At 58.4% G+C, this 68691-nt stretch overlaps 2 protein-coding genes across 2 annotated transcripts; one reads left to right on the forward strand and one right to left on the reverse strand.

Moving 5' to 3' along the window:
• Window positions 1–204: 204 nt before the first annotated feature.
• Window positions 205–11457, reverse strand: MMAB (metabolism of cobalamin associated B). The gene is made up of 9 exons (XM_045846345.1): window positions 11302–11457; window positions 10101–10162; window positions 8242–8335; window positions 8023–8080; window positions 5798–5870; window positions 5454–5551; window positions 5054–5118; window positions 3240–3299; window positions 205–618 (listed from the first exon to the last, which is right to left on the reverse strand). Exons 1-9 carry the CDS (start codon window positions 11415–11417, stop codon window positions 525–527), a joined length of 720 nt encoding a protein of 239 aa, XP_045702301.1. The 5' UTR covers window positions 11418–11457; the 3' UTR covers window positions 205–524.
• A 147-nt stretch (window positions 11458–11604) lies between these two features.
• On the forward strand, window positions 11605–30768 carry MVK (mevalonate kinase). The gene is made up of 11 exons (XM_045845273.1): window positions 11605–11708; window positions 12841–12932; window positions 13789–13936; window positions 16671–16815; window positions 18860–19015; window positions 21012–21115; window positions 21736–21781; window positions 25792–25882; window positions 26285–26404; window positions 29261–29414; window positions 30477–30768. Exons 2-11 carry the CDS (start codon window positions 12855–12857, stop codon window positions 30626–30628), a joined length of 1194 nt encoding a protein of 397 aa, XP_045701229.1. The 5' UTR covers window positions 11605–11708; window positions 12841–12854; the 3' UTR covers window positions 30629–30768.
• The last annotated feature ends 37923 nt before the right edge of the window (window positions 30769–68691 follow it).

Consider the following 68691-nt stretch of genomic DNA (forward strand, 5'->3'; position numbering starts at 1 on the left):
CCCACACTTAGGTGGTGACGGGTGGCTCAGCTCCCAAATCCCGTCTGTCTTCCCCTTTATAAGTGTGACATCTGAAGACCCTTTGGCACAGGTGAGTCACAATTATATTTCCAAGGGCCTCGGGTCCCGCTCCAAATCCTGGGACAAGCCGAGCTGGCGGTGGAAGAGCCTCTCCCCCGCACACACACTGTCTCTCACACACACTCAGTACAAACCTTCCCCACTTTTATTCTTTGTCGGGGCAGCTGCTTCTCATTACAGCAATCACTTCACCTCTCTTTCCTGCAATACTGACGTCAATCCCACCGCCTCTAACACCAAGGAGAGCCTGGGGGTGGGGGTGCAGGTTCTCCAGCAGCCCCAGCTCCTGGAGGGAGGTGGCAGGGGTCTGAAAGGCGGCTGAGTTTGGACAAAAGACCAGCCTCCGGAGCCAGGACACAAAGGGCAAACCCCCCTTTTCCCGAGAGCCACCCCGGAAGGGTTTACAAGGCTCCCTCTTTCCATTATTTCCAAGTGCCTCAGATTCAGTCCGACGGGTCGTTTTTCTTGTATATTTTTTCTCGGTTCCCCTCCTTCATGGCTGCGTATCTGGCTAAGGTGAAGAGATAGTCGCTGAGCCTGCAGGGGCAGAGAGAAGCAGGTGGAATGATCCGAAAGCAGCAATCAATGCTAACTGGGTCCTCCCCCTATTAGCCTTCGAGGAGGAAATATAAATCACGGCCCCCGAGAGCATCGGGTGGGACATGAGTATCGGCCGACTTGGACTTGATGGATGGCACTCAGGGCCGGCTTCCGTGAGCACCGGGTGCCCGGCTCTGGCGCCAGGGCTGGGGGGCTCCTACAGGACAAGGCCACTGCCCCCGCCCAACCTCACGGGGCTGGTGACTTTGGACCACTTCCTGGGCTGCTTTCTGCACCTCCCAGTGACCAGGACCTGTGCCTCCCAAACTGGAGCGTGCGCACAGGTCCAGGGGATGCTGGCGACCTGCAGGCCCCGCCTCGGGGCAGCCAGGCCGGGCCTGGGACTCTGCCGGTCGAACCCGTGCCAGGGGATGCGGGCGCTGCTGGTCTGAGGGCCTGCTCCGAGTGGAGGTGTCTAGAGCAGGGTTCTCAGCCTCTGAGCGACTGACTTTCCAAATGACTCTGTGGTGGGGGGAGGGGGCTGTCCTGGGCGCTGTGGGACACTGGGCAGCATCCCCGGCCCCCACCCAGCTGTCTCGACCAAACGTGACCCCAGACACTGCCAGGTGCCCCGGCTGAGAAGCACTGGCCCGGAGTGCTCTAGTGGCCGGAGCCTCGTCCCTCTCCCTCTTCTTTCTTTGAACCCCCGGGGACGGGGCCTCAGCACAGGAGTCGGGGTGGAGAAAACTACAAGAGGAGACCCCTTGAGAGTGCTTTCAGTGAGTGCAGCAGCCCCCACCTCTGAGCCTCCTGCGCTTCTCCTTGTTTTCTTGCAGGGCACCGAGCACTGCCTCCTCTATCTCCCCCTGCCCCACTCCTACCCCCAGGCCAGCTCCAGCGGATCCTGCAGGAACCTTCCCCACCCTGGCCAGTCCTCCCCTCCCCACACCCGCCAGCCCCGAGGTGTCTGTTTCTTACACCCTCACCGACACCTTCTTTGCAGGGGGAATGGACTGACCCAGCCCTCAGAACACTACAGGGCTATTGGGGAGGCAGGAGAGGAAGAGGCTAGGAAAATTCCTTGGCCAGTGGAATGAGGAAAACTGAAACAAATACTTAAACCAGGCCAGGAAAAAAGTAAATGAACATACAAGACCGCACAATTGACCACCTGCTAATGAACGGCAGGACCTTATCTTCCCAAACCCAGGACACTGAGGAGCAGGTGGTTGACAGCTCCCCTCCTTCCCCAGCCGGAGCCAGCGGCCCAACCCACCCCGGTCACGGGGACAGATAATAGAGGGCTGGTGGGTGCCATGAGCGCTGGCCAAACCCCAGAGCGGACGGAGTCAGGGGAACGAGTCACTAAAAAGCCCAGTTAGAACCTGACAAATCCAAGACACGAGCAAAGCTGACCGGAGAAGGATGCAAAACTCCCCAGTACAATGCACCCGTGTGGGCACACCAGCATGTAGAAGGCCACACCTGGACAGCTGTTGAATACTCTGTCGAGACCCTCCCCTGGGACCTCCCCTAAAACACCTGCTTTTAGAAAACGGATAAAATCCCTTAAGACAAAGGCTGCCAGCCCCTTCCTCAGGCGTGTACTTTCGCTTTCCCTCTCCTACGCTGGAAGGGGCCCCCCAGCACTTGCAACCAGGGGAGCAGCAGGCGGCGGCAGCTCCTCCCGGGCTCACCCCCGGCACCTCTCTCCAGGGGCTCTCTTTGGCCTCTGCGACTCATTTCCTGCATCCACGCCGCCCAGCGAGGCTCCCCTGTCACCATGCCGCCCTTTCCCAAGTCCACGCGCCTCTGCCTAGCCTCGCTCCCTGCTGTGATCATGCCCCCTCTGTCTTAAGCCTTTCTTTGTTTCCCTGACCCCAGCTTTAATAAATGCACCCTCTAAATCACCTGGAAAACCTTTCCTGCATGAAGCCCAGAGCCCACACACTCCAGTCGGTGCTGGGGCAGACCTGCCTTGGTCCGGGGCCCTTTCCAGTGACGAGGGCTCCCCAACGGAGTCACTGCTGTGACCAGGAATGCCACGTGCCTCGCCCCGCTGAGGCCTACCCCCTCACAAGTGGAAAGGAGTGGGTCTGGACCCATCACAGTACAGCCCATGTCCCTGTGGGAGGAGTGGCCACAATAAGGGCCCAGATCCTAGCTGTGAGGCCACTTTCTGGACACCCAGGCCAGCTCCCAGGAGTCCCCAGCCCTTGGCCTGCCCTGGGTGCTGGCCCTGCCCGTGCTAACACTGCACGAACCCAGGCTGGAGCGGCACCCAGTGGGGCAGGCCTTGGGCCAGCTGCGGCCCCGGCTGTGCAGGCCAAGTGAGGGCCTGCAGGGCCCCCCCACTGGGGCTGGCCAGTGTACCGGGTCCTGTGCCGGGGCCCTGAGCCTGGGTGGTCCTGAACTCACTGTGCCTGGCTGTCCCCTCTCAGCTAGCACTGCCCGGGGGCCTTGTGAGGAGGGGACTGGCTGTGAGAGGGTCCTCAGGGAAATGAAATGAATGAAACGCAATGAAATGAAATAGAAGTAACACCATTCCATTGCTGTCACTCCCCATAGTGCGTCCTGTTTTTCGGGGAGAGAGTCATCTCCAAATTCCACCCAAGTACCTGTTTAAGAACTTGGCCACGTTTGCATCTGTCTCACCCATCTGGACCAGAGGCACCACCCTGGAAAGCGAGGACACACAGCATCACGCGGGGTCAGCGCACTGTAGGACCTGGGGCTGCGTCCCAAGCCAGCCCATTGCAGCCGCTGCAGCTGGACCTGCTGTCCTTGCCCGTCTACGTGGACGTTCTGGATGGCGCACCGCTGCCTGCCGGGCGCCTACGATGGGGCAGGCCCTTCGTGCACATCACGTCCACTGCGTAACCCTTGCTGGGAGACGCTGTCCCCAAACTGAGGTTTGTGTCCCCTGCCCAGGGGGCTTTTCGCCTGGTGGTGTTCCACGTGCACGTCTCCTGCTTGGTGGACTGGGGACCCCTCCTCCGCTCAGCCATTCCCCACATTGGGGCTTTGGGTCGTCTCCAGTTGTTTGCTACTGTAAGTATGGCTGAGGTGGGGCTTTGTACAAATGACCGCTTTCTCCTTTGGAAGCCAAAGCTCTTTCTGTTCCCCAGGATCCCTTTCGGAGCAGTGTGGGCCCAAGAGCCTTCCGTGGGGATGGAAGCTTCGTGGTGGAGGGCCGTGCACAGAGCTTGGGTTTGGCCCAGACACACCTGGGCCCCACTCCACACTCCTGCCACGAACCACTCAGGGGACACGAGCCCTAATGTCACCTCTCTGAGCCCCAGTTTCCTGGCCCCTGTAAAGTGGGGGCTGCCACCACCCCTCTCCCAGGATCATCATGGGGAACTAGTGAAAGAATGACTATTGGTGTCTGGCACGGCCCTGACTGTGGTCTCACAGTAAGGTTTTACTTCCATTTCTCTGGGAGGCTGAGTGGCGGCTGGTCTAGGGGTGGGGTCAGTGAGGTTTTGTAATAACCTTTGGTTTCACTGAAAAGGCTGCCAGTAGCTCTGGGGGTCCCTCCTCTCCCGGGCTCTGAGTTGAGGGGTTGGGGTGGCAGGTGGCTCGCCTGTTCAGAGCTTCCACTGGCACCCCCCACAGCCACGTGGGTCCCCCGGGCCCTTCTTTACCCAGCAAGGTCCCTTCATGTCACCGCATGGCCTAAATAAGACCCACCAGTGGCCTCCTGCTGCCCCCAGGGTACGGATGGGCCCCTGTGGGCCTCTGAGGCCCTGCCTGGCCCAGCCTCAGCTCAGCCGCTGGTCCCCTGAACCCCGTGCCCTCACTCTGGTTCAGACACCTGGCCGCCTCCCCATGCTTTCAGTGCAGACTACTGCCTCTGGCCTCCCTGTCCTCTTGCCCTGAACTCTCTGGCTCCCCCACTGGCCCTTCCCCTCTTGGCTCCCACAGCACGACTGAGAGAGACCCTCCCTGTGCCCGGGCTGGGTCACCCTGCACCCTGCGGCCTCCTGCACAGCCCCTACCGCAGCGTGGGCCCGGCAGTCATTTCTGTTCAGCTCAGACTGCCCCCCTAAGGTCACCCCCCCAGGAATGGGGCAGCTGGGGCGCAGGAGGGAATGTTCCCTGAGTGCCCTTCGGAATGTCATTCCACGTGAGTGCTACAATGACCAACTAAACCCACGAGGACCGCTGTCCCCTATAACTGCTTGTTTCTCTGCAAGCTCTGGTCTGGGCGTGCAGTTACCTCGAGTGTCATTTGTCTGGTCACAGATCCTCGCCTGCTCTCCACAGGGCAGGGCTCTCAGGGCAGGGACGTGGTCTGGCCTGGCGTCCACCCGGCACCGTGAAGGAGCCAGGAGGTCTGCTGATGGGTGTCTGGGTGGCACGGAGGTCACCCCACCGGCCCTCCTCCCACTCTGACCAGGCTCCTGCTCCCTCTCCCCGGGCCCCTTACCGTCTCTCAGCTCGGCGGCACACGGCCCGGCACAAATGCAGCGCGGAGCTGCTCTTGCCTCCTGACTGAAAGGAGAAGGGAGCGTTGGCTGGGGCAGAGGGCCGGGCGGGTGTGCCCGCTGCCGGCAGGGAGCTCCTCGGGCGGGGAGCTGGCCCTGCGCCCCAGCAGGCAGTGATCTGCATGCAGGATGCCCTGCCAGGGCCAGCCACTGGCCACCTCCCCCGAAGAGTGGACAGAGCTGGGAGGGGCCAGAGAGGGTCTGCGGGGGGCCTGGGGGAGAGCTGTCACTGCAGAACATTAAAGAGGGGGACTTATTCAATGCCCACGTGTTTCTGTCAGGACACTGGCCTGCAGCCCACACCGCCCCCTCGCCCCCCGGCTGAGGCTGCCCCATACCTACAGGCAGAATGAAAGCCGTGAGCGGGGGCAGCTGGCTGGAGTATCTGTCGATCCACTGCTCCAGCTCCAGGATGCGGCCCATCCCAAACGCGGTGTGCTCTGGGGAGTCAAGGAGTAGGACATGGCCATGAGGCCCACAGCCCGAGGATCGTTGAAGAGCCCACCCCCTGGGTCCATCTGCCCGGTGCCCTCCAAGCCACTCCCACTATTTCGAAAGGTTCCTTCCCACTCGGGCTGCGGGACAAGCCGACCAGGGTCCCAGGTGATACCCGGGAGAGCCCTCGCCCTCCGCCCCAGCCCCCACGGGGCCCTCTGAGCGCACACAAGGGGCCCAGACAGAATTACTCAAGTGGGCCTCCCTGGCCGAGGAGCGCGGGGTCGCCAGGGCGGAGCCGACGTCCTGCAGGGAGCACTGGATCTGCGGGGGGCAACAGAGGGCGTGAATGAGGTTTGGTGTTGGGGGCCAAGTAGAGGCCAGGCGGTTCCCTGGGCAAAGGCACCACCTGACTGAGCAAGGCCTGCGGGGGCTGGTCTGCTGGGGGCTGTCGGAACCTTTGATTAGCTGGCATCTAAAGGCTAGTTAGCGAACTCTGTCTGGACACCAGCCCTGCTGAGAGGGGGCTCCCTTGGGGACAGCTGGGTAATGCTGGGTTCCAGAGACAGTGAGCGCCAAGGGCCCAGTGATGGGCAGCTGGGAGCTTCTCACCCTGACCCTCGTGTCTCCCAGGAGCCTGGGCCCTGGGACGTTTGTTTTTCTTTTCTCTAAAGTGACAGCTTTTTCTGACCTGTAACAGCCGAGTCAAGGGACTGTGCCTGACAGTGCCTTCTCAATTACAAAGGACAGGGCCACAGAGAACACGGTCCATGGAAGCGTGTGGGGTGTTTCAGGGGCGGGGAGTGTGGCTGGGCGAGGCCGGTGCTCCGAGGGGTGATGGGGGCTGCGTACAATGGAGGTGGCCCGTTGGGCTCTGCTTAAAGGGCTCCAGGCCCCTGTGTGGCAGACGGCGCACGGGCTCCTGTGCCGACGAGACCCACACACGCCCATCTGACTGTGCCTGGCCAGGGTCCACTTGAGCTGGGTGGTGGGCTGTGGGCTGTGGGGAGCGGAGCTCTGGGACCTCTGGTAAGATGGCCACTGTGACAGTGTGCCAGGAGCAGGATGCAGCCGATTAGCATGCCCCCCCCCCCCCGCAGCAGCAGACTGGACACTCCCTGGGCTGCCGATCAGCAGACCCCGCGTGAGTCACGGGCTGCCTGCCGCCTGTGGCTTCGGTGGGCGGGGAGCAACAGCATTGGCCACGGGCTGGCGACTTCGGTGATCACCCCAGGGGACACTGGTGAGAGCCGGCCCTGGTGTGGGGGTCGGATCCCCGCTTCGCCGATCTGCGGCTGTGGGGTCTTGGGCAAGTCGCCCTTTCTGGGCTCCTGCGAGGATCAGGTGGGATCCCGTCTGCCTGGCCATCTCCCGCAGGCCCGGCTAGCCGGCAGCCCGTGGGGGACAGACTGGGCCCGCAGGGGAACAAGGCGCAGGTGCCCTGGCTGGGAGCAGGCGGTTTGACACTCCTGGTGATGTCTGCCGTCGGAGGGGAGGCATGGGGGCTGTGGAAACCCGGGAGAGGCGCCCAGCCCAGCTGGAGGCAGAGGGGATGGGGCGGCACTGGGTGCGGTGATGTTGGAGCTGTGACTCAAAGGACAGAAGCCGAAAGCCTGGCGGCGCTCATCACGTCAGAGCCCAGCTCTCCCTCGGCCAGCCCAGCTCAGAGATGCTCGCAGCGGGCAGAGATGACCACTGGGGGCGTGGACAGTTCCCCATCACGACGCTGAAAATGCTCCTCCATCACACAGGAGGTGCCTCATTCACAGAAGGTCCCAGCCGTCGAGGCCTCCCATCCTTCCGCAGTCCCCTCCCTACCCCCCCCACCCCCTGTCTGCTCAGCCTGGCCCAGAGGGGCAGAGGGCTGAGGACTGACGCGGGCTGAGGGCTGACCATCCGTCCAGGAGCCGTTTCTCAAGGTGCAGGTCAGCATGTGGCCGAAACCTGGGACATATCCTGGGTGTTCCAGGGAGACCATCCCCGTCTCCAATTCTGAATTCCTCTCTGTGGATCAGAGCCTCCGGTGCCGGGGAGCAGAACGGTTATGCTCATGACCATAAGGCCCCCTGGCAGAGGGCTCGCCTTTCTCAACCTCCTTGCTACCGACATTTGGGCCATGTCATTCTGTGGTGGGGACTGTCCTGTGCACCGTAGGATGTCTAGCGGTGTCCCTGGCCTCTACCCACCAGAACGTCCGCCTCCACTTGTGACAACCAAATGTGTCTCCAGACATGCCCAGGTGTCCCCAGGGGCGCAGAGAGCACTAGCCTTTTTCCATTGCCCTCTCTTGTCCGGGAGGGAGGAGGATCTCCGTGTCCCCATTTTACAGACGGAGAAACTGAGGCTCGGAGGAAGAGTGACTAGTCCCAGTGACACAGAGAGGAGGTGACAATTGAATGGCAAATCTGGTTACAGTCACCAGGCCTCAGGGATAAAAAAAAAAAATCCCACCTTGGGGCGAGACAATGTTACTCACTTTCTCAAGCTCTTCAGCAAATGGGTGGCCCTTTTCTGCAATTAATTCCATGGCAAACCTATGAGGCAAAAGGAAAAAGAATTTGCCTCCCCAGGCTCTGTCTTGCTTGGCAAGGGTCGGCAGCCTCGGGGACCAGATGCAATCTCAAGGCTACATGATCATTACATCCACGGCTGCCCAGTTCAATCTCGGCCTCGAGACCAATCCCATCCGCCTTACCCAATAGCTGAGCTTAATTCATCTGTAGTTCCCAAAGCTTCAAACACCTGGTCATCTTTGGACCGCCGTTCTCCAGTGAAGGTGCTGGAAAACCCTGTGAAAAACAAGGTTAGCCACCTTAAAATAGGACATTTTTTTCCTGCTATGCATTGTTTGGAAAACTTCCTATTTCCAGAATAACACACACACAGAAAAGTGCTCAGATCACAAGCGCACAAGTGGATGGACTGCTGCTAACTGACTATACCTCTGTGACAGGCACTCGTGTCAGGGAAGAGAACTCGACCAGCACCCTAGAAGCCCACGTGCACCCCCTTTCAGGGGTGGTGACCACTCAAGGGTAACCACCATGTGCACTTCTTTCTTGATGTGTTTTATACTTAACAGTCATGTATCAAACATCCTGCTAAAGAAATAAGGCATATAAATGCATGTTACATATACGTTGCAATTATATTTCACATGAAACCAAAGGGCTCTGTATTTCTACCCATGTCACATTTCCTACATTTCTCCCCCAAAACCCGCTCCCGACAGCCAGGAGCTGGACCGGCAACATCTAGATAGGCTCCGGCACTGCCAGGGGCCGGCCTGGCACTCAGGGGTAGGTTGCCGTGTTCTCTGGTTGAACAGAACACCGTCAGATGAGCCACCCTGTGATTACGACAGATCGAGACCAAAACTGGACGCCGGCTATCACGAGTGAGCAGGGAACACTGTCTGAACTGCCAAGACGACCAAACATCGCCCCCTCCTGGCTAATGTGACGGCCGCTTCTTTATCAGTTACCGCTTGGCCCCTCTTGGCTCCTCTCCCCTTCTAGACTGAAAGGATTGAGATACCTAGTCACAGAATTATCCTTGCTTCTGACATCACCCAATCCAGAGCAGAGCCCTACTTGCTCCAGCACTTTCCCCAAGTCACCGAACACAAGCCCAGTCCTAAAGCCCTTTCCAGGTCCTCTTACCTAGCTGCCCGCGGTTCCCATGGTGTGGAGCTGCCCCATCTCCGGTTGCAATGAGCCAACTGACCGACCTTTTCTGACCAGATTGTCCCTGGAGGTCTTTGCCTGGAGGGCATCAACACTAACCACCTTCTTTGTCATTCCTATACATATTTTCTTGGTTTTAACTGTGGTAACATATATATATATATATTATATATATAATATAAAACTTGCCATTTTAACCATTTTGAAGGGTACAGTTCATTGGCATTAAGTACATCCTGTGCTTTGTTTTATACCTTTACTATGTAAGTACACAGGAAGGTCTCACTTAACATAGTGGATAGGTTCTTGACACCACAGAAATGATGTATAACAAAACCAATTTCACCATAGGCTAATTAATCCATACAAGAGTTAAGGTCCACTGCATCTCATCAACCTAATCGATGACACTGAATGACACAACGATATTGGAGGACCTGCTGTGTCTACACGAAACAATGTACACTAGTGATCTGCGTGGTTTTAACTTTAGAAAATGGTATTATACTGATATATCCTTTTTTCCTATAGGACAATATGTCCTGCTACTTATATCACCAAAGCGATCCATGCTGGTTAGAAAAAATAATGGCCTAAAAGTAGGTACAGTGAACAATGAAAGCCCTTCTGCCCATCCCCCTCTCCCACAACTCAATCTCCCTCCCAGGGGTTCTGAGTGTTTGGATTGTTCTGCAACTCGCTTTTATCACTGGGTGGATTTTTGGGCCTCTTTCATATCACCTTACGTCTTGGTGTCGTATTCTGAGATCCGTCACACACTTTTTAATGGTTGCAAAGGATTTGGAAGAACTTTAAAATGGAGTCTTCCACATCTCTGTTTGCATTTTCCACCTGTTCCCCACCCTACCTTTATCTCCTGTTTTGGTGTAAATCTTGGGGATCTTGGGTGACTTCGAGGAAGGCTGTGGCCTAATGAGAAAACAGGCACCAAGAGGCGGTGAGTGGGGATGGGTTACACAGTGGGGCACCTCCCTCTGTGGGTCCCAGCTCGCTGCTCGTGGGCTCAGGGGCAACCCTTGCTGCCCCCTCACCCCCAGGCTCAATTCCCCTGTTGACATCCCTCCCCTCCAATCCCTTTGTTGTAAGCCCTTTGTGGGTGAGACACATCCACGTCTGCAGAGTAGCTGATGTGGTGCATTGTTCAAAGTGGAAGCTCAATAAATATTCACTGAAAGAATTTATCAATCAGTTCTCCACAATCCCTGCACAGTGCTAAGCAGATTACCGGCATTACCTCCTGAAATTAGCCCTTTCCACAACCCAAAGGTAGGCACTGCCTATGACCTTCATTTTACCGTTAAGAAAACTGTAGCTCACAAGCCGACACCCACCTTCCTAGGTCTCCCAGGGAGAAGGAGGGAGGGCTGGGACTCATGTCCAAGACCATCTTCCTCTGGACCCCAAACTGTTGCTTCTACTCTGCCCAAACTCTTACCATCTACTCCACTAAGCCAGGGCCTCTTGGAGGGAAAGAAACATAGGCCGCTTCCATTCTATGAAACTTCAAGATACTCAGAAATAAAGAATTGCCAAAACAAGGTTCAAAAACTGTCATTTTCAAGTAGGAGAAATTCAGAGTTCCACATTATAACATGACATTACAAGATTACTCATAGGGTAAATGAGTGGATCTATGAATAATATATGACTCCATTATTAATTCACGGTACTCTGCAGGTTCTGAATGGGGTGCAAGTTTCAAGGTGTATGATGACAGTCTTGTTTAGATCACGTGGTGTATGTCTGTGTCTGAAAGTATAAACTGCTTTGGGGAAAGATGAAAATCGGAATTGAGGCCCCTTCCGACTGTGAAGCCAGGCAAGGCGGCCCTCCTGGCCCACATGGGATATGCTCTGCCCTGAGCTTCGATCAGACTTTTCTTGTGCAATGAAATCTTGTTCTCTGGCTTCTAGGTGCCTACACTTCCACGGTGACGTCAGGACGGAGGCCGTCACCTGGTAGGTGCACGGTGACCTCACATTAGTGTAATGTAATTATGGTGAACACAATTCCAGGTGTTCAAGTTACCCTCCCAGGCAGGCACTTACCCGTCCCCGTCTTCCGCGCCCGGGAAACCGCGGCTCTGGAAACGGGGACAAAGTAGCCTGCCGGCCCCGAGGCACCCGCGAAGGCCAAGGCGGCCTCCCAGGGCCCACATAGCCATGTGTCAAGCCACTTTGTCGGGGTTGACCCCGCCAGGCCCCCGTCCAGGTCCCAGGGTGACTCCACCTACCGCCAGCCACGCCACCTCAACCATCATTTTCCATTGGTCAGTGGCTCTCAGCCCAGGGAGGAACTCTCCCAGGGTCTCGTTTCCCATTGGTTCATGGGGGGAGCTGGGCGGGGAAACTCATGACGCTCTGATTGGCTGGGCGGAAGGAAGAGGCTTGTACGCTCGGGGATGGAGTCCCGGAGTGACTTGGACTTGGGAGCTGAGTGCCTGCGGCAGCGGCAGGTGAGAGGCCGGGGTTGCGGGGCCAGGAAGTGCGAGCCCGTAGCTGACATTTAGGACGACCCTAGGCCAGGCTCCCGGCGTCTCTGGCTGTCCCCCCAACTCTGAGAATCCATCCTGAGGGGTCGGGACCTCGAATCTGAGAGACGTGATTTTGAGCTTCGGAAAAAGCAGTTGGTTTCCCCGCTCAGCCTCAGTTTCCCCTGCGAAGGAACGGAAATTACGGTAGTACTTAGCCCATAGTGAGGTTCAGGTCTTATTATATCGAGGTAACTAATGCACGTAAAGCCTTGAATAGAGAGTAATTTTGCATTGTTTATAAAACTCTAAAAATGCGCACACCTGTAGACCCAGCCAGTCACTTTATAGGACTGTTGGTAGAGATCCTTGCTTCCGAGTGCAGAAAGGGGCATGATAGCTGTTTTCTGCAGCCTGTTTATGGCTGTGATACATTGGAAACGGCTGAATGTCCAGGAAAGAGTTCTTTCTGGTCCATGACTTCACTTAAATCTCGCCTTTAGCCCTGGCTGGTGTGGCTCAGTGGATTGAGCACTGGCCTGTGAACCAAAGGGTCACTGGTTCGATTCCCAGTCAGGGCACATGCCTGGGTTGCAGGCCAGGTCCTCAATGGGGAGCGTGCGAGAGGCAACCACTCGGTGATGTTTCTCTCCCTCTCTTTCTCCCACCCCTCCCCTCTCTAGAAATAAATAAATAAAATATTTAAAAAAAACCAACCTCTGCCTTTAATAGCAGTAGTAATAAAACCTGGGACCAAAGACAGAGCCAGTAATAAGCAGCTGTCAGTAATCAAGTGATTATGAATTGTCAGACACTGCTAAGTGTTTCCCTGGCATTATTTACTTTAACCTCCCCCAAACTTACTGGGATAAGTACATTTCTTGTCCCCATGTAGCATGTGAGGAAGCTGAGGTTCAAAGTCATTTCAGTGAGTTAGCTGTGATGACATCCCTGGGGAGTAGAAGAGCTGGGGTTTGAACCCAGATCTTTCTGATGTGTCCAGCTAATAGCTGCTGCACTGCAGCTGCCTTTATTATTGTTGTTGTTAGTATTATTATAACAATGAGATTGAACTAGGCATTTTATAAGATCTCTACAATCTGGGTTGCCCTTTCAGGATTCTCAGGAGCCATGTTGTCGCAAGTCCTGCTGGTGTCCGCTCCAGGGAAGGTCATCCTTCACGGAGAACATGCCGTGGTCCATGGAAAGGTAAAAGGCCCCCAAGCCTCCGAGGATTGGGCAGCATTTCTCCCTGATGCTAATCTTAAACGCTGAAAGGAAGCCTTCGGGCTCAGTCTGTTAGTAGATGAGAGAGGAGGTCAGTTTCTCCCCAGCCAGGCAAGGACAGGACGGGTCTCGTGTCCACCTAAGGCTTCTCTGGCTCACTCAGCGGGAGAGCAAAACGACGACATGCACAACCCTGCGCGTGGGGGAAGATCACTCAAGCAGCGAGCTTGGGTGGAGAGCAGAGGTTTGAGGGTTGAATTCTGGGGCCACTTCAACAGGCAGAGGTCGGGAAGATGAGCAGGGTCCAGCATAGGGGTCTGAGACAAGCGTGGTCTCCTGGAACTCTCACAGTTTCCTCCCGGGGTCAGATTTTCATTACCCTGTTTTACTGGTGTGGAAGCTGGGGCTCGGGAGAGGGCTGGCCACCGGACCAAGGTCCCATAAACCCTGGTAGAGCGGGGAGTGAACCTAAGTCCATCTGAACCCAAAGCTCATGCTTTCACCATCCCTCTTTGTCACTTTTTACGTTCTGTTCTTTGAAAGCATGGTACTTATGGGGAAGCCATTCCTTGGTGTTGCGAACCTCTGAAGGTTTGCACGGGGAAGGCAAATATGTAAGTAGATATTAACTCCTAGTTGATTGGTGGTGGTTGTGCCCAGGCTCAGCAGGAGGGCGTGTCAGGGTTGATTAGCAATGTCTGCCAGGGCCTGGGTGGGAGTGGCCTGTGTGGTGCTCTCTTTTCTCAGTGCAGTGACATCATCCCCTTTTCCCTAAGATGGGAGCCATGGTTGTTACCACCCACCCTCAGGCTCATGGCCTTTGCCCTTTGTTCTATAGGTAGCCCTGGCTGTGGCCTTGAACTTGAGAACATTTCTCCGCCTTCAGCCCCACAGCAATGGGAAAGTGGGCCTCAACTTACCAAACGTTGGTGTCAAGAGGGCGTGGGATGTGGCCAGACTTCAGCAGCTGGGCACGAGCTTTCTGGGTAAGTGCAGGCAGGAGGAACCAGAGGTGGACAGAGCCTGGGGCCTGAAGGGAGGAGGAAAGAAGAGGCTGGGCAGTTTCTCTAAGCCGTTCTGAGGGAACCAGAGGCCGGCCACTCTGGGGGTATTTTCTCTCTATACCCCATAACCTTAGCGTCACTTACTAATTTTTTAAAAATTCAAAGCGTGAAAGGATGCACTAGCTAGACCTCTGTGGGCTGTTGTGGACAGATCATCAGGACCTGCTGTTGAGGGAAAAAGCACAAGTGACACAGCAGCAGGTGCAGCGTGATGAGGACTGACACCGGTCAAGTGTTGGTGTGTACGGAAGTGCAGAGGCAGAGGCCGGGAGGATACCCTCCAGCTGACAGCAGCAATCGGTTACCTCCAGGGGAGTCCTAAGGTCCAAGAGCGGACCATGTTGTTTTACCAGGGAGAATGTATTGGCATTTTGTATAATTAAAAGTCACGTAAACAAACAAACAAAAACTAGTCACTTAAAAGTAGCTTAGGCTTATTATTGGAAAATATAGTCAATACTGGAACATTGCGAGTAAAAAAAAAAAAATCACCTATTATCACCACCCCCCTATGACAACGCTTAAGCATTTTGGTGTTAATCTCTCTGGATTATTTTCTGTTGATAGTTAAATTGATTGCGATAGGGAGATAGCTTGCTTTTTAGCTAAAACTGGATCGGGCCACATCGACCCCTCAGAAACTCGTAGGTCTTCTCCTCTTCAGTGCGTCGGGACTGTCTCCCGGGTCACACAGGCCTCGGTGCTGGTTCCTGCGAGCTGCGGGAACGTGGCGTCCGCTCATGGGCAGGCGGGGTTCTTTCATCTGCAGAGTCCCCGCGTGCATCAGCGCTGGGGCGCGTGTTGGGTCCTCAGTTCGCCGTCTCCCCTCTGGACTGAAGCCTTGTTGTTGGGGACAGTTTCTCAGCCAGAGCGGGGCAAACGAGGATCCTCCGGGAGTTCATCCCAAACGCCTTCTGTCCCCCATCAGAATCAGACCCCAGCAAGCCATGCGGCCGCTCTCAAATACCGGAGGGAGACGGAGTAAGAGATGAAAACCCCTGTTTCCGAGCAACTATTTTCGGTCTCAGTCCTGCCTTGAGAGGCGTGTGTATTTTTCAAGGGGCTCCCAGGAGGGTCTCAGGGACCCCTCGGTGAGGAGCCACTATTGGGAGCACGCCTCAGAAAGCAGCCCTCCAGAGCACCCGGAGCCTTCCTCTTCGCGGTGCACAGCGCCGCCCAGCCAGGCCGGAAATGTGCCCCTGGGAACTGGCTGCTCCTTCTCCGTGTCTGCAGCACGGACGGAAGCAGCCAGGTGTCGGGGGACACGTCTCAGACCGCTTCCGACTCCCTGGGCAGGCCACTGAACGCTGTGAGCGGAGCTCTGGTGCCGGGGAGGGCTGCGGAGAGGATGCAGCGGATCCAAGGTGGGCCTGGGGCCGTGATGCCGAGTGCGGTGCCGACAGGAGGGCTTGTTAGTTAAATCTCCAAGGAGACAAGGGAATCGGAGCCTTTCTGCTTGGCTGCAAGGATCTGCCACTGTGTTTCCTTCAGCGCTCTTCAGCTCCCTCCTAAAAGGAAGAAACACAGCGAGCGTGTATTGGGCCTGCACGTGCGCCAGGCACGGAGCGAGGTAGGCCAGCGCTCTTGGAATTCCAGCCCTCCCTGGGAGTGTGTGGGGCTATTCGCCCCCATTTTGTGGATGAGAACACTGAGGTTCAGGGGCCGAGTCGCTCAGGTCACGCAGCTTGTCGGTGATACGGAAAGGATTCAGACCCAGATCTTCCTACAGTCCAAAGCCCGGCTCTTAATGAGCGTTTCTTGTCCGTCCCGGAGCTCTGAAGTGCCTGGGGTCTCAGTGACACTGTCGTGGGCCTGGCTGCCTTTAACGTGCAATTAACTCAGTCACCGCGCAGCACTTAATACGCGCCCCACCCTGAGGGTCCCTGACACAGGCACACGCAGCTCGGTTTCTCGCCCGAGAGGCCGACTCCCACGCAGGGAGTGATTTGTCCAGGTGAGCCCGTGGGCCTCGCTCTGCGTGCCCAGCCTCTCCGTGCAGGTGCCCCCCGCCGCTCGAAGGCACGGGAGGAGCAGCTGCCACGTGGCCTTCCCCTCCTGCTCAAGCAGGCCTCCATATTGTGTGATCACTGGTTTTATCTGAGTGTCCTGTTCTCACTGATTATGTTTTGGGAGAGGGAAATATTTTGGGAATAACATAATGTTGCCTTTGGTACTGGTTTTGTGCAGTGGAGGTCAAACCCAGGCCTTCGAGTGAATGAGCTAGCTTTCAGTTTGTGTGTGTGTGTGTGTGTGTGTGTATGTGTGTAAGTTTTAAAGCTATAGTTAATGAAGCACTTACTATGTGCCAGGAAGCTGTGGACCTTACGGATTTTATGGGCCTTATTTTACTTTATTTCATGACAGTCTTGTGCGGAGGTTTCTGTTGTTTTCCCTGTGTACCAAGGAGGGAAACCGAGGTGCAGGGAGGTTCGGTCACAGAAAGCCAGGCGGGATCACAGGCACGACCCAGACCCCGTCTTCCTGCCTCCGAAGCCTGCAGTCCGCTGGCAGGCCCGCCAGGGTGCTCGGATCGAGAGTCTGTGTCTGCGCGGATTCCGGCCGCTGTGACCGCGTGGTTCTTTGCGCGTCCTGCGCTCTCTGAAAGCGCCTGCGGCTCTCTGACGTGTCTGTGTGTGCTGGTCTGCTCGTGCCACAGAGCAAGAGGACATCGCGGCGCCCACGCCAGAGACGCTGGAGAAGCTGAAGGAGGTGGCAGACTTCCCTGTGGACTGCACCAACCACGAGCGTCTGGCCGTGCTGGCCTTCCTTTTCCTGTACCTGTCCATCTGCCGGAAGCAGAGGTGTGTGCGTGGCCCAGGGAAGGAGTCCCGGTTCAGCGTCCCCCAGAACATGGGTGAGGGTTTCTCCAGTTTTGGCTGCTGGAGGATGCACGTGCCCCCTTCCAGGTTTCTAATCCCAGCAGCCACCAGCTGCCCCACCACGGGCCAGGCACCGTGCTAGACACTGTGTATGTGGGCTGCTTTTAATGCCCACAGCAACCCTGCGAGAGAGGCCCTGTCCTCATTTTGCACGGGAGAAACTGAGACTCAGAGATAAGTCACTTAAGGCCATGCAGCTAGTTAGTAAGTGGAAGAGCTGGGGTTCAACTCAGTTCACTTTAATCCTAATGCTAAATTAAAAAACAACAACAGCAAAAAAGAAGAACCCTGGCCAGTGTGGCTCAGTGGATTGAGAGCCAGTCTGGGTTCGATTCCCAGTCAGGGCACAGGCGTGGGTTGCAGGTCAGGTCCCCAGTTGGGGGTGTGCGAGAGGCAACCACACAGTGATGATTCTCTCCCTCTCTTCCTCCTTTCCCTTCTCTCTCTCTAAAAGTAAATACAATCTTTTTTTAAAGAAGATTTTTTAAAATTTATTTTTAGAGAGAGGGAAAAAGAGGGAGAAGGAGAGAAGCATAAATGTGATCTGTCAGTTGCCTGTCACACGCCCCCAACTGGGGGCCTGGCCCACAACCCAGGCATGTGTCCTGACTGGGAATCGAACCAGTGACTTTTCAGTTCACAGACCGGAGCTCAGCCCACTGAGCCACACCAGGCAGGCTGCTCAAGCTGACACTCTTAACCCCATACTGCCTTCTCTGCCCTCCTCAATTCAGTAGAACCCAGCCCGGATTCCATTCCCAGTCGACCGTGTGGCTCCTCCCATACCGTGTCTACAGGGGCACCCTGTTCCACAGCCCGCAGGCTCCAGGGGAACACTGCGATTAGCGGGGTGAAACCTGTATCCGCAGTGCACCTTATGATGAGATCTGGGTTACGTGCCCTTGGGGAAGCCAGCTCCTAGAGGGTGACAGTCCTGTTGAGGAGGTGTCACGTGGCGATGGGGAGCATGGACTGAGAGTCAGACCGCATGGGTTCAAATCCCAGCATGGCCACCTAGGGGCTTGCTTGAGGTTCTTACCCATCCCAAGTCTCGGTTTTTTCATCTGTAAAATGGGGTAGTAATAGTACCTACCTCGCAGGGTTCTTGGGAGGTTCAAGGAGTTGATGTATCTAAAGGGCTTGACATAGAGCCTGGCATGTTGCTAGGTAACTGTTGCCCATTATAATAATAATTACTGTTGTTATTTTCCTCAGAAAACTATTGGAGGATTAGAAATATTATGTAGTTGACCTTTGAACAACCTGGATTTGAACTACACAGGTCCACTTATACATGGATTTTTCTTTTCAATAAATACACAGTCAGCTCTCAGGTTTCACGTACACGGATGCGGAGGGCAAACCTAATTTATATGCAGATTTTCAAATTGTCAGAGCCCCGAACCCTCTCCTTGCGCAACGGTTGACTGCAGGTGAAGGGGGCTGGCCTGGGACCTGGCGCACAGCGAGTTGTCCCAGTGATTTTTTCGGTCCAGAACCCTCCTTCGCTCATGCAGCAGATTCAGCTTAAGTGGGCACTCGGTGGCCCTGGGTGCTAGACGTCGTGCTGAGGACACATTTATAAATGTCTCAGCATGTGCTGGCCATTGCCGGATTCTCAGCCTGAAGGGGGTGCGTCCCCTTCCACAGAGAGAGGGGGCGCCTTTCAGAGGCTCCTGGTGGGGTGGGGTGGCCCTGTGCAGTCTGAAAAGGCAGGGGGAGGCCGACCCCTGGGTGTCCTTCCGGGAGGGGCTCCCCAGTGGGAGTGTCATCTGAGAAGGGCCCTGCGGGGTGGGTGGGAGTCTCCGTGGGGAGAGGGGCAGAGCTGCCCCGGGCGGGGGGCGGTCTGTTCTGCGAGCCGGGCTGCGGAAGAGCCTCGCTCGCGTGGGGCGCGGGAAGGAGTTCAGAGGAATGGCTGGGGGTCCGTGAGGCACTTTCAGGGAGCGTCCTGCTGTGTGTGTTTCAGGGCCCTGCCCAGCCTGGACATCACGGTGTGGTCGGAGCTGCCCACCGGGGCCGGCTTGGGCTCCAGTGCCGCCTACTCCGTGTGCCTGGCAGCTGCCCTCCTGACCCTGTGCGAGGAGATTCCAAACCCGCTGAAGGACGGGGAGGCCACCAACAGGTATTCGTGACCCTCTCCCTGCTTGTGTCCTTCCCGTGGCCCCTGTCCTGAGCACGGGTTCTCCCACCAGGAACTCACTGCCACCCTGTGAGGCGAGAGGTGTCCCATGGCATTTTACAGAAGCTGAGGGACAGAGAAGCCAAACAGAGGGGCTGGCCCAGGCCACACAGCTGGTGGCAGCAGAGTGGGATTGGAACCCAGGCATCCTGCGTCCAGAGCCTGAGCTCTTCGCCCCAACCCCTGCCCCTCACCCAGCTGCCTCTCTTGGGTCCCAGGAAGAACCGGAGGCCAGACGTAGAGGGCCCTGGGGTCGACGTGGCGTTGGGCCGCCCCGCTGTGGGCTCACAGTGGGTGGGACCGTGGCCAGGCTGCAGCACCCCTCGCCACCTCGGTGTCCTCCTCTGTGGATGGTAATGCCGATGCCGAGGCAGGCAGCACCAGGCCACACCAGGTGGGCATGGGAAATGCAACCGTGCGTCAAGAAAGAAGCACAGGAGGCGTGTTTATCAGATGAGGGCATCTCTCCCCCTGCGGGGCCTTGACCTGTCGCCGCAGAGGGTGCGTCGTCTCGCTCACTGTGCGTCCGTGAGGCTTGTCAGGACAGGCCCGCCAGTAGACTCGTCTGTGCTTGGGAACTGCGCCCCAAGAAACTGCCTCCGCACGAGGGTGAGGCAGTTTGCCCTGGGCCTCGCCCCAGGATCTGGGGAAAAGATCGCAGAAGCCAGTTTGGCAGCTTCTTGTCGAGGCTTGTCCCTGGGCCAAGATAGAGTCCCTGTCCCTGGGGCTTGAGGGAGTCCTTCCACTGCGGGGGCCTCCAGTGCCAGCCCTGGGGACCCCGCTGTGCTGTGCCTGGCAGCCTGCTGGCCGCATTGGTCTCTGGGGCAGCCGGCAGAAGAGAAGGCCGCTCAGACAGGGCTGGCTGCCAGGGTGGACGCAGCTGGCTCTTCCCTCCCAGAGCCGTGCTCGCGTGCCCTCCGTGCCAGACACGGTGTGCTGGCCCGTGGCCTCAGAACTCCCCCCTCCCTGAGTCTGGCTTTGAATTGAGGTTTTCTTCCTCTGCCCTGAAAACGCTGTGCCTGTTTGAGTTTCATCACGGCCAGTAATTCCTCTTCTGAGACAGGGAGGTTAAAATGTAGGTGAATTCAGACTGAGCCAAGGTCGCTTTGGTCCTCGAGGCCACGGTGGAGCTGGGGGCTGCTGGTGTCTCACCTCTGCCAGCGCCTCCCGGAGTTGCATCAGATGGTTCCCGCGTGCGGGGAGAAGGGGGGCGGGGGCTGGGCAGCAGCGGCTGCCAGTCCCGGGCAAAATCCAGCAGGAAACGAGGCGTGGCACCTGTAGGTACCAGGAAGTGGTTTTTGGGAATGTCAGTGAGGTTTGCCTGCTACCTCCCCGTTGGCCACGGGCAACCCCTTTTTCTCTCTGGGGCTCTCTTCCCTTATCTGAAAGTCTGGGGCTGCACCGAATGATCCCCTGGGGGACCCTCCAGCCTTGACATTCGGTGGTCCTGTGTAAGACCGTGATTCGGGACAGAGGCTTCGAGAAAGCTGTCACGATGAGGTGCAAACTGCTGATTATAGCCCCAGTCAGCGGAGGCCTGGTCGCCCTGGGCCCCTGCGTGACACCTGCCCACAGGCCACAGACTGGGAGGTAGCCTGTGTGGGCCGTGCGTCTGTGTATGTGTTGGGGGCTGCGGATGAGGAGGGGGGGCCCAGAGTCTCTCGGCCGGTAGGGGGCAAAGTAAGACTGCGTGCACCCCACGCTGGGGCTCTCGCCGCCGCGCCAGGCAGCAGGGTTTCGGAGGGAAGGGCAGGCAGGGTGTGTGCTTTAGCTGGAGAGGTTCCGAGTGGTTTTTCTTCTTTCTGAGTTCGAGGGCCCAAGCCCCTTTGCCTTTCGGTCTCCACCAAGCCCAGCCTGGGGCCCCTGCCTCTGCTGCCCGCAGACACCCCTGGCCCCCACTCCTCGCCGTGCTAAAGATGAACCTCTGTGCCTTCTTCAGGTGGACAGCGGAGGATTTGGAATTAATTAACAAGTGGGCCTTCCAGGGCGAGAGGGTGATTCACGGGAACCCCTCCGGAGTGGACAACGCCGTCAGCACCTGGGGTAGGTGCTGCCCTGGGCTTGTTTGCTTTACTTTTGTCCTTTTGAACATTCCTGTGGCAACCGTAGATGCCCAGAGCCTGTCGGTTTGGAATGAATACAGTCAGTGGGCTGTGGGGGAAAACAGCATTTTCCTGTTTTGAAGGGAATGGATTTCAGCCTCGCGCCTCCTGGACGCAGATCTCGGGGGTGGGGCTGGGGGCCAGGAAGCTCCAGCTCCAGCGGAGTCCCCGGGGGCGTCCGAGGTTACAGCTGCAGAGCCACAGCAGTGGAGTCGGCAGACCACGCAAACTGAGCTCCCCTGTGGTGAGGGTGGTTGCTTATGGGACCTACACGCAGTCCTGGGCCCCACCTTCACCATGCCGCTTGCGGCTGTCAGAGCGGAGTTGGGCACCCTACGGGGGTGGGAGGGTGACCCCGCCGCCTGGGGCCTGGCACGAGCTGCCCAGCAGGGCCTGGGGCACCTTCGTGCCCTCCTGGGCTTCTGCAGCTGAGCTGAGCTGGTAGTGACGGTGTTCAGGCTGTTCCCCGGATGGGGCAAAACTGAAACCCACCCCCCAAACCTGACAGCTTCCCCACGAGGCAAAGATCTGCTTTTCTGACCTGTTGGTTTTTCTCTTTAGGAGGAGCGCTCCGATACCAACAGGGAAAGATTTCATCCTTGAAGAGGTAACTCCAGGGTGGAACGGCACCTTGGGCCCTGGCCGTGCAGTGGGGGAGCCCTGTTTCTTTGTTACGTGACACGTGTCGCCCAGGGGGTGGCCCTGGGCTCTCCCTTCCCCCAGCGGCCCCTGCAGGCCACCACCACGAGAAAGCCCTGCTCTTTCGAGTCGGCTGTTCCGTTGCCAAGAGATCAAAGGGGAAGTCGTGCGTGGCTGTGCCGTTCACCTTCCAGGGCGGGCAGCTCGTTTAGTTATTCATTCACTCAGCAAACAGAATTGATACCTTCTGTGACCCTGACGACATTATGCTGGGAACAAGGATAGAAAGATGAATCTGGGACACGGTTTTGGGCTGGCGGGGACAGACGCGCGCAAGAGCCGCTGCGTACAAGACGACGCGAGAGTTGCCACAATGCAGGGGCAGCCAGGGCGGGAGCGAGAGGGAAGCTCGTGAGGGGCTTAGCGCAGAGGTGACATTCGGCAGCCTAGGGCCTGTTTTGTGTGTCTCTTTCTACCCTTCTCCTGAAGTGGCCGAATTACAAACACGCACGTTAGATTTCCGCGTCCTCTGTTCTGCCTGCGCTCAGTGGCAACGTCCAGTGCCGGCAGTGCAGTCTGGGGCACGCCGGAGCCAGTGATGTGTGGCTGTTCCCTGAGCCCTGAAAGTCGCGTGGGGTGTTAGTTCCCAGGCACGTGGCTGCCCTGGTGGGCCTTTTCATGGCTGTGAGGGTCCCGGGGCTGTGCTCTTTGTAGACAGGCAGCAGGTCCTGGACCCCTGCCCTCGCCAGCTGGGCCACTCCGTTAGTGGCACAATGCCCTGGGGGTAACAAGGGGCAGCTCTCCTGCACCTCTGGGATCTTCCTGTTAAGCATGTTGGCCTCCAGGAGCCAAGGCTGCCTTCCTGAGACGCTGAACTGGGGTTTCTGCACCTCATACTGTTGGCATTGTGGCTGGATAGTTCTCTTTTCATCTTCCCCCGAGGGCATGCTCACTGACTTTAGCAAGAGAAGGGAGGGGGGCGGGGGGAGAGAGAAAGAGAAACTTCGATTGGTTGCATCTCACACTCGCCCTGACCAGGGACCCTACCTGCAACCTAGGCATGCGCCCTGGCCGGAAATCAAGCCTGCAACCCACACATGCCCCCTGACCGGCCGTCGAACCCATGACCTTTCAGTTTACGGGATGATGCTCCAACCCACTGAGCCGCACTGGCCGGGGCTGGATAATCCTTCACCCCGGAGCTGCCCTGTGCAGCGTAGGATGCTGAGCAGCAACCCCAGGCTCTACCCTCTCGATGCCAGTAGCCCCTCCCCCATCTCCCAGTGGTGACAGCCAAGAACATTTCCTGACATTGCCACACGTCCCCTGGAGGGGGACATCCCCCTGGTGACCGCCTCTGCTCTATCTGCACTGAGGAGGCAGCGCAGCCATTCAGGAGCAGGAACAGCGTGCACTGGCTGCCCTCGGGATCGGGATCGTGGCAGCGGGGCCTCCAGCCCGGCCGGTCGGCCATCTCTGCCCGGTCTGCTGAGCCCACGTGCAGTGAGAGCAGGGCGACTTGGGGATACGGAGGTGTCTGGGCCCCACTTCCCCCTCCGGGCTCGAAGTCCGTCGGAAGAGGCAGTCTCGCCCGTGATCTTTAGAACGAAGGCATCCAGAGGGCTCCCCGTCTGCTGTGGGTGACAGCGAGGGACGTGGCCAGTCAGGCCGCGGGCTTGGGGTCCTTCTCGGAGGCAGTGGCGTTGCGTTCCCCCAGCATTTCTGCCCCAGGGAGAGAAAACCAACCAAGAGTGAGTCTGTTCACATGCACAGCCTCCTGGGGGAAATAGGAGGTGAGGGGCGGAGTGTGTCCGAGGCAGGGGGAGAGGCCCCGGCGTGCTCGGGGCCAGCTGGCGGTGGTGAGGTGGATGAGGCTCTGGGGGGGTCCCCCTCTGCCCCTTGCTGCCAGGTGCCCTTGGCTGGGTCGTGTCTCCTGAGGCCTTCACCGCCTCATTCGTACGGTGGGTCCTGCACGTGACATCAGAAACAGTGTCTGTGAAGTCCTTAGCTCCTTCCTGACCAAAGGCATGCGTTTGCTCCACACAGTTCTATGGAGCCACTCCTGCGCCGGGTGCTGGGCCCTGGGCAGGAACGAAAGGTCCTGCCTTCAGGGAACGCACGTTTCGTGGGAGGACACAGCCTACAGAGAGATGGCTCTTTAAGAACACGTCAGGCAGTCCTACGAGCCTTCGGGAAATAGAGCGCAGGGCAAGGGGCTCGAGGTGAAGGGGGGAGCTAGTGGACGGGGTGCTAGGGAGGCGTCTGATGAGATGAGCTCTGAGCAGATACCCGGATGGAGTACATGCAAGTGTGGGTCGGGGGCTCTCAAGGACGGGGAGGGTCTCTGGTGGGGGAATCGCAAGTGCAGAGGCCCTGCAGCAGGACAGAGTGTGTCTGGGGCACTGAGGAGCACCCCGGGGACCAGCGTGGCTGCTCGGAGTGAGCGGCCAGGGAGGGCAGAGACCAGATGAGGCCGGGGAGGCAGCCAGGCCAGGGACGTGCATCACTGCAGCGTGTAGCCCTGGGTGTGGTCACAGATTCCATGGGAGCCCTGAGTTTTGGGGGGCTGGCAGGAGACCGTTTACAGAGAGAGGACTTACCTGAGAAAGATGATAAGGGCTGTCCACGAACTCCTCCCGCCCCGACGGGTGGGGCCTCAGCAAACCGACCTTCGCCACCGGCCGAGGAGCGCCAAGGCGAGCAGATGGCCGACTCTCCGGGCAGCAGAGGGGCCGGGCCACATCAGCCCCGCCGACGGCTGACAGAGAGCCCTTCACACCAAACCGCGCATGGCCCTTCTCCGTGAAAAAAAAAGAAAAAAGAAAAAAAGAAAAATGCATTGTTTGCAAAGTGGATCAAGATGCGGCTTCCCAGAATGCTGCCCCTGCGAGGAACGGCTTGTCTTTAAAGGGAAGAGAAAAGCCAAATAGAATGTTCATCTTTTGTAAAGTTAAAAAAAATAAATAGAAGAGCCAGCCTCCAAGGCTGAGAATCGATATCAATTTCATGGGCTTGTGGGCGGTGAGACCCAGCAGGTTTCTGGCAGCTTCCCCAGCCCTGTTGGATTTTTACGGCCTCCAGCTGTGGAAAGAACAGTGAATAAAGGTGTCAAGGGGTCTGCCCGTCTGCAGCTGCCTCGGCCGGAGCGCGTCCAGGTTCTCCGCCCACCGTCCCTGGGCAGCAGCGCTCGGAAAGGCAGGTTAGGGTGACAAGAACTGGGCACTCGGGTCCCCAGAGACAGCTCACCGCAGGGACAGTTGGGGCTGTGGCTTTAGGAGGCATTAGGAAGTTCAGAGGGCAGGCGGGGACAGCAGGGGGGACAGCAGCGTTGCACTGGAGAGCCAGCTCACTGGGGCCTCCCTTACGCGGGGCGGCCAGGTGGGGGTGGCTGACGCCCCACAGCACACCCGGTTTCGGAGCTGGGTGCGGGTGGGGTGGGCTCCGCGGGCCTGAACCACCGCCTCCTCCAGCCTGCGCGCTCTCGCACCCCCGTGTTGACTGGACCAGCTAACCGGGTGCCTTCCCTCCCTGCAGTCCGCCCAGGACCCGTCGCGTCGCTTTTTCTGTCTAAAGCCCCAGCACCCTCCGCCCCAGCCTCCTGGCGCGGCTCACGTGACAGAACTGCGGCCCCTTCTTACACTGTCCACTGTGGAGGCTTTGAACTTCCGGCTCTGTGACGGTGCCACGCTCTGCCACCTCCGGGCTGGGCTCGGCCCACATACGTGCCTGTATAGGTGCCCAGTCTAAAGTCGAACGGATGAATGAGTGATGAGCCAGGGGAGGTGTCCGTCTGTCCCTGGGCTGAAGCGGAGGCACGTTGGCCCGGGCGTCGGGAGCTTGTGCTCCCTGCTGTGGGTGTCACCTGCCCCGGCCTCTGCCTCCTCCTCTGTGAGGGGCGAGGGGGGAGCCCAGCAGTGCCCCCAGCCCCGACCCAGCCCCTCCATCCTGAGCTCACTGTGGACCCTCTTTACCCTGCAGGCCGCCGGCTCTGAAGATCCTGCTGACCAACACCAAAGTCCCTCGCAGCACCAAGGCGCTCGTGCTCAGTGTCAAGAACAGACTGCTGAAGGTGCATCTGGTCCCCCCCCCCCCACGGGCAGGGGTCCCGCAGGGCCGTGGCAACCCCGTTTATGTGTCGGGACTCTCCCTCTGCCTCGTGGGTTAATGGAGGGGTGGGGTGGGGCGATGGGGACCTGGGGTGGCAGTTGTGGCGGAACAGGAAGAGCTGGCGGTTCACACTCCAGCCTGGGGGTGGGCAGGGGTCGCCCATCCTGCTGGCTTTGCCGAGAGAATCCCCCGCGTACACAGGGCACCCGGGCAAGGCCGAGACCAGGCCGGCAGGGGAGGAGCAGTCCTCAGAGGGTGGGTGTGGGCAGTGGGGACGCCGCCTCCCTCCACCCCGTTGCCGGGGCAGCCATCCAGTGCCTGCCAGCCCCTGTGCCTCACAGGCGGTTGCTTCCTTTCTCTGCAGTTCCCGGAGATCGTGGGCCCCCTCCTGACCTCCATCGACGCCATTTCCCTGGAGTGCGAGCGGGTGCTGGGAGAGATGGCGGCGGCGGCCCCGGCCCCAGAGCACTACCTCGTGCTGGAAGTGAGTGCCTGGCTGCAGGATCCGGGGCCGCTTGCCCACACTGCTGTCTTGGGCAGGGGCTCCCCAGTCTGACCGCGCCCGGAACCCCCAGGGGCCAGGCCTGGGCCCGGGGTCCTGTGCGTGCACACGCCAATAAGCGTGCCTCATGTTCCGACCTCCTCCCCGGTGGCTGGAACAATGAGGCGAGGGGACTTGCAGAAAACGCTGAGGGCGGTGCCTGGTGCGGGCTGAACGCGATGGGCCAGGTTTATGTGAGGAGCACCGGGACTTTTCTGACCCGTCTGTGGGTCCAGGAGAGAGTTCTTCCCTGGCTGCCTCTTTCCTGCTGTTTCTGTAACTGCCTTGGTTCATTCAGTCACCCATTATCACCCGCGTGCTTTGGATCAGACGTAGTCTAACATTATTCTTTGGTCATTGTTACCCCATCCCCACGGCCTTTTGCATAATCCCAGTGTAGAGGTTAAGACCTCGTGCTTTGGATTTAATCAGGCTCGGGTCTGAAGCCCGGCCCCACCCCCTGGCGTGTCTGGAGAACGCAGTGAGTTTTCATGGGTGACGCACAAGGACAATGCCGGATGAGCCACCAGCTCAGTAAGCCGGGGGGCCAGGGCTCATCCTCAGACACGGTCCATCTGGCCTGGTGTATGCAGGCTGGCATTAAAAACCCATCTGGCTCCCCTTGAAGAATCACAGGATCAGACAGCCCCAGCTGATGTGGTTAGAGGCGCAGAAGGGGCCCCCTGTGGTGTCCATTTCTCCGCAGTCCCCACCACTCCCTAAGTTTGCCCGCAGCCACTATAGTCTTTGCCTGGTGCCTGCCTATCCTACTCTAAGCACTAGAGTCTACAGCCCCTGTCATGAATGGAAGCTGCTACTCCCTAAGTCTTTCCACAAATGATTTCTCATTTGATCCCTACGGCACCCTGGCTGTGAAGTGGGTACATTGCCCCATTTCACAGGTATAAAAACTGAGGCCTGAAAGGAGCAACTTCCTCCTCGGCTTTCCAGCTAGCGAGTGGCTGAGCCTGGGGTCACACTGACTTCTTTCTTTAGTCAACAGATCTTTAATGAGCACCTACTCTGTGCCAGGCACAAGGACCCCACCTGCCTCCTGTGCTCTTGCCCTCATTTCCCGAGCCTTTGCCCGGCTGGCTCTCAATTCCTTTCACGTAGAAAGGAGGGAACACGGTCCTCCGGAGTGGGAAATTAATAATGATAGAGTATTGCCTAAAATACACCCCGCCGAGCCCCTGGAGAATGCCCCAGAACAGCACGGCGCGTTGATTATACACTGTGTGTATTTTTGGCTGTGGCAGCCGCTGAAATGTGTAGCTCGGCTCCCGGACAGCTTTGCGTTCAAACCAGCGAGCTGTTCTCCTGTGTCACAACCTGTCATGCAGTCCTTGACAGATTTTGGATCAGAATGTGACAGGTGCCTGGAACCTGCCTCAGCAACATGACGCCTGGAGCCCAGGCGCAGAGAGGGGCCCCCGGAAGTTTTCCCTCTCTCTTCCAGCCCTCGGGCCCGGTGCAAGGCACCTGGGGCTGCCACCAGCCATCACGCCCGTCTGCTGCTCTGTCAGAAGTGCCGGGGCCTGGGAGGGGGCCTGGAGGCGGTGGGGCTGACCCCGCCCTGCCGGACAGCTCTGGGCAGGAGAGCCAGGTGGGCCTCCACAGCCAGCGCCCGGTACCCTGGAGCAGAGCTGTGTGCCCAGGCCACAAGCTGTGAGTGGGTGGCAGCAGGACCTCGAGGGCCCTCGCCCAGGCAGGGCAGGCCCCGGCTTCCAGGGTCAGCTCGGTGTCTTCCTAGCTCAGTGACCCCAGGCAAGTCACCTCCCTCTCTGGGCCTCAGTTTGCCCCTTCGGACAATGGGGGTGATGGTGCTATAACTGTAAAAGTACTAATGGCTGCTGGTGTTTGCTGAGCACTGACCTTGGGCCAGGTGTCACCTGAAAGTCTCACCTCCTTTCCTCCCCATGGCAACGAGGCAGCTCCAATTCCCACCCTGTTGCAGGAGGGAAACCGGGGCTCAGCGTGACAGGCCTCCCCCAAGCACACATGGCCACGAAGTGGCAGAGCGGACACTCGGACCCAAGCCCACCTGACCGCAGCTGCCACACTGTGACTCCCGACAGCAGGGAACCAGCCGGTGCTCATTCGGGGAGCCTAGCACCCGGCACGGAGCCCGAGCGCTGTGTTTGTCGAACACTTTGGAGTGAAGGGGGCATAATAGGGGCTCCCCGGGCAGTGGGGGCTGGGGGCTTTGTTATTTCCTCAGCCCGCACCTCCTTTGATCCTCACAGAGAAGGAGTTTTAGCGTGCATAATCCAAGAAGCAGAACTATTTCCCCCATTTGTGCGAGACCTGTTGGAAGTGCCAACCAGGTTTTGTTCTGAATATCGGTATCTGAGGCAGCTGCAGGGTGGCAAACTACTTGAGACTTTTGTAAATGACAGAAATCCATCTCAACCAGGCTTTAGCAGAAGAGTTTTTATTGGTTTATGACTGAGAGCACCAGCGTGAGCAGCTTCAGGCATAGCTGGATCCAGGGGCCAAACAACCTGGTTGGAAATCTCTCTTCCATGTAATCTCTGACCGTGTGCAGGGTGGGTAACTTTGGTGGCCTGCCTCTGAAATCAGCCAGTTTTAGCAGGTCTGATGGAAAGAGGCAGAGGAAACCTTGGGAAGACCGAAGTGTCTGTGGCCAGGCCTGGGACATGCTCCCTACCAGCTCCATCCCAGCCCCAGGGGGAGTCCTGCAGGAAGGAGAGGCTCCTCTACCAGCAGAGAGGGACTGTGTGCTGGGCAGGCAAAGCCACGTGGCCAAAAGGGAACAGATTGAATCTTCTCCTGCAGGAGCTCATCGATATGAACCAGCACCATCTGAATGCCCTCGGTGCGGGCCACAGCTCACTGGACCAGCTCTGCCAGGTGACCATGGCCCACGGACTGCACAGCAAACTCACTGGCGCCGGTGGCGGTGGCTGTGGCATCACACTCCTCAGGCCAGGTACTGGGGGCAGGCAGGGTTGCCAGCTGGGCTCACACAAAGGTTCTACCTGGGCATTTCCCTTGGGAGGAGGAAGAGGTCTATAAACAAATCTCACTTCTGCTGTGTGGCCTTTGGCGAGTTAATTAACCTCTCTGGGCCTTTGTTTTCATATTGGTCAACTAAGGATGCTAACATCTAGTTTGTAAGATTCCAGGAAAGAATGCACTTAGAGAGCCTGGCACAGGGCTGGGCTCACGTTGTGAGGGCTGTTTCTCCCACCTTCTGACCTGTCAAGCCTCCCACAACCTTGAGAAATAACCAGGACATGGTCACCACCCATGTCAGCCTTACACCCACATGCACCCCCCCCCCACCATCACCTCTGGACATGGCTGTTACAGCGATGACCTTGCTACAAACAAGGGGGTTTCCTTCCCCTTAGTCTTTGGGGAAAGAGCAAGGCAAGCACTGGGCTTACGGAAGCCCTCCCCGTGCTGCTGAGCAGGCTGGCCGGGGCTCCTGGTGCTGCTGCTCAGTCACCCGCACACCGCGCTGCCCTCAGGACCCGGAACCGAATGCTCCTGCCCGCCTCTGTGTCCGCCTGTGCCCTTCGCCAGCTCCCTTTGGCCTCCCCTACTGTGTCTCCTCCTTCCTTTCTTTTTCCTCATCTTGCCCGCTGTGCTTTGTAGGAAGCCCGCAGTCACCCTCAGTGGGACTCCCAGGCCTCAGCAGGCCACCACGTCCCAACCTGCAGACCTTGCCTGCTGGTCAGTTCCCTGTTCAGGGCCGGTGATGGTGGGAGGGAGTATTTCCTGAGCCTGGATGGTACCAGGTGCTGTGCCAGGCACTTTACCTGCATTATCCCATGGAAGCCTCACGGGGACCCCTTGAGGACCAGGTGTTATTAGCACCCTTAGCAGACGAGGAGACAGAGGCTTAGGGGGAGGTCACGTCCGACGCACGACCAGGCCAGGCCTGTGTGCTTTGGAAGCCCACCATTGTCTCGGACGGGGCAGACCTTTTCCCAGCAGGCAGACGGTCGTTTCAGAGGTGACCAGCTCAGATCTTCCCTCCCCTCAGATCTGGAGGAGCCGGAGGTAGAGGCCACGAAGCAGGCGCTGACCGGCTGTGGGTTCGACTGCTGGGAAACCAGCATCGGTGCACCTGGCATCTCCATCCACTCGGCCGCCTCCCTGGACACCGCCGTGCAGCGAGGCCTGGATGGCCTCTGAGAGGAGCCCGTGCTGCCGCAGCCCCACCAAGGAGCCCCTTCCTGGACTGTTCTGGGGGCTGGAGTTGGCCTCTGTGCCGGCCAGTGGGCACCCAGCTCCTGACACCGACAGAGAGGCCTCCAGCCCTCTATGATGTCTCTTCCTCTGGCTGTGCCTCTGCGGTCCTGCCAGTGGGACCTGGAACCAGCAGTGGACCAGGCTGCCCAGAAGATGTGGTCCGAGTTCTGCGTTCCCGAGAGCCGGCTGGTCGGCGGGGCTGTGCACGGCCCTCTGAGACCGCTGTCCTGTGACGTGAGGTGCTCTTTCTGGCTCTCCCGGAGGCTCCCCCAGACCCCTCTGCTTCGGGCCTCTGCCCGCCTCGAGCTCCCTGGCCGAGCTGGCAGAACGCTCAGATGCAGAGGTCTGGCTGCAGGAGCCGCGTGCCTTGCCCCTCTTCCACCTCTGCACGCCCACCTGAGCCCTGGCAGGGTGACCCTCGTCTCCTCTCTCCTTTCACACCTTCAGTCTTTTTAGACCTTCAGCGCTTGGTGGGGCCTGCTCCTCCCTCTGGCTGGACTGTGGGCTCCCCTAGGGAGCGTCCAGGCAGTGGTCCTTGCCTTCTGCCCTGCAGCCCGAGGGTTGACCGACGGCAGGGTCAGTGTGCAGTTTCTTCCCGTCTGCACCCGAGGGGTTTGCACAAAAGACGGCAAAGGTGGAATAAAAAGGTTTTGAGTAAACAGCACTTCACCGTGTGTCCGGAAGGAAGGATGAGGCTCCAGTAGCCTCCAGCCCACCCACAGCTGCCTCCCCTGTGCCCCTGCTCTCCAGGCACTTTCTCGGGGGGGCTCTCTGGGAGCTGAAGGAGGAAGGGCTCTGGGCCACCTGGTTGGGTGTCTGGGGTGGAGGGTGGTCGGACAGGGGGTGGACACCAGGACATAGGGCTCTGTCCACCGGCACAGCTCCTGCCTGCTTTTCCGAAACGGGGAAGATGAAGCTTCCTACCTCCCAGAATCACGAGCACCCACTGATTCACAGGCTTTTGTAAGTGTTGGGAACAGACCTGCTGTAGGTCCGGGAATATTCCCTCCTGTCTGAACTTAACTGGGTGGGGAAAACAGACTGAAGGGCCTACAGCCCAGTGCCCGGCACCTACCTGGTCGGATTTGAACTGTGTAATACCAGTCAAGGCTCTTTCTGGAATGGCAGAGTCCATCAAAACCCCATGTAGCTAGCACATTGCCACCAGAGAAGCTCCAGGAGTCCTAGATCTGAGAGAGGGACTCCGCAGGAAAGGGGGGCCTAGGGCAAGAAGTGGGGGTCTATCACAGGGGTTTCAGGGTTTGGTGAAAATGGCTCTGTGTGCTTCTGCCCTCAGCCACTAGGGGGCAGCTGGCACCTTTTCCCAGCGTTTGCACAGAGGGTGAGTGAGCTGGCCTGAAAGAGCAGAGTCTGAGCTTCCCTTCCCTACCCCCCATGCCAGGCTTCTGCGGGCTCTGCCAGGAATGTAAGGGTGATAGGAAGGATGCCTGCCCCAGCTTAACTTGCAGAAATGGCTCCAGGATCATTGATGGGGAGTTCCCTGCCCCCACCCTTTAAAACAATGCATAAAACGATAATATGAATACAGAGCACTTACCATGTGCTAGGCACTGTTATGAGCACAGTACACACATCATCTCTTTGGATCTACCCCAGCCTTGGATTGTAGTTGCTGGTCTCAGCCCCATTTTACAGATGAGGAGACTGAAGCTCAGAGAGGTTGAGTAGCTCATCCAAGGCCACACAGCGCTAATCAGCATCAGAGACAGGACTCATGTCTCAGAGCCCAACTCCAGCACTGGCCCTCAGCCCCTGCGTGCTTCCGCCTGCACGCAGGTTGGTTGCGACTCTTGCTGCTTTCCCCACTCGGGCTGGTCACTTCCTCTGGCTTCTGATATATTTGTTTGGAACGGGTTGTGGGCCTGCATGTTTTTTTTTTTTTTTAAAGTTCCCCACATGATTTGAATGAGCAGCCAGGCTGAAAGGTGCTTTCTTGGGGACGATGCTGGTTGGCAGTGTCTCCAGCCTGTTGGAGGTAGGCCTGGGAGCCTCCCTGGGGCTCCCAGAGGCGCCCATGGCAGCTGTAGAAGGGTGGGGGGCACCCAGAGGCTCAGGCCCCCAGAACCTATCTGCTCACCAAGATCCTCTTCTTGACTCCCCGGGCACTGGGTGTCACTCCTGGAGCAGAGGCCAACCCATTACCTTGTCCCATAAGGCAGCCGCCTGCACGCCTTGGCCAGCAGAGCCACTCAGGCTAGCCACTGCCACCGGCCGCCTGTCTGTGATAGGACATTTGCAGACAGTGTGCCTTTGCAGCACCACCCCTTCTCGTGGGCTGCCTCGGTGGTCCCTGCCCTCAGCGGCACGTCAGAACCACCCACAGAAGCCCGGCCCCACCCGAGACTGTCTGATTTACCTGATCTGAGCAGGACTCCTGGCTCGCAGGGGATTCTAGTGCGCAGCCAGGGCTGAGGGCACTGAGCTAGGGGAGCCCGACGGTCATTTCCGCATGTCGTTACGGCGCTTCAGTGCTCGCCTCTGCCTGGGCTCTCATGTGGCTCTGCCACCCACTGCCCATGTGATGACCTTGGGCAAGCCAGTCCACCCCCGGAGGCTGAAGTCTCTACATCTGAAGCTGGAAATAATGATACTACCCACCTTACAGAGGTTTCATGAAGATTGAGTAAGAAAATGCGCGTAGAGCCCTTGGCACAGCGCCTGGCATATAATAAGTACTCGATAGATGCTCCGTTTTATACCTGCGCTGTGCTGAAAAATTACACGTCTGAGAGCCCAGGAATTTCAGGATGGCGCACAAAGCCAGTTAGAAGCGCCCAGCCTAGTTTGTCTAACCCCCCTGGACTGGGATCCCTGGGGTCGGTCAATATTCGAGAAACACAGCTAACGCCGACTGGCTCTGCAGCCTCCAGCCTCCTCTCCGGAGAGGTGGCCACGTAGCTCCGGCGGCCTCTTTGCCAGCCGGAGGACAGCAGTTCCTCCAGTCGGCATTCGGAGCCGCCCCCGGCCTCTGCAGCCAGTGGTGAGTTGAACAGCCACGCTCACGGCCTGAAGTCCACAGTAAATGCCTGGCAGGGGTCTCAGGGTAGGAGGCAGGCGGCGAGAATTGTGACTCACACCAAACAGAGCGGCTGCCATGGTCACACCGCTGTTCTTCCTGTGGGTGAGGACTCTTTCTCTCCGAGAAGGTCCCCGTGGACCGCCGGCTGCAGGTCAGCACGCACGGCCAAGGCCCAGCCCTGCCAGGCTTCCAGCTGATTTGGGACCAGTTCCTTGGCTGTCTTAGCACCTACTGTACACCAGGCCCAGCCACCGTCCTAGATGAGGAGACCAAGGCCCAGAGAGGTCAAGCAACGTGCCTGGAATAGGTTGCACGTGTAGTGCCTGGGACGCCATCGGGTCCCACCTCACCTGTCCCCACAATGTCTAGAATCCCGATCAAGGCCTTAGGTATGGGTTTCATGGCCCTAATTCTCTTTTAACTGTACACAGCAGCCCTACACCTATACACACACACACACACCTTGTTTCTTCCATCATGTGGCTTACTCAAGGGACCTGGCCAGCCGCCCTGCAGAATGAGCTGTCTTCTGTGCTGGTGGTTCAGCCAGACCCTCCCTATGGCTTTGCCAGCCCTCAGGTTGCTAACCTGCCCAGCATGGCCCCGAGTGTCTTCTCCCTGTGAAGGTGCTCAGTTCAGTAAGATGAGTATCGTTCCGATGCCCATTCTGTTGATGTGTAAACTGAGGCCCAGGGAAGGGACTTGGTTAAGGTCACAAGGCAAGCAAGTGGCAGAGTGGGATTTGAACCCAGGCCTGTGTGACTGCAAGAGCCCTGCTCCCATCACTATTTTATACTGTTTGGGGGATGGCTGGTGACCCCCAGAGCCCCCTCTCCCATCCCTGCCTATTTGTCATAATTGAGTTGTCACATCCTCCCAGTGGCGCCTGCCCAGCCCACCCCACCAGCCCCCTCCAGCCTCACTGCTGCCCACACCGTGCACCCCCGAGGCCCCGCCGACACAACAGACGGGCGAGCCGATGGAACTGCCGAAGACCACAGACTGCCTGAGCCGTTGTCTCCCCGCTTCAGGGGAAAACCTCAGTGCCAGCGTGCACGAGCCCCACACCCCATGTCTCCTCAAAACTGAGACGGGCGAGGGCAGTTGTCTCCAGAGTCAACCAGACAGGTGTTTCAGTTGCTTGTAATTAGAATCCAACAGGGCCAGGGTCAGGGTCAGGGTCAGGGGGACCCTTGGAGGTCACACAGTCCAATGTCTCATTTGCCGCTAATGGGGAAACTGAGGCCCAGAGAGGTCACACAGCCTAAGGTCACACACAACAAGCTCCCTCTGGGTTTTCTCACAGCCACGGTGTCCCAGAGGGAGCATTGTACTCAGTCCACAGACCCATCTCAGAGCTCGGCCTCTGCACCTGCGGACCGCGTGGCCCGGAGCAGGGAGTCCCCTCTGGGCCTCAGTTTCCCCAAGTGAACACTGCCGGGCAGGGTGCTCAACAACCTCAGGTGTTGTCACATTGAGTCCCCATAGCAACTCTGGTGCAGGCAGGACAGAACCACAGTCCCTCATGACACCCTGGAGGCCAGCTGCGATGTGGAATTCAGAAGCTTGCAGTTTCAGGGATAGAGACCCTGTGTTCGGGGGCAGCACCGGCCCAGACTCTGCGGTGAAAGGTGCAAAGATGGTACGTAGTATGTCAGCCCATGTTGTGTCTGCTGCCGAGGGCATTCTGATGCCAAGCTGCTGGGTTCCGGAGTGTCATGGACCGTGGGCCCAAGCAGTTCTCCCGTTGTGCAGAGAAGCAGACCAATGCCGCTCAGGGAAGTTCAGGGCCTTGTCTCAGACCGCAGAGCTAAGAGGGGGTGAAGCCCAGGCTTGGCCCCCAGCCGTCAGGGTGGGCACGACCTCCCAGGCTGCCGGGGCCGCCCGAGGCCTGCCTTCGCCCAGTGGGGCGGGAAGGCTCTGCACCAGTGCATGGGCCTGAACACTGCCCTACATGGTGCAGGCCCGAGGTGCAAGAGGCGCAGGGCCCCGGGGGCACCGGCTCAGGCTGGGAAGTCAAACCAGGATCATCCGTCTTGTTTATTTTCCAACCATAAAACTTGTAATGTAGCAAGACTGTAGGAAAATGGCCCAGTGATTCCCCCACACCTCCAGCTACTGGACCCTCGTGGGGGTTTTCCGCTTCTCTCTGGAAACTGGGGCAGGCATGGGAAGCCTCGGCCCGAGGGAGAGAGCGGGGGGCCTCCCTCTTCTCCCGCCTGCCCCCACTCCCTCCAAGCAGCCAGAAGGGGTGGTGAGCCCTAATGCATCAGTTTCCACCGTCCTCGTGGGCTAACAGAAGGGGCAGTTGCCTAATTACACGCTCACACAGAAGAGACGGAATGGACCTCTTTCACAGTCTGCTCAACCAACACCCACCCTCCCTCCCCGGCTCAGGAGATTAGCTGGGTCTGTTCTCACACAATGTTTGAATCTGATAAGGAAAACATCCATTTCCAGGCATTTGCATAATGCACTGGCTGAGGCCAAGGTACCCCCTGAATGCTGACAGGCACAGCCGCTTTGCTGCGATGCACGAGGCCCCCTGGGGCCTCCTGGGTGTCCCGCCTGCCCAGGGAGAAAGGGGCTGCTGCCCTCCTCCCCGAGATCGCCAAGGGCTGCAGGCAGATCCCGGCCCCTCAGCTCACGGTCGCTGTTCGTTCAGCAAACATTAACTGTGCAACGACTACATACCAGGAACTGGGCTGGCCCCTGGGGAGGTGAGCCGAGTGGTGGGGCCACGTTTACCCTTGTGGGCTCACCGGCCTGTGCTCTGGATGCTCCCACACCCCTTCGCTCTCCCCACACCCACAGCAACCTGGGAGGAACGTGTGGTCAGCCCCATTCGACAGGCGAGGGAACCGAAGCCCAGAGGGAAGTCCCCGCCGCAGGCCACACAGCCAGCAGGGGCGGACGTCGGGCCCTGCGATGGGTCTCTGGACTCCAAGTGCAGTGCTGTCCACGCGGCACCCCGACTCTGAGGAGGAAACCAAAAGGCGGCTTCCTGTGTAACCTCAGGCAGGTCTCCTGTCCTCTCTGGGCCCTGGTTTCCCCATCCGTAGAAACGCTGGTGCCGTGCACTGTGCCGGGGGCTCAACCTGGGGCTCTCGTTTCATCTTCCCAGTGACCACTGTCCTGCATGTTTTGGGGTCTGAGCTGGGATGGGAAGCCGGTGGCGTCTGGCTCCAAAGCCTGGGCCCCCTCCCCTCTCAGCAGGCAGGGCTGGGTGCTGCAGACATGTCCATCCGGCCCAGGAGGGAGAAGACAGGGCAAGACCTGGGGTCACAAGGTGGGTTAAGCTGGCTGCCTCAGACACTGGTCCCCAAGTGCCAGCCCCAGATGGTCGTGGGTCTGGGGGTCGGGGGATGGGACCCCGGAAGAAGAAGCTCCCCTGGACCTGAGCACCGGCGCTCTGACACCAAGCTGGCCGCGTCTACCAGGGAGCTGTGCTGCAGCCGGCTGGGGGTGGTAAGGAGTGCATGTGATGGCCCCGTTGCAGCCCCCACTGGTACCCTTCAGGGCACACGCCAGCCCGGTCCATGCAGGCACGGGAGGGCTCTCACTCACCCCCAGGTCCCCGTGTCCTGCCACCTGCCTCAGAGAGGCTGGTCCTCCGTTTAAGAAGGGATGTCCTTCCATCAAGAGCATTCCCTGACAGTGCCGTAAAGACCTGTGTTCTGTGGATGGGGAAACCGAGGCACAGAGAAGGGAAGCGACCTGCTAGTGGTCACACAACCTGTTTGCCGCAGAGCTGGGGTTCAGGCTCAGTTCCCGAGAGCAGCTGGGGAGGCTGGGTGCAGTCGGGGCACTCCAAGGCCAGGGAGGGAGGCGGGGTGCCTCCAACCTGGAGATGCCAGTGTGTCTGCCGTGCCCTCAGGGGGCGCCGACTGGAGCCCACTCCCAGGAGGGTGATGGCGTGCGAATGCTCCGATGCAGAAGCTGAAGGGAGACCTGGCGGGTGCCTCTCTCAGGCTGGGGGCGGGAGGAGGCAGGCCACGCCTCCCTCCCAACTTCGGGCCAGTTGTTGCCCTCTGGGGTGATAGACCCCACAGCGCCCAACCTTTTTCTACCTAGTTTTAGAAGAGAATTCAGAAATCTGGGCATTTTGTTAAAATACCATGGTTTTTAAATACTGTCCACCAATTTTTAAAAACTCAGTGTTTAAAAAAAATGGCCAAATCAGGCTCTTCTGCAGGCAGAAAACCGCCCAGGGTTGAGACCTCTTTCAGAGCCTGTCTCCCCAGCTCTGCAGAGTGAGCTCGGGAGGGGGGGCGCCACCTGTGGGAGGGCGCCCCGCCCCGGGGAATCTGGTTACCCCTGGGCGCTCTGCCCTGTGCGGTGGCAGCGGGGGCTGGCGGGGGTGGCACCAGAGGCCGGGGTGAGAGCTCGTCTCTGGGAGGCACAGATGGTATTTTTTTTTATCAGTGTCAGCAGTGGCTTCTTTCTGCTCTGATGAATAGATTCTAAAGAGGCAGTGACATTATTCGAGATAACAGAACAGAGGAAGGGTCAGCGATGGAGAGAAAATGGCAGAGCCGGCCACGAAGGGCAGGCCAGAGCGGGCGAAGTGCCCGGGCTCAGGTGCGCCCCCAGCCCGGCTCCCTGGGGCGGGGGGCCGCGGTGCCCCGGGGGCTGGGGCCGGGGCCGGGGAGGCCCAGACAGCTGCCCGCAGCACCTGCTCGCTCCACATCCTGCCTCCTCGGCCGGGCTGCCCACTCCGCCTTTTCAATTCGATTCAATTAGGCCTCCCACTCTCGGAAGCTTGTCTCCTCTGATATCCAGTCTAACTGACAGGAGATTAGAGCTGTTTGTATTACACGCGCACTCGCAGGCTACTAACCCGCCAGCAGGGCCCAGGCGCCCACGTTATTTATGGAGCCCACAGCACCGTCCTGCTCGATCTGCTTCCTCTGGGCGGTGCCGGGCATGGGGGGGGGCGGGGGGGTGGTGCCTGCTGTCTGCTGCACCCCCACCCTCCTCCCGACCACACTGTGGCCCTGGGCAGTGGAGCAGCAGAGCCCAGAACGCCCTGAGTTTGAATCCCGACTGGGCCACTGGCTGGCTGTGTGGCCTTGGGCTGGTGACGTCACCCCTCTGAGCCTCAGTGTCTCTGTCTGGAAGGAGGAGACAGCTGACTTGTAAGGTGACTGCGGGGATGATGTGAAGAAACAAACACAGGGCAGTTCGCAAGGTGCCCAGGGGTTTATTTGGCCTGTTCACGCAACGAGTGGGACCGGGGGACCACCCCGCGCCAGGTGCCGGTCTGAGCCACTGAGGAAGTGACGGGGGGCGCGGGGCACCTAGCAGACGTGGGGGCTGCTGTCAGTCGGGAAGCTTATATTCCAGGGCGGGGGCAGAAGATGAGCATGGCCCCACTTGAGGTGCTGAGTGAGTGGGGGTGCAGGGCAGATGAGGGCAGAGATGATGATGATGATGATGATGATGATGATGGTGATGATGGCAATAACATCGGGCACCTTTAGGTACCGTCGAAGTCCCTTTGTCTCTGCTGTTCCCTCGGCCTGAAACAGCCTCCCACCCCTCTTTTCCTTTGTTTTATTCCCAACTGTGCAGCCATTTTTCGTTACCTCGCCCATCTCCCCCGGAAACGGCCAGCTCCCCAAGGGCAGGGGCCCCGGCTGTCTTCTTCGCTGCCGTCTCCCCGGGGCTAGCATGGTGCCTGGCACATAAGAGCCTGAGGTTTTCTGAATGAGCGCATGAAAAAATGAGTGAGAAAGAAAGGAGACAGAAAGTGGCCCCTCCTGCCTGCACTACGGCCACCCTGCTCAGCTCGGGAACCTTGGCTGCCCCAAGGCCGCCTTGCCGGGCTTAGGAATGGGTGGGGGTGGGAGTCTCAGTCCGAAGACCGACCAAGAAGGTGAGTCTTTCCCTCCTTCCCTTAGAGAAAGAAAGCCCCCCCGCCACGTCCCACCCCTACACACACCCTCCCTCTCCCAGCAACCAGCGGCCGGTGAGACAGACAGCGTGTCCAGCGTCCTCTGAAGTGACAGCTGGCAGGCCCCAGGCGGAGGAAATGTCCTGCTGTTGGCAGAGGGAGGGATGCCACCAACACCCCTCCGCACCCCCTCCTCCCTCCATCTACCAGCCCTTGGGGGCCCTAGGCCTGCGGGAGTGCAGGTCTGGACGTTCGTCAAACTCTGTGCAGTAACATTACAGCCCCCACTTCGTGCAGGGCGTGCCTGATGTCACCCAGCCCAGGGGGAGTGGAGCTGGGCCGGAGCCCAGGGCCCTGAGGTTAAAGCTGCTCGTGCAGCTCACCCCACTGCGTGCCAGGCACCTTCGTGTGTATCGCCGCCCACATCCTGAAAAGCAGATATTCTGTCCCCCATTTTGCAAAAGGGGAAACCGTGACTCGGAGGGGAAGTGGCCAGCCCTCAGCCTCAGCTGGTTAAGAGGCAGAGCCGCATGGGAACTCGGGTCTGCCTGGCCCCAGGTCCAGCTGGCACACTCCGCCCTGCGGCTTGCTCCTCGTCGCAGGGGCCCAGACTGTCGCTGATCTTTATTAGGCCCCAGGTGGGCAGTGAGGAGCCAGATCACTCAGCCAGCACTTGTGAGGTCCCTTGAGAGTCCCTGAAGTATGACACGGTCCCTGCTGGGAAGGGAGATGTCATCCAGGTAGGGGCTTGGTAGATTCATATGTAAAGAGTTACAAGAATTAAACAACAAACAGAAACTTGGAGCGCTCTCGCGAGGTACTTGTGTGATCCACGATTCTGAGGAGCCGGTCAGGGAGGCTGGCCTTGAAAGACACGTGGGTTTTGGAAACAGAAATCCACACGGTAATCATTACAATGAATCGATCATCATTATAATGACAAAAACCGTTAATAACGACTACAGTGAGACCCCGTGTTGTAGGGGCTGCTGTTCCCGTTTCACAAATGAGGACGCTGAGGCCCGGAGAGATGGAGTGGTGTCCTGAGACCAGGCAGCTGGAAAGCGGGGCTCCCGCCCAGATCCTCTGCCCACACCCAAACCAGCTGCTCTTCCCCGACCCTGGGCAACCTCTCAGAGGGTCGTGAGCAGGAGGCTGACTGGCCCAGGTCTAGGTGGCTCAGCCAGCATTTTTTCTCAGAGTCAGCTCCCTGGCCAAGGCCAGAGTTTGGCTGCGGCCGAGGTAGCAACTGAACATACTACCTGAGCTTGAACTCTGCACTGGGGTCACACATAAACAACAAAATCTGACTCTGTCCTTCCAGGGCTCACAGGGCAGAGCTGGCTAAGCAAACTGACAATGGCAGCATAGAACTGCGGGTTCAGAATTTCCATGGGAGCCCAGGGAGCGGGTGGTGCATATGCCAGCCTGGAGTGTAGGAAGGTAATCAGGAAGGCTTCCTGGAGGAGGAAGTGCCTGGGTGGAATTTTGACTGAGCCAGGAGGTAAACGAGGGCATTCTAGGCAGCAAAGTCACTGAGGTGAGCAGTGCTGCAGCAGGTGCAGGGAAGCCACAGATGGTGCCTATTGTTGGGGGCGGAGCCTGGGCCGACATGAAACAAGGTTTATCCAGAGGGCCCTGGGGAGCCAGAGAGGGTGTTAGGCACATAAGGGCAGGTCACCGTTGTGCTTGAGAAAGTCCTCAGGCTGGGGCATGGCTGATGGAGGGGGAGGTAAGAGGTGGCGAGGGCTGGAATGGGATGGCGGCATTAGGGACGGATGGAGAGAAGGCAACGGGGGAGGGTTTTGCAGGTGCCTGGAGGGGACTTCCGGTTTTGGAGTCCAGTCTGTCTGCCCTCCTCAGGGACCAGGTGTTCTCCTTTCTCAGTGGTCCCTGCTGGGGGGAGGGAGGAAGGCGGCTTCTCGGTTGACCCCCTGGTGGGTGCGAAAGCCCTTGTATTAGTTCCTCAGGCTGCTGTGGCATAGCACACAAGCCAGGAGACTCAAAACCACGTCCCCTCACAGTCCTGGGGGCTAGAGGTCTGCAGTAGAAACACCAGCAGTGCCATCCTGCGCCTAAGACTCTGGGTGGAACCCTTCCTTCCCCTCCCGGCCCCTGGTGGTGGCTGGCAGTCCTTGGTGTCCCTGGGTTCGCAGCTGCATCCCTCCTGTCCCTGCCTGTCACCGCATGGCCACCGTCTCCTCCCGTGTCTCTGTCTTCACATCTCCTGTTCGTGTAAGTCACATTCGACCAGGGCCCACCCTCACGACCCCGGCTTCACTTGCTGACGCCCACAAAGACCCTATTTCCAAACAAGGTCTCCCATTCCCAGGTGCCAGGGCTTAGAATGTCCACATCTCCTCTGCGGGGACACAATTGGAACTCAAAACGCTCTGAAGGGTTTTCCCGGCGTGTTTCTGCCTCTGCAGGCCCCGCCAGTGCTCGGAGGGGAGTCTCAGCACGAACAAGGGAGCGGACGAGTCCAGGCATCCCGCCTGTCCCCCCAGCTGACCCCGGCTGCCCCGACGGCCGACCGCGGCCACCCCAGGCCCGAGTGGCACCTGGGCGAGGCAGGTCTCCGGGGCCGCCTCCCCCGAGGGTTCTTCTCCGAAAGAAGAAGTGGTGTTGATGTCAGCAGATGCCTGTCACTTCCCTTCCCCGGCACAATCTCAACTGTCAGAGTAAGTGAAATAGTCACTGCCTATCCTTGCGTTTGAGATTTTATTGACAGTTTCATTGTCACCCAAAAAAACCTCCTTTTCTCCGTTGGCGTTTTCATCAGGAGAGTCTGGGGGCAGGAGGGGGATGCAGGGTGGGTCCCTAAAAACAGGTTTTGGCAGGCGGTGGGCGCTGGCTCCGCTGGCCTGGGGCCGGCAGTGGTGGAGACCCCGTGGAGAGCCGTCCCCCAGGCCGGGGCTCCCACCCTGCTCTGAGCTCCCTCCAGCGGGCAGGCGGGAAGTGGGAGACAGGTGAGGATGGTGGGATGGTGGCCACGTGGGATGGCCCAGGTCCCGCCCTGGATGCTCAGGCCCTTCTCCCACCCTCCCTGGGGTCCATTAGGGAGGCAGCGGGGTGCCGGGATGAGAGCACAAGCTGTGGAATCGGACCACCCGGGTGCAGTTCACAGCTCAGCAGTGTGTACCTTAGGGCAGGCGCTTCGCCTTGCAGAGCCTCAGTGATCCCGTCTGTCAAATGGGGTGGTAGCAGGTAGCTTCCACTGGTCGAGGCTGCATCTGGGCCGAGCACCCATTTTCCTGGTCAGTCCTCATCGGACCCCGGAGGCCTGGCTGAAAACCTCCCTCGTGAGGTCTGTGGGAGAGCACGGGACGAAGTGTCACACGGCCATGGCGCACAGGGAGAAGCTGTCTGCTGCTGTTGTCGTGTTGTTGTTGGGACAGAGCCCCTTGGCACTGCCCCCCACCATCCCACGCACTCTGCAGACATCACGGAGGCCCCCGAGGGCAGGGAGTGGGGCTAGGCCGCACAGGGGCCGAGGGCCTGCTCAGGGGGCCTGTCCTGCTCCACACCACAGCTTCCTCTGCTCACCCCTTCCCGGCTCCTGGTCGGGGCACCGCATTACCAACCGGGCAGGGGCAAGGCCCTACGGTCACAACGTCAGCCTGAGGCCTCGCCAGGCTGCTGCTCCCGCCCGTCCAGGCTACACCAACGGGAACCCAGGCCCCCAGAGCCGCCCTTCTCAGAGATGCCGAGCCGGGCCGCTGAGTACCGGAGTTCACACCCGGGACTCTGGAGCCAGCAAGATCGCGGTTTGGGTTTTGGTGTGACCACCAGCTGGCTGGTGACAAGCCATCGAACCTTACTGAGTCTCCGTTTCAGCCTCTGTTCAGTGAGACGGTAAAAGAAGACCGCCCCCCTCGGAGGGTCGAGGGGCTGCACGTGGAACACTCCAGAGCAGGGTCTGACACAGGCGAAAAGAATGTTCGCACAGAAAGCTCCTTAAAGGTCTCAGGCTCCGCGCCCCTCCACATGCCCAGGAGGAAACTGAGGCCCAGAGAGGGGGGAGGGCTCCCTTACTCCCCAGCCTCTGCACTCCTGGGGCCGTGCTCCGGCTGCCTCCCGCCAGCTGGTCTGCCGCGCACCCCCGGGGGCCTTGCCTGGCCTGTCCCCGAGTCTCCGGCCCCCCGCGGCTCCCAGCGCCCGAGCCCCGGGCCCCAGGCAAGGGATGCCGTTCCCCCTCTCCCTGGCACACGGAAGGTTTTGAAAGTTAAAGTATTACCGTCGGCTTTGTTGTTGCCTAACTACGACAGACAAATTGAGAACCAGTTGTCAAAATGTCAGCGCACAACAAATCAACATGCAAAACGAGTCGCTGCGCTCTGCGGCGTATAATTAAACAAAAAATCCCTTTTAGAAATTTCAGCGCGCGTTGGTTCCACTTTATATTTGTCTGTGTGATTAATAAAGGCAGCTAATTTTCAGACTTTAAAAACAGCTAGAAAATAGCTCCTAATTACATATTAGGTTCCTAGCGGCCCCCGCTGAGCTCCGCTGGCATTGGTGGGCCGAAGAGTTTGGCAGAGCCTTAATTGCATTCTGAGCATCATCTAATTTTAGTTAAATGTAATGTAATCAGCAGCAGATGTCTGAAATAAAATATGAATTATGAATATGATGAAATTTCATTCTTGAATAAAAAAGTAATTTGCTATTTAGTTCATTAAAGTCTTAGAGGTTTATTAGGAGCAGGTATATACAGCCCAGCGAGGTGAGACATTCAATGATGCCCGGGAGAGGGGGAGAGACCCCAAAGGGGTAGAAACTTGATCCAGGGGGCCCGGTTTGGATTCATTACGGCGGGCCTTGGGGAAGGCCCTAGGAGCCCTGAGTCCACCCACCCCGGGTCAAGACCTCCCTCGGGCCCTTCGAGGTGGGGCCAGGGTTTGGGGTGCAGGTGCTTGCACTGGGGGAAGCTGCAGTGCCCCTCCTAGCATTGCACCCTCACTTCCTTTCCACCCTGGGCTGGGGCCCCCCGGCTTGGGAAATGAGCACGTGAAGGGCTCGTTCCTGGTGGCAGGGCTCTGTGCTGGGCTTGGTGACACCCCGTGAGGTGGAGGGTGGCATCCAGGTGCTGAGCAGGGATCCAGTCACCGCCCCTCCCTGTCTGCGCGCCTTCCGTTCGGCGCCTCCGCTTCCCTTTCTGCAGGACGGGAACCATGATGGCGCCCGTCCGGCGCGCCGCGAAGCCCTGGCCCAGTGCTGGCCGTTGTTGCCCGGGTTGCTCCCAGCTGGCGAAGAGGTCACAGTCAGACAGTATTTCACTGCCGTCTTTTGTTTTGTGCTCGGAAGCAGCCAGTGGTGCAGAGATCGTAAACTCTTATTTCGTCTTTGATCTGAGGCACAGAGACATTCAACAACTCATCTGAGGTTGCACAGCTGGTTATTGGCAGAGCTGGGGTTTGAACCGGGGACCAGCGTTTCCCCCTGCATCCCAGAGCAGCATGAGAACGAGAACCGGCCTGGTGGGAGTCCTGGACTGAGGACCCTAGAAGGGGGCTGGGCAGGGGCAGGAGGAGGCGGGCTCATCTGCCCTGGATTCCCGGAGGAGGGAGGCGCCCGAGGGCGGGAGGCTGGGCCGAGGTTCTGCCAGGTGATGCTCCAGGCAGTGGGGGGACCGAGGCCACCGCTCCATCCTCACTTCACACCAACCAATAATTTCCTGCAATTATCTGGAAAAGATTAATTAGCAAAGTGCACCATATTGACTTGAAGCCGCCCTGGAGATCGATAACCTTGGGAGAGTCTCCCAGGTGCCTGCGGAGAGGGCCAGAACTTGAAAGTGGGGCGGGAAGCCCGGCTTTGGCGGGTCTGAGCCTCCCTCGTGTTGCAGCCTGAGCAAGGCCGGCCAGCCTCCTGGGTTGGGGCAGCTCTGCTGACATCCTGTGGGCGTCAAACGCATCCCTTTGCCTCGCTGAGCCTCAGTTTCCCCGTATGTAAAATGCGGAGTTCCGGGAGGAGAGCAGCCCCCTGGGGGGCTTGTGGGCCAGCAGGGCAGCCGCTGTGGAGGGAACCCTCTTCTCTGGGGCTTGGCTGCCCTTTGCCCACGTGGCAGCCTGCTGGGGGCTGAGGAAGCACAAAGGATTCACCCCGGCTACCTTCCAAGGGCAGAGAAGAACATCTGTCCTTTCTAAAGCATCATCTGCACACAGCCCCACATTGCTCTCCGCTGGCGCCAGTTTCTGGTCGGGGCAAAGAGTTGAGTGTGCGCAGCGTGGGGGTTAAGATGACAGACAGGCTTGAGGGTTAGGCGAACGAAGGTTCAAATCCCGACACAGCCCTCCTGCCCACTGGGTGCCCCAGCTGGTCCCCTGGCCTCTCTGAGCCTCGCTGCTCTCCTCTGCGGGCTGTACACCCCGCTGAGTGGTCGGGAGTTCCCAGGGGGCCTGTGGGCCAGCCCAGGGCAGGCACAGAGTGGTAGGGGGTGGGGAGGAGTGGCCGCTGCTGCCACTGTGAGCTCCTAGGTGCCCACGCCGCCCACATCTGTCAGTGTCCTTCAGGACACAGCATTCCCCTGGAACACTTCGGGTGAAGAGAATTCAAGTAAGGGAGTTACAGAGAGGGGTAAGCCGGCCGGGGACGTTGAGCCCTGGACAGGGGCAGAAACGGCACTAGGAGCGCCCAGCAATAGGGAACCTGGGAAGGAGCACCTCCAGGTGGGAGCTGTGGACTGGAAGGGACACAGGCTGCTGCCGGCAGTGCCAGGTGGAGGCAGGCAGAGCCGGGTGGAGGTATCCCAGCCTGTCCCTCTCCTGCTCCAGCCTCCCATCGGACGGTCCCTTCGGAAGCCAGGGGCTGGGGCGGCTCGTGGAGGTCAGCTTCCCAGGGCACAGAGCCGGGCTGGAAGGTGAGGCCTGGACAGGTGGGAGTACAAGGAACAGACCCAGCGCAGCCCCTCTTCCCGGACATGGATAAGCAGGAGGGCAAGGGGGGGCCTCTCTGTGGGAGTAGGGGAAAGGGGGTCTTAGGCAGGCATGGACTTCGCCCCATATTGTCAATCCCACATCAGTTCTCCCTGAGCTTCTCCTCCCTCTTCACGGGGACCCACTCTGCCCACAAGAAGCTCATTTTGCATCCAGTGCTCCCCGGAGCTGCAGAGGATGGCCAGACAGGCCTGGATTCGCCTGATCCCAACTGGATCCGGTCCTGGACTCAGCCGCTTCACCTCTGAGACTGGACGAGGCCATAACAGCAAAGCCCCTAGCACAGTGCTTGACACATAGTAGGTGCTTCATAAAGCACTTGCTTCCTCTCCTCTCCACCCTCTTTCCCATAAGCCACCCGTGGCTCCACCCACTCAGCCAATAGTGACTGGCCTCCTACCACGTGCCAGGCCCTGACCCAAGCACAGTGACGCTGAGAATCATTTGTCCTACAGCAGAAACTGACAGAGTGTCCCCTCTGGGGACACCGTGGTGACACGGCAGTGCTGGCCTCCATTCTCGTGAAGTCCACAGTGGCTCAGGGAGGCAGACCTGAAGCTGGAGTTTCCAGAGGTTTGGGTGCCATGGTGACGGGGGGGCCAGAAGGCTGCAGGGTGAAAGAGCGCCCCCTCCTGTATTCTTATCTCAGGACCTGGGAAGCTGCCTCCTCCGTAAGGGGCACAGTGCGCAAGGCCCTGGGTGGTGAGGCCAAGCAGCCTTAAGTCCTGGGGGCGCTGGGAAGGCCAGATCGCTCAGGTGCCTCCCTGTCCACTCACGTCCTGGTCTCCCCCCAACCCCCCTCACTGCCTCACCTCCTGCCAGGCCCCGAGGCCACCTGCCTGTCGCCCCCTGGCCACTCCCCTGGCTCAGGTCAGCCGCCTGTCCCCGCTCTATTCATCAAGGGCACGACAGCTAAAATTCATTTGAAGATGAAGAAAGTGCCCGCTAATCCGTTCTGCAAGACATTGATAGACTAGCAGCTCGGGGAGAATTGCACAGCAGTAATGAAATTAGGCTAAAACTGCTGGCGGATTGCAGATAATTGCCCTTGTCTGTCACTAGGAATAACATCTCCCAAATCCAACACAAGGATTGTTCAACTTGCAGGAATTTCTTTTCTCTCTTTCCTTTTTTTTTTTTTTTTTTAAGAGAGGCAAAGCCAAATCTGGGGCTTGGAATCTTCGTCTGGACAGTGGCCTGGGGGGTGGGGGTGGGGGGGAGGTGTCACCATGGTGACAGCCTCCCCTGCTCCGGGAGGCCCCCTAGGAGCCACCGGCACAGCCAGAGAGATCAGGGGACAGGAGGAGGGGCTGGACCACAGTCCCAGGACACCCCTCCCGTGGCACTTCTCGGGTCCTGTCCGAAACCTTGACTTTTCCTCAGTGTCCGTTCCCGCCACCAGCATGTTCCTGCTGGCGAGGCCCTGGACGGAGAACAGGGAACAGGGAAATCCTAGCGAATCGGGGCGACAGCAATGATGCTCTGGATTCTCGGGGGGTGGGATCTGGTTAGAAAAAGATCATAGGACTGTGTTGAAGCTGCATTTGCCTTATGTCGAGGCCGCATCAATCCTTCATGTAAGGGACTTTGGGGCAGAGGGACAGGTAAGGCCCCCCTGAGCCACTCTGTAGTGCCACCCTGGGAGTCCAAATTCCTAGAAAGGGGAGCTCTGAGAAGGGACAGTGATGGACCCACAGGTTTCCCGGGCTTTGGCGCATGACCCAGCACACAGCCGGCACTCAATTAACACTGATGTCACAGGGCGTTCCATGTCAGCAACAGCATGTTCGAATGTCATATGATGGGTCTCTTCGCGTGTTAGCGCTAGACTGTGTGACGTCAGTATCGCTGGGTGATGTCAGAGAGCATGTGAATGTCAACATCACACTGTGTTCCAGCGTCAGGGGACTGGAAAGCCTGAATGTTCTTCCCTTGGGAAGTCAGGGTCAGCGTCGTGGACGGTTAGCCTGTGACTAGCATCGACTCTTCGAATCTGGGAGCTGGGAGATTGGTCCAAACCCTTTCGTTGATGGGTGAGGAAACGGAGGCCCAGAGAGGTTAAGTGATTTGCCAAAGGAACACAGCAAGAAGGATCCTGCATGTAAGTTTCCCCAAGGTCACGGCGTACCCAGATCAGTCTTCAGAGAACTGGTAACCCCTCCTCTCCTGCACGCCCCACCTGTCCCAGTCCCCCGGGGGCACTGGTCCCTGGCACTCAGATCTTGGGGTGATGCCCATGTTCTGGGGTGTTATAGCAGAATATCCCAGAATCCTCTGCCCTGCTAACCAACTAGCCAGTGTCACCGATCAGCCACAGCCACTGGCCTTTCCATCTCATTCATTTGGAACCCCTCCCCCCTCCGCCCCGTTGAGGGCTGATTATGTCTGAGTCAGGTGTTGGGCATGAGGTGAGGCTGCAGGGGTCCATGAGGGGTCAGGGGCTGCAGAGGAAGGAGGCGGGTCCCTGCTCAGAGCTTCTGCTCAGCAAAGCCCCCGGAAGAAGCAGACTTGAAGCGGGGTTTCAAAGGGGCCAGGAAGTGCTCACTGCACCCTCAGGCCGTCCCTCAGGTACAGTTGGGATTAGGGGGGGAGCTGAGCCTAGGGATGGGGACCTTCGTCCCCAAATGGGGAGGAGGCCCTACATGATGGGGGCAGAAGCATGGCGGCCCCCGATGATGGAGGGTAGTTTATTAAGGTCCTTTCACCCATCAGATTCCGTCTGCATCCTCCAGCACCCCTGGGATGATCGCCCCAGGTGGTGGCTCTCCAACTGCACTCCACAGCCCTCTGGGGGTGCCCAGGACCCTTGCAGGGTGTCGGGGAGGTTAACACCATTCCCACAATGATGCGGAGATGCAATCGGCCTCCTACACCGCGACGCCGAGGGGGTGGAAGTCACAGGTGAATGATGCTGCTGGTGTCTCTCATCGCATGAGCCCGGCAGTGGCTCCCAACTGTCACAGAGGGGGTTGCATTCTTTGCCTTAATAAACACTCTCAGTGAAAGATGTAAAAGCCAGTTTCACCTAAGGGAGTTCTTGATAAAAAAGTAAAAATTATTAATTATTTTAAAAAATCTCAAGCTACGGGTACACATCTCTTAAATATTCCGGGGAACCAAACAGGAAGTGCCTACCTAAAGGCCCTCAGCTGTACCATTCATTGCGTCAGAAAAGCCCCAGGTGGCCCCGTCCGGGTGGTCCAGTCGGTTAGAGCGCCGTCCCCGTACACCAAGGTCACAGGTTCGATCCCCGGTCAGGGCACATACAACCAGTGAATCCACAGATAAGTGGAACAACAAATCGCCGTGTCTCTCTTCCTCTCATTCTCTCTCTGCCCACTCTTCTCTCGCTTTCAAATATATTTTTGAATTTTTTTTTAAAAAGAAAGAAAAGCACCACATGGCTGAATTGCAAGCTGCACCAGCCACTCTCTACGAAACACCATTTTTACCTGAAATATTAACTGACAGGCTGGCGGTAGCCTTTCAGCCTTGGCTACTGGCAGATCTTTCCCGAGAAAGAACAAAGCTGCCTGTCAGCCGGCAGGAAGTGTGGCTGGTGATCACATCTGACTGCAGCAGAAGTTCGAATTTGGGGGAACTTGAATCTGCCACTGTGAGTGCGACAGCTTCCTACGGCAAGGCTTTTCCGAAGAGACTGGTAGTGATATTCATGGTGGTAACTTTTTTTTTTTGATGTTGTATAATGAACTACGTCAACATTTGGAAGAGCTGCATACCTCAGTAAACCAGTGTTTTCCCAATGGCCAGTGCACAGTATCACAAAGTGAGTAAAAGATCCATTCAAAGTGCAGAATAGAGGGACCGGTTTGAAATGAGCGGGGCATGAAAGCTGATGGACGTGGCCTCAGGTACCACATTGTAGCTGGTGGCAAACTACCCAGCGGGTTTGGGTGTGATGTGGAAGGAGCACATCCGTAGGGATCTGAGAAGGTGATGAGACTCCTCTTCCCTTTTCCAGGGACATGTTTGTGGGGCCTTATAGTCTTCATCTACCTCAGCCAAAACATGTCTCAACAGATTGAATGTAGAAGCAGGTGTGAGAACCCAGATGTTTTCTCTTAAGCCAGATGTCAGAGAGATTTGCAAAAATGGAAAGCAGCGAATGAACCCCCATTTTACAGATGCAGAAACTGAGGCTCAGGCAGGCCTTGGACCAAATCCCGTTCCCTGTCTAGGCCTCAGTCTTCCCATGCATCCACTGGACAAGGGTCTGGTCGTGAGCCCAGGCATCTGAGAAGCTGGGTAGGAACAAAGCCAGGCCCTGCCCCTCAGTTGGCTTCTCAGGCTGCTGCACAGAGTGGGCGGGGCCAGGCCCCGCCGGCTGGCCGTTGGCCCCGCATCCCTGGGGCTGGTGAGGAGGTGACCAGGGCTGTTTGCCATTATGGATTGCAGCCCGGTGAAGGAGTGCGCCGGCCACGGCCTGCAATGCCTCACGAGCCAGCTCTGGCACGGGTAATTTACTGCCGCCGACAATAACATATTTCACTTCCCGTCGCCCCGATGAAGATTAGTTGTGTTTGAAAGTGGCTGAGTACACAGTCAATTCCGCTTAAACGTTTACAGCCAACTGAGCACAGATAATGCCCCCTCAGAACATGTGTCTGGGCCTCCTGCGGCTTGGGGCGGGGCTGGGAGCGGGTCCGGCCAGGGCGGGGCTGCAGCTGTGAGGGGGGAGGGATTCCGCAGCTAGGGGCTGGGCAGGGATATCCGGCTTCCTTCCCTCCCTCTTTTTAGATTGCTTTGAAATATCATTCATTCAATGAACGCTTCCCCAGGGCTGGCTAAAGCCGGCTGCGTCGCCTTTGGGGACAGGGAGAATTCAAAGCCGCGGTTAGATTTGATCCCAGCAACATCCCGGGAAGCAGGTCTCACCTCCAGTTTTTCCAAAACAATGGAAACTGAGGCTCCGAGAGTCTCAGTAGCTGTCCAGATGTCCCACAGCGGGTATCAGAGTCAGAATTGGAACCCAGGCCAGACAGAACCTCTGAGCCGCCAGTCGTTTCCGGTGACCCTGGTTGGATGAGCTCAAGTCTGTGGCTGGATCGCAGGCTCAGTCCAGAGCTCAGCTTGTAATGCCCGGGTCCTTAGGCGGCCCTGTGGCAGGGCTGGGGTCCCACGAGCCTGGTGGGTTTAAGGCTAGAGAGAGTGCAGATCAGGGCACGAACGGAAGCCCCAGCGCCAGACCACCAGGGCTTCTCTTTCCAACGCGGGCCAACGGGAGGGGCCTCACACACACATCCGACACCAGCCTGCCCGGCCAAGTGCAGTCCATGCCAACACCCTCCATGGGCACCCCTGACCCCTGGGGCTTGGGGGTGCTCATGGGGGTGGCAGGTTTCTCCTGGGAGGATGGACCTCAGATGGACTCTGAGAAGGGGTTCCCCAGGCCTTGGAGTCCACTCAAGGCTGTTGGAGGAGGGGATTCGGGATTCTGGCTTCCCGAGTGTGGACAGGACAGGCAGGAGCTCCCAGAGGGCATGTCCCCCTGGCCCGGGTAGATTCTCCCCCTTCCGGGAAGGGTCATGATGTGCTGGCTGATGCCATGGTCACTGTGTCTGTGGGGGTGACACGATCCTAGTTACACTGTGTTTGTCCACGACTCTAGGACACAGCCCCGTGACTCCAAGCTGTGTGTGACGCCATCTATCTGTGTCTCGTGACACAGTCTGGGTGACCTGGGCGTGTCGTGTGACACTATCACTCTGTTTCTCACCACCTGTCGGGTAACTCTGTGGTGCCCAGAAGGTGCTTCCGCCTGAGAGGGGCTGTATTAGAGGAGAAGGAACTCCGGACGGGATCTGTGAGCCTGACAGTGACCCCTGGCTCTGTGATCGCAGAGATGTTGTTAAATTCTCTGGGCTGAGACCTGAGATGACCTGAGAGAGGGCCAGCTGGTTCGGGAGGGCAGCGGCGGCAGCAGGTAGCCCGTGTGGCACCGAGCTCTGCCGTGTTCCAAGGGTAGCTGCCGCCACCATGGGCGATGATGCAAAGGGCAACCCTGTCTCGGCACAGGCCCTGGGTCAGCGCTTCCACGCTTTGTCCCCTTGAGGCAGGCTTTTATTTTCTTTTATTCTGACTTTGCAGATGTGGAAACAGGCTCAGAGAGGGCAAATGACTTGCTCAAGGCCGCACAGCATGAGACTAACTGAGTTAGGAACAGATCTATACCCAGAACAACACCTGCACCCCCGCCATTGTCTGCAGTACAGATGAGGCACGGCAGGAGTGATTTCCCCTTTTACAGGGGGGCGCAGGGGGTGGGGGGACTGAGGCTCAAAGAGGGTATGTGAGGTGCTGGGGTCTCCGGACTCACTAGCCAGAGCTCTCTTCCAGCCCTCCCTGATTCCTCCGCCATGCTGAGTGCAAATCAAGAGGCTGGGGCGGGGAAGGGCTGGGCAGGCAAAGAGAAAATGCCTGTTCGAGACAAAGGGCTGCTGTGGCCACACAATGGTGACAGCCCAAGCCGGATGTCGGGTGCTGGGCTTCAGGAGCGGCCTGGAGCCCACCTGCAGCCTCCTGCACATAATGGGCAGCCTGTGCCGCTGGCAGGGGCACAATAGGCACCTTGTGTTTGGGGGCCTGCTCCTCCCTGTGCCACTCTGGGGACAAGAGATGGCCCTGGGAGCCAGTGCCCTGCTTAGGAGCCGGGGGGAGGGGCTGGGTGAGGAGGGATGAGGAGCCCACCCACATGGTAGGATTTGGATGGTCTCTCTCTCGTGGCCCCACTACTGCACCCTAAGTGTCCTGTCGCCATCCCTAAAAGTGTATAACTAGCTCTCTATTCCCCTGACTTTGGGCAAGCCACTTAATTAAACATGTCAGAACCTCAGTTTCTCCATCTGTAAAGTGGAGATGATGGGTCTTGCTTGGCAGAGGTGTTGTGAGAACTCCACGAGGGAGACCCATAAGCTGACATATAGTAATGGCTTGAAATGCATTTAGTTAGTTTGTTTATTTTTTTCTGGATGGTCGGATGGATGGTGGATGGATGGGTCAACAGATGAGTGGAAGGATGGGTGGATGAGTATGAGGGGAGGGTCTGGGTAGCAGGTGGAAAGAGGACTGAAGATGAGAGGAGGAACGGTGGCTGGTGTAGGCAGGGAAGGCTTCCGGGAGGAGGTGAGCTGCAGATGAGCAGAGGGAAGGATGCCGCGTGCTCCTCAGGGGCAGGCCGTGTGCATCTCTCAGCTCTGAGCTCCCAGCTCCCGGCCTGGGTTCCCACATGGAGCAGATGCACAGGGAGCCCCCTCCCTGGACCCCACACCTGCGCTGATCCAGGCCCCAGGGCATCCTGTCCCTCACCAGACCCTTCCAGTGGACGGGACGAGGGCTCCAGTCCTTCTCCATTCTTGGTGGAGGGGCCAGAAGCAGGAGACTTGGAGTCAGCTGGCCCCGGGTCTGAGTTCCAGCTCTGCCGCGTACCAGCTGTGTGACCTCAGGCCTGGCCCTTTCCCTCTCTGAGACGCGGCTTCTCCTCTGTAAACTAAGCATCCTCGTCCTGACCTCTCGCTGGTATTGAGGGTGGTGCCACAGATGAAGGAGCTGGAAGCCCCGGCACACAGTAGGTGCATAGAAACGGGTCTGGCTGAAGCGTGGGGCAGGGGAGAAACGGGGTGGCAGTGAGGGGGCCGGGGGCCCAGACACCCCCCTCTAGGCCTGGCCTGTGGCCTCCTGCGTTCTCGTACACCCTGACTCTCGCCCTCGGCCCCTGCGTCCCAAAGGGACCGACGGAACAGTTCATAATTTAAAGAGAACGAGCGAGAGACTCACAAACCACAGCCGCCTCTTAATGGAATTACTGAAAAGGGCTTTTTAATTAAAAGCAAGAAGTTGGGGACAGGTTCATATCCATAATTCAGGGCCCCAGCACTGCGGCCGCCCACGGTTTCATTTCCCTCTATTTATGTCTCTCTCTTGGCGTGATCTATATTGTTAAAATCCCGCGTGAAAAGTGGGCCTGGCCCTTCAGGTGGACAGCTGTAAATATTTACCTGACCTGACACGGGGCCCCCTGTCAGGGGGGGCTTAGGGGCTTTGACGTGCAGCTTAAGACCTCCCGGAGGGGACTCAGTAAAATTTAGTCCCGCCTTTCCGTCCGCTATGATGACGGCTCACAGGGCATGGAGAGGGGGCGTGGGGGGGCCCCTCACTATGTGGGGGCCTGGACACCCTCCTTTGTGGGGGTGTCAGGCACCCCAGCCTGAGAAGGGCCAGCAGGGCAGGGCAGGCAGCCTGGAGTTGACGCCGCCTCTGGGAAGTGGAGGCTCAGAGGCCAGGCCTGACTCTGGGGGCCGCGCTTGCTCTCTCTCTCTCTCTCTCTCTCTCTCTCTCTCTCTCTCTCATCCCTTCCCAGGCCCCTCTTCACGGAACCAGGGGGTGGTCCTGAATCCCTTCCTCCCTCCATCCTCCCTTTTCTCCTCCGAATGCGCTACACCCTCTTGAGTCTCCAGGCCTGCGCATCCGCTGCCCCCTCTGCCTGAAATACTTTTTGGCCCCAAGATGCTTTATGTCTTCTCCCGAATGGGGTTAGGGGCCCTGCCACTCTGTTTGTCCCGGTGGTGGCTGTGTCACACCGGGCTGTCGCTTCTGCCACTTGTCAGCCCCCCCTCCCCCTCCCCACCACCCGTCCGTGGCTCGCTGGAGTTGGGGCGTGTTTCTTGCTCCCCACGGAGACCCCAGCTCCATCAAAGGGTCTGGGACATTGAATGGATTTTGATTGGCAGCGAGATGTAGGGTGGGTCTCCAGAGCGGTTCCCCATGTTACTTCCTGGGCTGGGCCATGTGGCTTTCACGGGGCTTCGGAGGGCCTGGGGGTCCCCCAGCTGGGCTCTCCCCTCAGCTCGGGGGCTGAGAGTCCGTCACAGAGGCTTACTCACCAGTGCACACTGGTTTCTGTTTTCTGCAACGACTTTAGTGTGATATAATTCACAGTCCATCTAATTCACACATTTGAAATGGATCATTCGGTGGTTTTAGTACATTCAGAGTTTTGTGACCAGCACCACAATTTTAGAACGCTTTCATCATTTTCCTCCAAAAGGAAACTCCCTTCTCATTAGCATCCCCCCGAACACACACACACACACACACACACACACACACACTCTCACACTCACACAGAGCCCCTGGCAACCACTAATCTTTCGTCTCATGGATTTGTCTGTCCTGAGAGTTTTCTGTGAATGGAATCACACTGTGTGGGCTTCTGCGTCTGGCTTCTTTCACTTAGCATAACGTTTCCAAAGTCCAACCAGCATGTCTCACTGCTTTCTCCTCTTTACGGCTGAATGACATTCTGGCGTGTGGAGAGACCATACTTCGTTTATTCATTCCTCCGGTGACGTGCAGGAACCGTCCTCTTCAGAGGCTGTTTGCAAGAATGTTGCGACGAGCGTTCGCATACCAGGCTTAGTGTGGACGTGTGTTTTCATTCCTCGAGGTAGATACCGAGGAGGGGAATTGCTGGGTCATATGCTCCTGTTTCGTGATGGCATTTTGGCGGTTTTCCTGGTTGGCGAGGGCGGGGCCTACGCTGAGAGACGGTGCGGGGGTGGGGGTGGGGGTGGGGGGAATAGGAGAGAAGCAGCATTTCTGGGCTGCATGGCGCCTGGGCGAGTTGCCCCATCTCCGAGCCTTGGCCTCCCTATCTGCCAATCCGGGACAACCTCCCGGAGCTGCTGGGGACCCACGTGAAATGACAAGGCCGGAGGGAGATATGCTAGGAATCGTTCTCCTTTGCTGGCAATGCTGTGTCAGCTGCAAACCCAGAGACCCCGTTCCTGCCTGTAGGGGCTGGAGTGGGAAGAGTCCGGCTCTCTGGGCACTGACGCTGGGGCCCTGGGAAGGAGCAGTTGTAAGGCACCCATTTTGCAGATGAGGAAACTGAGGCCTTGGGAAGCAAAGCTTCTTGTGGAGGTCACAGAGCCATCCTGCAGTCTGTTGGATTAAGTCTCCTCCCTTGACCTGCTCCCAGCCTGGTCCTGCCTCCTCCTGGCTGCGTAGGAGGTCGAACAAGAAGCCAGATTCCGTGTGTGGGTGCCCGTCCTCCAAGGACTGGGAATGTATCCCTTTTGTCCCTCAATGTAGCCCCAGTTGCGAAATCAGCTGACAGTCTTATGGGAGCTCCCTGCTAGGTAGCTAACTGCTCTTTCTCTTGCGGCTCTTAAGATTCTCCCTTCGCCTTTAACCTTTGGCATTTTGATTAGGCCCTGGCAGAGAGCGGGCGCTCGTAATTTTACCGAAAGTGTGCATTATGAGGTGACTTAGTTTCCTTATCTGTGAGATGGGGGTAACATCTAGTCCCTGGTGTTTGTGGAAGCCCAGGGCCCATGGCCCGAGCTGCTCAGCTAGAGTTCCCATTTCTCTCTCTTATTCCCCGTGGGGACGGTGCTGGAGGGGAGACCAGCCCCTGCCCCAGGTCTGGGTCTCCTGGGAAGACTCAGGTGGCACTCGTGGTCGGCGGCAGCTCCTGCCCTAGCAGAGTTTGCGAGGGCGCCTGGCCCTCTCCTACTGCCCTGTCCATCTTCCCAGCCTTGGTGCTGTCCATCAGCCCCCACACACCTAACTGGGCCCCGCAGCCCCACCCATCCAGGGGGCGTCTCCTCTGCACAGAGGCGCCCCCACTCATTTTCCAGCCAACAGGGCCAATCGATGGTGTCAGGAGGTCCTCTCACCTGTGGTTTTATGATGACAGCTGGATGTTAAAGGTCCTGTTATTAGGGGCTCAGCATCCCCCCTGCTCGTCCAGAAATGGTAGCACAGGGAAGGGTGTCCACAAGGTGAGGGTGCTCAGAGGCCTGGCTTGGAGGGGGCCGTGGCTTCTCCCCGCCATCCCCAGGGACTGCTCCGCCAGGGACCGGCCCCCACCCTCTGTGGGCTGTGGGCTAGTGAGGAGGGGAGGGGGCGTGAGGCCTCCCGTCCCCAGCTGCTGGCCTTTCCCTGCGCCGGCTCACACAGTCCTCACAAGGCAGCGCTGTTGATTGTGGCGCTGAAATTCCCCTGGGGCTGCAAGACCCAGAGCCCACGCTTTGTCAGCCTCAGTGACAGGTCACGGCTGTTACTGTGTCATTATTACTGTCAACGTCCCCACACAGGCACTTTGCAGATTGCTGCCCTGGTCAAGGAGTGGGAGGGAAGGGTCTGGGTCCCGGCCCCTCTCTGCTGCGGGTGGCCCAGTGACCTCGGCCAACTCCACCACTCTGGGCCTTGAATTGCCGTCTGCAGGGTGGCCCAGGCCCAGCCTGGGAGCCAGTTACCTGCTGTGCCCATCCCAGGCAGGGGACCTGGGACAGGTGACTTAAAGGCTCAGAGCCTCTATTCCCTCATTTGCGAAAGGAGAGCAAAATATCTGTCCCCCAGCTGGGTCACAGGAAAGCTGTGTCAGGGTCCCCTGGGGGGTCACAGGGAGGCTGTGTCAGGGTCACCCACCTGGGTCACAGGGAGGCTGTGTCGGGGGCCCCCAGCAGGGCCGCAGAAAGGCTGTGTCGGGGTCCCCTGGGGGGTGTCACAGGGAGGCTGTGTCAGGGTCACGTGCATGGGCAGGACTCAGAGCAGGGCCCAGAAAACATGAGCAAATGTTTCCTTCAGCCTCGAGGCCCCTCGCGGGGGCCCAGGGAAGTGAAGGGGGAGCGGGGAACAGAACCGCCAGAGGCCCCTGGCGCAGAGGCTGGGGAGGGCTGGTGCTCCTCCCCCGCGGCCCCCGCGCCTGCGGCAACCGCACAGGTGTGTGTGCGTGAAGGGGTGGTCCACACATGTCACCGGTGCCGCGGCGGAGCCACCGTTCGTGTCACTCCCTAATCTGCCAGGAGGAATCAGAGGCTCTGACGGGCCTGTTAGCGCCCATTCTCCCCAGATCGCTCCGACAATTTCCCCCGCGCTGCGCGACAATGGGCCCTAATTAAGGTGTCAGCATATCATTTAGCCTTTTCAGTGCACAGCCCAGAGACAGGCTGGGCGATCTCCAGCCTCTTTAATGAGAGATGCGCGGAGGGAGTGGGAGGGTGGGAGCCGAGAGGTGTGCGCAGGAGCCAGAGGCGGGGAGTGCGGCCTGCAGGAGCCGACGCTGGCCCGAGGGGCCGGACCCACCCTGCAGGCAGGTGGGTGGTTGAGCGGTGGAGGTGGGCAGGAGGCGAGATGCACTGGGTGGTGGCGCGGCCACAGAGGAGCACAGCCACGCCACGAGCCTCGGCCAAGCCCTCAGGAGGCTGCTCGGCCGGTGACCTGCACGGCCTCCCTCTCCTTTCTCGACAGTGAGCTCCTTGAAGACACAGTCTACGCCTGTCACCTTTGTCTCTGTGTGTCCTGTTCCTCAGGACAGAGCTTGGCGGAGAGTAAAGCTTAATAGATGCTTTAAAGATGCAAGAAAGAAAGAATGCAGAGACATAGACAGACAAAGTGAGAGGTGACCGGAGGCTAACATTTAACAGTACAAGGCATCCGCATCCCATCACGCTCATCCCGCGTGAGGGTGACGTAAGCGTGAGAGCCAGGCGCAGAGAAAAAGACATGTGCGCGTGAGCTGTAGGGTGAATTGTGTCTCCCCTCCCACCAACCCAAAAAGGGAAAGTGAGGCCCTAACCCTGCTGCCTGTTCACGTGACCCTACCTGGAAACAGTCTTTGCAGGTGCGGCCCAATCAAGGTGAGGTCACTAGAGGAGGCCCTAATCCACCCTGGGGGCCATGCTCACCGAAGGAGAGACACGGGGAGAGGCCACGGGGTAACTGAGGCGGAGACGGGAGGCATGCAGCTGTAGGCCCAGGAACGCCACGGACTGCCACCTGCTCCCGAGGCCGGAAGGAGCGAGGAAGGGCTCCTTCCACCCAGTGTCTCCGAAGGAGGGCGACTCTGCTGATGTGGTGACTGTGGGCCTTTGATCTTCAGGATGGGAGAGAACATGTGTCTGTTATTGTAAGCCTCTGAGTTTGTGGAGCTTGGTAGGGAAGACCTAGAACACTGAGGTAGTGTGTGTGCACAGATGTGCGTGTGAAAGAAAGAAGGATGAGGGAGGAGAAATGGAGGTGCAGAAACACAGTGGGTGTAGGGCATGGAATGGGGAAACTGAGGCTTTAGCATAGTCTGGCCTAGTGCACTTTCTGTGTTCAGAGAGTGTCTTAACAGTGAAACATCTCCACAGCCATCACTACCACCACCACCATTATCATCACCATCACCACCATCATCATCATCATCACCACCATCATCATCATTATCACCATCATCATCACCATCATCATCACCACTATCATCACCATCATCACCACCACTATCATCACCACAATCACCACCATCATCACCACCACCACCATCATCACACCATCATTGTCACCATCATTACAACCATCATTACCATCATCATCATCATCACCATCATCACCATCACCACCGCCATATCACCACCATCACCACCATCACCGCCATCACCATCACCATCATCACCATCATCACCACCATATCACCACCAGCACCACCAGCACCACCAGCACCATCATCACCATCATTATCTCACCACCACCATCACCACCATCACCATCATCATCATCACCATCATTATCATCACCACCACCACCAGCATCACCACCCTGGCCACCACCGTGTGCGGAAGGAGAAGCAAAGGCAGGGAAGAGCAGAGCCCTGGGGAACACCGGCACGCCAGGGGCCAGCAGGAAGGGAGGAGGCTGCACATGCAGAAAACCAACCAGAATGGTTAGGGCGGCAGGAGGAGAAGAGAAGGCATCCCAATCCCAGCCCCAAGGGGAGGAGAGGGCTGCAATGAGGAAGTCAGAACAGCGTCTGACGCCCCAGAGTGGTCGGGCTGGGGCATGTCCAGGGTTGAGGAGGTCATTCTCAGGGACAGCGGGCCACAGCAGACTGCGGTGGGCTGAGGAGTGAGTGGGAGGTGGGAGTGGAGTCAAGGCACCAGGTTGGGAGTTGGAGAGATTCCCCTGCTTGCTTAGTGGAGAACAGATGGAGGGGACTAGCCTGAGCCAAGGAGGCTAGGGAGGGGCTGGTGCAGTCCTCTGGGTAGGGGACAGTGGCAGGCCCACCTGGGGCAGAGGCTGGGGGAAGAGGACTTGGTGTTCTCAAAGGAAGAAGCCTTGGCCGAACTGGCCATCTGGACAGCTCACCCTCACTGCCACTGCATTAGTTTCCAGGGCTGCCATAACGCTGTGTCACAAAGCGAGTGACTTACACTACAACGGAAAGGTATTGCCTCCAAGTTCTAGAGGCCAGAAGTCTGAAACCGAGGTGCCAACATCGCCGGTTCCTTCTGGAGGCGCTGCGGTCAAAACCATCGCCTGCCTTTCTCCTGGTCTCTGGCGGCCACTATAAGCTGTTGTCCCTTGGCGTGTGCATCACCCCCGTCTCTGCCTGTCACGACGTGGCATTCTCCTCTCCACGTCTGTGTCCAAATGTCCCTCAGCGTATAAGGACACCAGTCACTGGATTAGTGCCCACTCTAATCCAGGGTGATCTCATCTTAACGTGATCACATCTGCAAAGTCCCGTTTCTCCAGATACGGCCACACTCACAGGTTCTGAGGTTAGGACTCCAGCAGACATTTTTTTTAAAAGATTTTTATTTCTTTTTAGAGAGAGGGGAAGGGAGGAAGGAAGAAAGGGAGAGAAACACCGATGTGTGGTTGCCTCTCGCATGCCCCCTACCAGGGACCTGGCCTGCAACTCAGGTATGTGCCCTGCCTGGGAATCGAACCAGTGACCCTTTGGTTCACAGGCCAGCACTCAATCCATTGAGCCACACCACCCAGGGCCAGCAGACATTTTTTGAGGGGGACACAATGCTACCCACTGCAGCCAGTCACACTGCCTGCCACCCTGTTACTTTGATAAGCCCCCATTCATTGCCCGTAGAGCCGGCCCAGGCGTGGGGCTCCTGGTCACACGGAGCTTACCATTTATGACTGATCAGAATGCACGGCGGGAGCTTTGGGGCAGAGGGCCAGGACTCAGTCAGGCAGATGGGTGTTTGGGGGCTCGGGGAAGAGCATGTGTTGGGATGCTGCCCTCAGAGCTGGGCTAGGAAAGGAGGCAGGCTGCGGGGAGGGCACGGCAACCACGCCCCCCGCCCTGCCCCCTCCTTCCCTGACATTCGGATAAATCCACAGAGGGGCCATGACATCTGGAGCCTGTGTAAACGGAGCATAAATTAGCTCTAACAATCACATCTGGAACCGCCACGCTGCAGTCTGTTTCCTGCAGAACCCTGGGCGGGCGTGGGGCGGGTGGGAGGGCAGAAGCTGGGCCCACACGTGCCCGAAACCCTGAGGTTAGCATCCCTTGTGCCCGCAAGCTTCTGCTAAAGTGTGTCTGTGTTCGTGACACAATCGGCCCAGGCTTCTTCTCCCAGACAGCGGAGTCAGGCGTTACGAGCTGTGGACACGGGAGGGACAGGCTTTGCAAGGTGGAGGAGTGGCAGTGGGGTGCCTCCGGGGGGTGAAGGAAAGTGAGGCGGGACCAAGGGCTAAGAGGACGTGGGGGAGGGGCACAGGCCAGAGTCCCGTGGCCACCGAGCCTGCTTCACACGCGTCCCCATGCCTCCTCCCGTGCCCACACCAGCTCGGGAGTCCCAGAGCCAGCCCGGGGGGCGGGGTTGTGTGCTGGGGTGGGGAGGAAGCAAGGGGCCCCGCACCATCTCATTGCACTCCATCCGGTCTTGACCACGTCCTTGTGAGGGTGGTCCGTGTAAACACCACCCCCGTTTCACAGATGGGGAAACGGAGGGGCTGAGGCCACACCGCTGACAGGTGTCTGAGCCCGCCCCCGAGCCAGGTGCTGTGACGCCCTTCTCGTTCCTTGTCTCACCTCACACCTGCTCAAGGAAAGGAGTTGCACATGTGTGCACACATGTATATGCATGAGCATAGGTGTGTGAATAAGTATGTAAAGGCATGTGTGTGTGCACATGTGTGTCTGTGTGAGCATATGTGTGAACCCAGCGTCAAAATGTAGGAACAAGGACCTCCTCTCAGGCTCCTGACCCCATCAGCAGGGCCCCTGTGGGTCGGAGTCACCCAGTACTGAGCAGCTGCTGTATATCAGGCCAGCATGTTCACCCTCACCCATTCATTCGTGCAATCGAACAGGCTGTTTCTTAAACACCTACTAGAGGCCAGGCCCCACATCAGGCAATGAGGACATGAGAGGGGTGAGGTTAAGGGCGTCCTCACTGGGAGGCACGTTTTCTGGCGGAGGTGGCATTTGGGGGTCTGCTCCCTGAGCACAGGGACTGTGTCGTTCTGGCTCACTCGGAACCCCCAGTCCCAGCAGTGGCAGGCGCACCACAGTTGTGCCACACACGTTTGTTGAGTGACTGCTGGGTGAAGATGGGCGGACCCATCTTCGCTGAGGGTCCAGCGGCACAGAGGCGGGGAAGCACTGAGATATTCAGGCGAACAGCTCTCTTGGAGGAGGCTCAACTGAGAGGAAGGGCGCGTCCCTGAGACTCAGACGGGCCTGGGGGAATCCCGGCTGCACACTCGGGTGTTTGCTGGGCGAGTCTAGGCAGCTTTCTTAACCTCTCTGATTCTCTGCAGTCTCGTCCCCAGAATGGAGCCCCAAATAACCTCTGTTGGCAGGGCCTTTTTTTTTGAGGATTTTTTCTTTTTTTTATTATGGAAACTTAAACACATGAAGAAGTGGAAAGTCTAGACCCAGGAACTTCCACGAGCCCGTCATCCAGCCTCACCCAGGTTTTGCCACTCAGGTTTGACGGTAGTTAAACCGGTGATGGAACCCAGTCGCTGAGGGAGGACGCTGGGAATACCTGTGACCCAGTTAGGGCCACAACAGCCCCACCAGAGCTGCCACCTGGCCGGGGGGCCTGGAGGGAGCTGGTGCGAAGAGGCGGCACTCCAGGGTGTCCTCCGGGGGGAGCCTGTTTTCATGAATCCAGTGAGGACCCAAGACCCTGCTCTTTGAGCTCCCAAGCCGATTCTGATCGTTTCCCAGCGGCGACACCCGCTGTCTGCACGCTGCTGCCCGTAACGGTGTGAGCCGTGGGGCGCAGGGCCAGGACCAGAAGTTTGAGAGCGAGACTGACCAGGCCTCTGCCTCCCTGAAAGTGGCCGCACTCCCCCTTCCAGGCCTGAGGGGGATGCCAGCTTCCGCCTCCGTCCCCTTCCCTCCGCCCGGGCTGCTGCCAGCGAGTGCGGCTCCGCTGGTGAAGTCTTTATCGGGAATGTCGCCTAATGCATTCATATCAAACAATAGCGCCTCATACATCATCCCTGCCAGAGGCCACCTCCACGAGGACAAGCACAGTCCATTACCCTGACGGGCGCAGGCCGTGTGCAAAACAGATAACGGTCCCGGCTGTGTGTGTGGGAGGGGGCGTGGGGCGGGGAGTTGTCACAGGCCCCCCCCACGGCGAGCACGGGGCGGGGGGCCCTGGGCAGCTGTCACCTCAGGGAAGTTGGGACAAAGGGCATCTGAGGTCCCCACCTTACAGGACAGCAGGTGGAATGTTGGTGGAGAGCCTGGCTCTGCATCCTGAGGGAAGTGGCTCAACTTCTCTGTGCCCCGTTCCCCCATCTGTAAGAGGGAGCTAAGAATAGTACCTGCTCCACATAGAGCTGCTGGCAAGGCTTAAGCAGAGGAAACGTTTTATCAATGGGAGCTCCGGTTACTGCTTCATTACCGGCTCCCCGTGCACGCTGGCCTGCCCCTTTCCCCGGACGGCCTCCAGCAGTCTTCATTATCCCCAGGCTGCAAGGAAGGACTAGTCATCTGCTCCCAGCTGCTGGCTTCCCGGCAGCAAACCCCGGGACAAGGGTTTGAGTGCAGGTCCGCAGGTGTCTGCTCACCCCAGGAGGAGAGGGGGGCAGTGAGGCAGGGAGGGGGGCGGCCAGCGAAAGGAACACGCTGCAGCTCCAGGTGCCAGGCGTCGGGGTGCTTCCAGACCGGCTCTCGCTACCACGGGGGCTGGCCCAGGGGCATGAATCCCGGCTTGGGTGCAGGGGGCAAAGCCGGCTGCAGAGAAAGCTCTCGGAGCAGAGAAAGGAAGGTCCCGGCAGCTAGAGGCTGGACTCCTGTGTCCCCATCTGGGAAGCGTCAGAGGAGAGGAGTGTGGTGCCGTGAGGGGCTGAATTGTGTGCCCTCTCAAATTCATGACAACGTGCTGGCGTCCTAACGTGCCAGCACCTCAGAATGGGACGGCACACAGAGACGGTCTTTAACGAGGTAACTGGGGGAAATGCATTATATGGGTGGGGCCCACTCCAGTGTGACTGTGTCCTTATAAGAAGGACCAGGACGCAGGCGTGCTGGGGGGGTGGGGGGGGCGGGGGGTAGCCCGTGGGAAGACACGGGGAGGAGAGGACTGCTATCTACGAGCCAGGGAGAGAAGTTCCAAAACACCCCAACCTGCCAACTTGGACTGGACTTCCAGCCTCCAGAGTTGTGAGGACAATATTTAGTGTGTTTCTGCTGTTTAAGCCAGCCAGCCCGTTATATTTTGTTACGGCAGCCTGAGCAGACTCAAACAGGCACCACAGAGTAGGCAACGCCGGCCACCCCCTCCTTTCTCTCACTCCGGGCCTTTCGCCCTCTTTCCTGGCAAGGGTCACGAGGCCAGTCCAAGGGACAATGGACTGTGCTTGTCCCCTGCTCTTAATCCAGCTGCCCCAGCCACCTGCTGGTTCTCCAAGCTCCCCCGGGGTCCTTTCCACCCCGAGATCGTTGCTGTTCCTCCACATGGAGTGCTGTGCCGCCGCACCCCCCGGGGCCGGCTCCTCATCCCTCAGGTCTCTGCGCACTGGTCTCTCCTGGCAGGGGTCCTTCCTGACCCCGTCTTCGCTCTCTGTCGCGTGGAGCTGCTGGGAAGGCTTATGAAGAGGAAGCCAGGGAAGCGTTTTGTCTTCTTCTGTGCCCAGCACTGGTCCCTGTGTGTGTGTGTGTGTGTGTGTGTGTGTGTGTGTGTGTGTGTGTGTTGCCGTCTCCTCCCACCGGAGGCAGGAACCTTGCTTGTCTTGTTTTCTGCTGTGGCCTCGGCGCCCAGAGGTGCCACGTTCCTGTCGGGGGCTCCGCACAACGTCGGCAAGTCAGCATGAGTCCAGAAATGGAACCCAACCCCCCACCCCCGATCCCCACGTGAGTTTTGCCTCCCAGGTGCTGTTGTTGGCTGAATGGCCCAGCCCCCAGATTCCTCTGTCGAAGCCCTAACTTGGGCCGTGATGCCATGTGAGGGAGAAGCCCTCGTGGTGGGATAAACGCCCTTAGAAAACACCGATGCTTGCTTTCTGTTTCTCCCTCGTGTGAGGACACAGCGAGAAAGGGGCCTCCCGCCAGAACCTGGCCCTGCTGGCACCTTGACCTTGGACCTCTAGCCTCTAGAACTAATGAGAAAATCAGTTCTGTTGTTTAAGCCACTTAGTTGACGGTATTTTGTTTTGGCAGCCCCAACTGATGAAGACACACTGGACGCTCTCGAGAGCGTTTCAAAGCTGTTTGAGTTCCCTCCTTCCCTTCAGCAGAGTACAGGCACACAGTAGGTGCACAAGAAATCATCACAAAGGAAGAACAGGGTCTGTGGGGGCATTTATCTTTATTTGCCTGCAAGCCTGGTGGGGTTTCCTTGTTTTTCCGCCCACAAAGTTTAAAGCCATGGCAGTGCTTTTTCCCATGTCCCCCTCTGCTAGGAGGGGTGACCAGACAGGTGCCTGAGGGGTAAGGAAGCAGACCCCCCACCGTTCAGGACCCGGAAGTGCAAAGGGCGCCCGAGTCTACCAGAGGCATTGGAGGAGGAGACAGAGGCTGGGTAGCCCCAGGGAGTGACAAGGACCCTGCTGATGCCCCTAAGAAGCGCTGGTGATGTTGGCGCCCGTGCTGAGAACAGGAAGAGACCCCTCTGCCTGCTAGTTCCCGCCAAATCGTCCCCCGGGCTCCGGGAGGCAGCCTGGGGTGGGGGCTAGAGCAGGGGCTCCGGAGTTCTGTCTCCTGGGTTCAAACCCCAGCCCTGCAGCTTGCTGGCTGTGTGTCTTCGGCCAAGTTTCTACAGCTTTCTGGGCCTCAGTCTACCCCGTCTGTGACAAGGGCTCCAGCTGTGGTGGCAAGGACCAAATGCGAAACCTGGCAGTGTGCGTTTGAGTGTAACAGGATCTGCTCCCCGTCGGCTGGCCCCGGTCGTTTGGTTAATGTCACAGGTGACTCTGAGCTGTTGCAGCTGAGTAGTTCGGCCCCAGTGTGAAATATGACAGCAGGGTTTTACTGCCTGTGAAGCGTTCGAGCGGTGCTGTGTGAGCGTTAGCTATTACTGTCGCAAGTCCCCTGTTAAAGAGGACAAACCTGGTGCCAGAGCTGGCAGGTGGCAGAAGCCCAAGGGCTGGAGAGGGCATTTGGTGCCCTCTGAGGTGTGAGGACGGGTCTCCTCTCTCTGGACCCAGAAGCTGATAGCCCGGAGGCCGCTGCTGCCGCAGCCCCCGTGCCCCGCTGTAGTCCAGGAGAACTTCCCCAGAGCCCACAGGAACCGTGCGAGGCTGGGTGGGGCTGCAGAGCAGCCCGGGGAGCAGGGGTGGGCCGGGCTACCAGCGTGTGATTAAAGACCCTAGTAATCGTGTCTGACGGGGGACCCATCCCCAGGGCTGGGGAGGAGGGGGACCCCAAAGCCCAGATGTGGCCCAGGGTCGGAAGCTGATGGGGGTGGGGGAGCAGCCCTTCGGAGCTCCTGAGCAGTGAGTCCTGTGGTTCTGGGAGATGGTGCCATACATCACCCGACACGCCTTTCGGTGGGACCGGCCTGGCTGACAGCAGCCATTTATCTGAATGTCATTGGCAGTAAACTGGCGAGGGAGAGGGTGGTGAGAAAGGAGGGGACCACGGAGGGGTGGGGGTCTCCTTGGGGATTTCTCAAAGGCCAGTCCAGGGCCCCAGACTTGGGTGGGAGGGGAGAGGCCAGCCCCTGTGAGGTGTGGGGCGCTGTCCATGGTGCTGAACCCCACCTGCCCCCTTCTTTTTCACGGAGGACAGTGGGGGTGGAGATGGGGGTGGCTGACGAACTCAGCATGACCCTGGGAGTCAGAGGGTAGCTGGGGGGCAGCTCCGGTGGTGAGACACCCTGGTAGGGGAGGTGGAGGGAGGAGACGGTTGTTGACCCTCGCGGTTATGGGCACGGAATTTGGAACCACGGTCCTGGTGTGTTCCTTCATTTAAAGGGTATTTCTTCATCAAGAACAGTTCCCCATGATGTAGCTCCTGCAGATGTCAATGAAATAATCACAAAACCTCAAGTAAAACTTTCAACACCAGCCACTAGCCGCGTGGCCTTGGGCAGTTACTTAATCTCTCTGTGCCTCGGTGCCTGATCTGTAAATGGAGGGTAGTACCCACAGCCACTGCAGAGGGCTGTGAGAGGATTAAGTGAGCTAATGTAATTAAAGTGCTTGGAACAGTGCCTGGCTTGTGGAACGTGCTCAATAAGTCTTAGCTAGCTTTACCGGCATTATTAATACTAGGAAGTGTGCGGGGCACCCTAAGATACAATAGCAGAGCCAGACTTTGTTCAGAGGTCCAGGGAAAACCTGAAGGAAGACGAAGGCTTGCATGGGCTAGGGTGTAAAATGTTCCAAGCAGAGGGGACTGCATAAGCAAAGGCCCTGCGGTAGGAAGGGGGCAGGGCACCATCAAAGAGCTAAAAGGAAGCCAGAGGCAGACCATGGAGACTGATGGGACAGCCTCTGCTTCTCAATCTGTTAAATGGGCATAATGGTAGAACCTGCCTCCTGCAAAGGTGGGAGAGTGGAACGAGATGGTGTGTTCGAAGCTTGCGTGATGACTGATTAGACCCCTGACTCCAACCCAAGGGAGGCCAAATTCAATTTGCCATGCCCCACATAAACGCTGAAAAGGACCTCAGAATGAAGTCATTCATTTTAGTCATTCACATGAAAGTCCCCAGACAGGAGCACCGGGGACTTGAGAGAGATCCACTGTGAAGGGGGGCCGCTGAGGCTGCCTGCGCTGGCCCCCTCGGGTGGGAGAGGGTGCAGCAGTGGAAACAATAGGGGTTTGGGGGGTGGAGACGTGGGGTTAGGTCCTGACTCCGTTACTCACCCGTTGTGGGATTTGTTTGGTGTGATGGATGCAATGTAGATGCAC

Source organism: Phyllostomus hastatus, unplaced genomic scaffold (genome assembly GCF_019186645.2).
Source record: "Phyllostomus hastatus isolate PE091 unplaced genomic scaffold, TTU_PhHast_1.1 phas_contig_1162, whole genome shotgun sequence".
NCBI classification, from domain to species: domain Eukaryota; kingdom Metazoa; phylum Chordata; class Mammalia; order Chiroptera; family Phyllostomidae; genus Phyllostomus; species Phyllostomus hastatus.

What these genes read in the sequence shown, in the direction of transcription:
- MMAB (XM_045846345.1), bottom strand. Translation starts at nt 11,417, where the DNA reads ATGGCTATGTGGGCCCTGGGAGGCCGCCTTGGCCTTCGCGGGTGCCTC. An exon ending in GGCCAGGGAGGCCCACTTGA is followed by an intron (nt 5,552 to 5,797) that starts GTAATTCTGTCT and finishes TTGACTCCCCAG; the next exon opens with AGCACACCGCGTTTGGGATG. An exon ending in TCACGGCTTTCATTCTGCCT is followed by an intron (nt 5,119 to 5,453) that starts GTAGGTATGGGG and finishes TTCTCCTTTCAG; the next exon opens with TCAGGAGGCAAGAGCAGCTC.
- MVK (XM_045845273.1), top strand. Translation starts at nt 12,855, where the DNA reads ATGTTGTCGCAAGTCCTGCTGGTGTCCGCTCCAGGGAAGGTCATCCTT. An exon ending in CAACGCCGTCAGCACCTGGG is followed by an intron (nt 21,116 to 21,735) that starts GTAGGTGCTGCC and finishes TTTTCTCTTTAG; the next exon opens with GAGGAGCGCTCCGATACCAA. An exon ending in AAGATTTCATCCTTGAAGAG is followed by an intron (nt 21,782 to 25,791) that starts GTAACTCCAGGG and finishes TTTACCCTGCAG; the next exon opens with GCCGCCGGCTCTGAAGATCC.